Source organism: Aphelocoma coerulescens, chromosome 19 (assembly GCF_041296385.1).
Source record: "Aphelocoma coerulescens isolate FSJ_1873_10779 chromosome 19, UR_Acoe_1.0, whole genome shotgun sequence".
In the NCBI taxonomy this organism is placed as follows: domain Eukaryota; kingdom Metazoa; phylum Chordata; class Aves; order Passeriformes; family Corvidae; genus Aphelocoma; species Aphelocoma coerulescens.
Window position 1 is genome coordinate 670,724 of NC_091032.1, and position 67,338 is coordinate 738,061.

General features: G+C 63.0%; 3 protein-coding genes across 5 annotated transcripts in view; all 3 read left to right on the forward strand.

The window, feature by feature from the left end:
* Window positions 1-25,147: 25,147 nt before the first annotated feature.
* On the forward strand, window positions 25,148-49,006 carry ELN (elastin). Its single transcript, XM_069033744.1, has 37 exons — window positions 25,148-25,312; window positions 31,137-31,190; window positions 31,648-31,674; window positions 31,864-31,896; window positions 33,306-33,350; window positions 33,890-33,982; window positions 34,337-34,393; window positions 34,497-34,562; window positions 34,645-34,692; window positions 35,676-35,747; window positions 35,973-35,999; window positions 36,207-36,278; window positions 38,894-38,920; window positions 39,336-39,401; window positions 39,675-39,937; window positions 40,021-40,072; window positions 40,740-40,844; window positions 40,928-40,969; window positions 41,541-41,678; window positions 41,762-41,803; window positions 43,764-43,901; window positions 43,985-44,026; window positions 44,263-44,277; window positions 44,485-44,526; window positions 44,684-44,845; window positions 44,930-44,977; window positions 45,692-45,814; window positions 46,008-46,061; window positions 46,231-46,353; window positions 46,538-46,585; window positions 46,961-47,002; window positions 47,231-47,269; window positions 47,703-47,729; window positions 48,141-48,182; window positions 48,359-48,385; window positions 48,479-48,529; window positions 48,637-49,006. Exons 1-37 carry the CDS (start codon window positions 25,231-25,233, stop codon window positions 48,681-48,683), a joined length of 2,481 nt encoding a protein of 826 aa, XP_068889845.1. The 5' UTR covers window positions 25,148-25,230; the 3' UTR covers window positions 48,684-49,006.
* A 1,272-nt stretch (window positions 49,007-50,278) lies between these two features.
* LIMK1 (LIM domain kinase 1) lies at window positions 50,279-60,430 on the forward strand. Of its 2 annotated transcripts, XM_069033525.1 has the most exons (17): window positions 50,279-50,443; window positions 52,176-52,272; window positions 52,819-52,905; window positions 55,219-55,357; window positions 55,781-55,890; window positions 55,971-56,162; window positions 56,925-57,030; window positions 57,113-57,297; window positions 57,373-57,556; window positions 57,638-57,724; window positions 57,935-58,066; window positions 58,178-58,237; window positions 58,336-58,401; window positions 58,490-58,646; window positions 58,733-58,788; window positions 59,270-59,427; window positions 59,518-60,430. In XM_069033525.1, exons 1-17 carry the CDS (start codon window positions 50,386-50,388, stop codon window positions 59,666-59,668), a joined length of 2,025 nt encoding a protein of 674 aa, XP_068889626.1. In that variant the 5' UTR covers window positions 50,279-50,385; the 3' UTR covers window positions 59,669-60,430. The 2 variants fall into 2 exon arrangements, with proteins under 2 accessions (XP_068889626.1, XP_068889628.1); XM_069033527.1 differs by lacking the exon at window positions 52,819-52,905 and having other exon boundaries at window positions 50,281-50,443.
* Window positions 60,431-67,211: 6,781 nt separating this feature from the next.
* Window positions 67,212-67,338, forward strand: part of SEPTIN4 (septin 4) — a 12,678-nt gene continuing 12,551 nt past the window's right edge. For both annotated transcript variants that reach the window (XM_069033149.1, XM_069033150.1), the window contains exon 1: window positions 67,212-67,270. In XM_069033149.1, coding sequence (XP_068889250.1) covers window positions 67,268-67,270 — 3 coding nt within the window. In that variant the 5' untranslated portion in view covers window positions 67,212-67,267. The remainder of the gene's footprint in view (window positions 67,271-67,338) is intronic.

Consider the following 67,338-nt stretch of genomic DNA (forward strand, 5'->3'; position numbering starts at 1 on the left):
CAAGATGGAGCTTGAAAAATTTATGGGGAGGATTTACCCGGGCGGGTGCCTGTGGTAGCAGGAATGGGAATGGGTCCCTCAGGAGCACTTCCCAGGCCGGCATTCGACCTGTGGCTGTGGCCTGAAGCACCAGGACATGGACACCCTGCCACGGCCAGGGGGCATGGTGTCCTGGCCAACCTCCTGTGGGACCTCTCTGCTCCCTCCTGCCCCACGGCCACAGGGACCGCCCTTGGGAATCATCCTCTGGGAAGCTGAGAGGGAGTGGATCACTGTGTGAATCCCAGCCGTGCTGCCCAGGGAGGTGATGCTGTGGGAGGATCTCGTGACTGATGCTCCAGAGGGGCTCAGGGTCTCTGCACAGCTCTGTGAGGGTGATGCTCAAGGGCACCTTTCATATCATTCCCGCTCTCCTCGGTCCCGTTTAATCCTCCACCTCTCTCCTCCCATCACTGCTCTGCAGAGTCCGGAGCCTCTGCTATCCCGTTCTCCTTCCCTGCACGGTCTGGGATCAAACCTCCCTTCCCTGTCCCTCAGTGCCCCACCTCGGGGCTCCCTCAGCAGCCCTGCCTGTGCAGGGGGTTCCTGGCACTCCCAGCCACTTTCCACCCCGTGTGCCCCTCCAAGCCCTTTTCCTAGGACTGCTGTTTCCCTGTTCCACATTCTCCTTTCCTCTTCTCCCACCACAGCCACGTTCTGGTGGGACATGAATAAAAGCCTTGGTGAGGGCAACCACAGGTGCTGTTGCCTCCCACACCAGGATGCCCCAGAGCCACTCCTGGCCGCTGACAAGGCGCAGGGGTGAGGCTGTTACACGGCATCCATGGCTCCCAGAAGGATTGCCACAGTCCCAGGTACTGATTTGTCCCCAAGGCATCAGTGCCCAAAGCAACAGCAGTGCAGAGGTGTGGGGAGAGCCACACACACTGGCAGAGAGACCCCGCCCCAAATCCTTGCCCTGCCTGTCTCGGGTCAGGCTCATGGAGCTGCCACTCACTTTCCTGGGCCATGGTTACCCTTCAGCATTTTGGTGTTACTCAGGTTTGCCGTTTTTCCCCATCTCCCCATCACAGGGGCAGGGTGGGGTGACAGCCTGCTCTGCTCCTCGGGTGGGCGGTGCGAGTGCAGAGCAGGGGATGCAGGATGTGTGACACAGCCTGCACACCCAGCACGGGTGTTTGCACCTGCAGCCCCCAGGAAGGAGCTTCCTACACCATTCCTGGTTGCAGCCTCTCATGATGTGCTCCTGAGGGAATTCCCACCCGGCCTCCTGTGCAGGGCCAGGAGTTGGACTTGATCCTTGTGGGTCCCTTCCAGCTGAGGACATTCTGTTATTAGGGTGCCCAGAGCAGCTGTGGCTGCCCCTGGATCCCTGGCAGCGCCCAAGGCCAGGCTGGACACTGGGGCTTGGAGCAGCCTGGGACAGTGGGAGGTGTCCCTGTCCGTGGAGGGGGTGGGTTGAGGAGGGATTTAAGTTCCTCCCAATCCAAACCGTTCTGTAATTCTATGATTTGCTACCCGCAGATTTTTCCGTGTGACCCTTTTGCTTCTCATTCCTTATCAATTTCCTCTTTCCTCCCAGCCCACTTGGAGGCTTTGTTCAGTTTTAATGGCTCTCCCCCAGCCCGGGAATCTCTGGGAAGCAGGAATGAGCTGTGCCGGGGCTGGGCAGTGGCGATGGCTGCTGCAAAGTGCTTGAGGAGAGATGAGAAGCATCGCTCACGCTCGGGGGACTCAGGGCCTCCTTCCAGCTGCTTGGGCTTAGAGCAGGTTACAGTTCTGGGAAATGGGGCCCTTTCCCAGTGTCAGACACACGGTGCCTTGGCGTTCCCTGAGCACAAGAGATGTAAAGCTGCTCCCTGAGCACGGCACCACTCCTCTCACCACGTCACGGCTCTCAGCCCCCCGGGAGCCCTCCTCAGGATGGGCCTGCCTGCCCTGCATTCACAGCTCCACAGCGTTCCCAGGCACAGGATTTACCCTGATACACTGAAAGCCTCTCACCTCTGTGTGGAAATAAGGATTTTATCTCCTGGCAGTTCTCAAGCTGCCAGTGACCTGTGGCCGTCTGGGGTAGCTTCAGGTGTCCCTGTCCTCTCCCTGATGGATGTATTCAGCTAATATCCAGCGGAGAGCAGGGTGGGAAGGGGTCACAGCCGGGTTTTTGGGTCACCAGGCTGCCAGTGGGCTCTGCAAGCCCCGGCAGGGTGCAGTAGTCCTGACCCTCCATGTAGGGGACACAGTGACCCTTGGGGACACCCTGGCACCTTGCTCCAGGCTGCTCAGGCATCATGACCTGGCTTGAAACCCCTCTGGCTCTGTGCAGCATAGTGGTTTGGCAGTGCCAGCAGCACTGGTGGGTAAGTGCCCTGGGCTGCAGCACCCCCTGCCCAAGTGTCCCCAGCACCCCCAGCTCCTCTGGGCTCCTGCACACCCAACAGGCCCCTGGACATCCCCGGCTCGGGACTTGTCCCAAGAGGAGTCCTCTCTCCTCCACATCCTGGGGTCTGTGGGGTGGCATCGACCCGTGGTGCTGCACATCCATCCCCTCGGGCCCTGGGCTGTGTCTGCTCATGGCTGGGTCTGAGTCACTGCTGTGTTTTGCCTGTCCGAGGTAGCTCTGCTGGATCCCATTACGGCCGTGCTGTGCCTCACCTGCTTGGGAAAGGAACAACTGGTGTGGGCTGCTTCACCTTGGGCCTTTGCTGACGAGGGTTCTGCACGGGGGCCAGGAGAGGCAGCTTTGACCACCCTGGGACCAGGATGCTCTGGGAACACTGGCCAAGGTGGCTTCCACCCTGGGAGCTGTGGGAATACTGGCCATGGCACTGCCAGGGGACGTTCCCAGCACTGGGGGCCAGTGTGCTCTGGGCAGTGGCCACCTTGGGTGCTGGCAAGGGCACAATCCTGACTTTAACCCTCCTCTAACCCCAATTCCTGCCCCTGCCCCAGCAGCAATTCCCTCTCCTACAAAACTTCAGCCTCTCTTCTGGGCCCCCATCCCACCCCATGCACCTGGACCAGCTTCTCCTGCTGCCCCAAACAGCAGCAGGACGCGTCACGGGGCATGAGGGGCAGCAGTGCTCGATGCTCATCCCTGTGTGTGCCTGAGGACAGTGCCACCCCTGCCATGGCTCTCCCTCAGGACAGGGCAGCTCCTGTTCCCACACACGTGACAGGCATGGGTGCCATGGGGTGCTGGCAGGCAGTGCCAGCACCCGAACCCGCCTGGAACACCTCTCAGCTCAAGGAAGTCATCTGCTGCTTGATGCCAACCCCCCTTTGTTATGTGCTAAGATGCAAAATATTTTAATCCACGTTTCTCTTTCGCATTTCTTTTCTTTCCCATGCTGGATTCCTAGAAGACAGGGAATTTATGGTGTGAGTCTGCTCCAGCCGCAGAGGAAACCCAGCCAAGGTCAACACCACGAGACAGGCAGCTCCTGCCAAGGGGGGAAAGAGCGATTGCTTAGTGCTTGGCGGAGGAGGAAATCAAACCAAAACCCTTCCAAAAAAATCGAGATATAAAACACCCCCTACCCCAAAACTCTTTGGTGGAAAAAGACCAAAAGCCGTAAGGACGGGTGCCTGCATTTCCCCCGTCCGGCCCCAGCCTGGCCCCGCTTTGCCTCGCCCCAGCCCTGTCCCCTGGCACTGTGCAGGGAGGCCAGCGAGCAGGGCTGCAGCCGGTGGCACAGGGACATCCCTGTGGTGGCACGGAGACATCCCTGTGGTGGCACAGGGACATCCTTGCGGTGGCACGGGGACATCCCTGTGGTGGCACGGGGACATCCCTGGCCATGCCCGGCTCCAGCCCTCGCCTGGAGCTCTGACACCTGGGCCAGCTCTTGACACCACGTTCCAGGAGAGCTGTGTTCAGGGGCCGCTCCTGGGCGGCTGCTGGGTTCAGCATCCCTGCCCAGCATCCTTCCCCACATCCGCTGGTGCTGGCTGCTGCTCCGCGCCTGCAGGGACCGGAGATGTCGGCTGCTCGTGGCACGCGCGCTCCCAGCCCGGCCGTGGCAGCCGAGGGCAATTCCAGCCCTTCCATCCTGTTAGTGATCGGTGCCTTGGGGTCCTCTCCAGCAGACGCTCTCTGTGCCCTCCCTGGGGTGTGTGTGGTACTCTGAGCACCCACGCCAGGCCCAGCTGGAGTGACCCATGCGTGTGTCAGTGAGGCTGCACCATGGGACGGGTGCCAGGGCCCTGCCCTGCTGCCCCTGCTGCCTCTGCTCATGGCAGGGCAAGGAGAACAGGGAAAGGGGCATGGACATGTGGCATGGACAAAGGGGCATGTCCGTGGCATGGACAAAGGACAGTGCTCTGGGGATCGGGATGGTGCTCACAGAGCCTTGGCAAGGGCAGCCGGGCTGGTCCTTTCAAAGACATAAAACAGCTCCAGAGGGGAAGGAACAGACTGTTCTCCTCTCGTGGCAGACAGGATATCAAATGGGCTTAAATTCTAACGGGGGAAAGTCAGGTTAAACACAGAGAAAAGCAGTTGGAGCAAAGCAGCTGGAGCAGCTCTGCCAGTGTGGAAGTGCCTGGGGCAGAGCACCCAGGAGCCTCCTGGACCCTGTGCCATTCCTCTTGGATCCTGTGGGCATCCCTGGGCAAAGGTGTGGGCACCAGCTCTGCCCCAGTCCCAGCCTGGCCCATCTGCTTCTTCCCCCCGATCTCCTCTGCCTTGCTCACATTTTTTTTCCATCAGCCCTTCCCCACCCCCTGGGAGCTGGGGCAGGGTTTCTGTCCTGGCCAGGGAGCTGCAGGAGGTGCTTTTGTCTGGAGGTGACGGGGTGTAGGATGAACTGGGATGGGGCAGTGGAGAGGTCCCACAGCCAGACCAGCACTGGCTGATCCCACACTCCAAGGGTCACTGTGCTGGCATCACGCACCATTTCCATCTCCCCTGCCTGCCTGCCTTTACCCCCTGCTCCTGTCAAAGCCTGGATTTCCATCCCAGTGCCAGGTATGTCCTGCGCAGTGGCCCAAAGCCACTCTCCAGCTCATAAGGGCTTGTTGGGAAGGCTCAGCCTTTGTAAGGCCAGGCCAACCCCAGCTCAGCCCTGTGTGGTGTCTGGGACATTTCCGTGGCTGCCACATTTGCTTGCTCAGGACCTTCATCACCAGCCAGGGACTCGGCCAGAGGGTGTCTGCAGCTTGCTGGCCCCTGTGTGGCTGCAGCCCTTGGTGCCTGTCCAGGACAGAGGGGCTGCAGAGCCCTGATGGGCAGCATGACCTGCTCTCCTTCCTCATCGGAGCTGCCTTGTGCTGTTCTCCAGGGCTTGTCTGGGGACATGCCTGGGGCGACCCGCTGGGCAGGATTTCCACAGCCTGCTCTGAAACACCAGCTCCATCATTTGATAGGACGTGTTTTGGGGAAGTCAGAGGATGCTGTCCTTTCTGACTGCTGGGAAGGACAGAGGGAAGGGACTGGAGCTGCTGGAGAGAGTCCAGAGGAGGCTCCAGGACGATTAGAGAGATGGAGCAGCTCTGCTGGGAGGAAAGGCTGGGAGAGCTGGGATTGTTCAGCCTGGAAAAGAGAAGGATTCAGGGTGATCTGATTGTGACCTTCCAGTTCCTGAAGGGAACATACAGAAAAGATGGAGAGAGACTCTTTACAAGGGCCTGGAGTGATAAGACAAGGGGGAGTGGGTTCAAATTGACAGAGAGTAGGTTTAGATTGGATATTAGGAAAAAAATCCTCCCTGTGAGGGCTGTGAGGCCCTGGCACAGGGTGCCCAGAGAAGCTGTGGCTGCCCCTGGATCCCTGGCAGTGCCCAAGGCCAGACTGGATGGGACTTGGAGCAGCCTGGGATAGGGGAAGTTGTCCCTGCCCATGGCAGGGGTGAAATGGGATGAGTTTTAAGTTCCCTTCCAACCTAAACCACTCCATGATTGTCCAGCTCAGCTGGGCCATCACCATCACCCTTCTGCCTGCCCAAACCAGGGCACACAAGGGAAGAGCCCCGGCTGTCCCAGAGTCCTCATGTACGAGCTGCACAGCAGGGCTGAGGGTGTCCTCTGGCCGTGGGGCTGCTGGGGGCACAGGGGGCACTGCAGGGAACCCTCCAGCCATGGGGCAGAACACCAGGAGCCGAGTGAACAGCTGAGTGAAGCCTCTGCCAGCTTTCCCATCCGGCTCTGCTGCTCGTACATGTGCCTTGCACCCAGCTGGGGACAACCTGTGCCCAGGGGCTGGTGCCAGCTTGTCCCTTGCACCTTATCCAGGGGAAAAGGTGTTTCCTGTGGGTATCCTGCCCATCAGTTGCAATGACTCACACTTCTGGTTTCCTCTCCCAGCCCCTTTTGCACCTCCTGGCCTCTCCCTCCCACTTCCACCCTTCCTTGGCAGGGCAGGGTGTGAAATACCCAGCTTATCGCAGCCCTGCTCCCCAGGGATGGCGGTGCTCGTCCTGGGCAGGCGCCTGCCTGCCCCACACCCCCACCCCACAGCGATGGGGGACAGGCAGGCCATGAGGCTCATCTGGCCACAGCCCTCCTGCTGCTCCCAGAGCTCCCTGAGCACCTTGGACGTGCTGGGCACCCTAAGCACCTGGAACACCTTGAGCACCCTGGGCATCCTGGGCACCCTGAGCCCGGGAACCTGCTTTCAAAAGCTGGCCTTTTGGGAAATCCTCAAACCTAGAGTCTTCTTGGCCATCTCCTTAGGGAAGGCCATGTCCCTGTAGATGCCCCACAGCCATGGGCTGGTGTGAAAACTGGGATGAAAGCTGATATTTTGGGCACAAAAGGGGCAGGTTTGGTGGCAAAAACACACCACCCATCTGGCCAAATGTGCTCACTTGTCCTGGGAGTTGCTTGTCCTGGGAGTTATCTCGTGGTGACTCCTCATTCCATGGCCATTCCCTGCCTCAAGGAGGGGAAGGCAGCGAGATTAGTGTGGTTTTGACACAACTCGTTTAGGGAAAAAGAAGGGGGTTGTGGTTAAAGGTTTGGTGGCTGAGACTTGGCTTCTGTCCCTGCCTCTACCATGCTTCAGTCCCAGGGAGTCACACGGAGCCCTCAGGAATGCCATGGAGCAAACTGCTCCCCACTGCCTCGGGGTGGTGATGCCAGCACCATCCCTGCTGCTCGGCCTCTTGGGGTGGCAGTCCCTGGGTCTGTCCTGGGCCGAGGAAGGGCCTACTCCCTGTGTTTACTCCTTGGACTTCAGGAGCTGACTGATGTCTCCCTGCTCGAGGCCCCCTGTGCTCAGCTCCATTTAAGGGGCTTAGGAAGAATTGAACATTGCTGGAATTCTTCTCTTGCTAACTTTAAACATTCATTACTTTAAATGCTAATCCCCTGGGATTATCCCATTGGAGAGAGCGATGTAAAGCAACGGGGGAGAGAACAGAGTGTCTTCTTGCCCACTGCACACCACTCGACGGCTCTTTTGGGGAGGGAGGTGTGAAAATGCCAGTGTGAGCTTCTCCAAACCTGGCGTGATTTTTACACCTCGGTGTGGACTCTCAAACAAGCCAAGTCTGAAGTGTCTTGTTCCAGCTGGTTTTGAGTCACACATGTCCAAAGTGTCTCCGTGGAGCACAAGGGGGAAATGTGTATTTTTCCATGTGTGTGACTCAGAAATTACTGAACCCAGTCGGTTCCAATTTCTTGAAAAATCCGCTTTTGGCTTGAACCCAAGAGTGGAAACTTTCAACCAAAGAAGAGTTGATTTGAGCTCTAAATAACATGAAAAAAGGCTTAGAAGGGAAACTGGATTTCAACCGTCATTATGGCAATCACTTCTCATGGCTCTCTGACAGCAACAGCGGAGCGAGTAGTGAAAGTAATTCCCAAGGAAAATTCACTTGGATTCCTTGGGCAGATCGGGATTGGGCTGCAGATGCTTTGTACAGGCTGTTCACAAGCAGGAGAGGGACCAGCCCTTGGAACGGCCAAGGAACAGGAGAGCTCAGCTCCAAAGGGATGGAGGTCAGCCCTGGGCCTTGGCACAGGGCAAGGCTTTGGGACAGAGGCACAGTCCTGCCCACGGAGACGTCCCTCGCTCCCCTCCAACTTGTGCCTTCCCTGCAAAAGGCCCTGTTCACTCAGGGAAGATTTATTTATTCCCTGAGAAGTGCCTGCATAATTTGAAGCCGCAATTAATTAAAGACTGCTGCAGTCTGCTTGCAAACAGGAAGCGAGGCAGAGAAAAAGACACAATCTCTCAAAAACAGACATGTTGCGAATTAGCTCTAATCAGCCTAACAATGATGGATGCACTCCCCCAGTGGCTTTCATCTGTGAGCTGATTATGCTGATGGTTGTGAAGGCCCTACGCTGGATTAGGATGAGATGGACAAGCCGATAGCCCGGGTTTCTCCTGCCTTTCGAGGATGCTGGATCTCGGCACGGCGACGCTGTCCAACTTGGCCATGGTCACACCAATAAATCAATGGCCGGGCTATAACCGGCGATGTGGCTCCCTGGCTCTGAAGAGAGGCCAGCAGATTTCCCTGAAAGGAGCAGACTGTTTATATTTGGGGAAAAAAGTTCCTTTAATTGGAATGAAAGCCAGGGCCGTGTGTTGCAGGACATCGTAGTATGGCACGGAGCTGCAGGCAGGGAGGGATCGCTGCCTCAGAGCAGAGCCAGCTCCAAGGAGAGACCAGGTGGCTTTGGGCTTTGTCCAGGCCAGTTGTGAACATCTCCAAAGAGGATTTTCACCCTTGCTGTGCAAATCTTTCTTTTTCTTCACCTCATGCTGAATTTTCCCTCATCACAACTTGTGCCAGCTGCCCCTGGATCCTTCTCACACCCCCGAGAAGAGTCTGGCTCTGTCTTTGTAACTCATTAGGCAGCTGAGAACAGCAATTAGAGAGTCCCTTACTGATGAATCCCTCGTTGTCCCCTCAGGCACCATGTGCTCCAGTCCCTTCCCATCCTGGCAAGGACGGGACTCACCCCAGCACGTCACTTTTTATGGCCATCCCGACCCAAAGTCCCATCAAGAGTGGATCTGGGCATGGGACAAATTAGTGAGGGTAAAAATGGCTGTGACTGGAGTCACCCCCAGGTTCCTGCTCACAGCATGGTCATCCAAGGACCCAGCTCAAGGGGACGAGGAGCTGGCAGCCCTGGGGTTAAGGGAAGGACAGGGCTCATCAGGAAACATGACTGAGGCCAAACCATGAAGAGAGGTGTGAGCTGTGGCAGAAGCCCATGGAGCTCCCCACAGGACACCTGGTAATGTGAGAGGACACAAGGGATGAGCGAGGGGCATGGGATGACCCCGGGGATGGGGAGTGCCATGCAGGAAGCCAATCCATCAGCAGGAATATTCCAGAGTCCTGCTCGGATGGAAGGGCTTTGAGCGTCGACGTGTTGAGGTTTGACTGACTTTGGCTGCAGGCTCTGCTTTGGGAGGAGAAGTGTCTCCAGGACTAGAGACACTGGGTGGGCAGAAACAGGCACCTCTGGAGCACTGTGGCTGCTTCCAGACTGGGATCTGCAGCTTGGAAAAAGGAGCCTGTGGACAGAAGGTCCTGGTGATGCTCAAGTCCGCTTGGAGGGTGCTGAAGACACCATGGAGGAAAAGTGGTGGGTGGGATGGGGTCTGTCCCCATCCCCTGGGGAGCTGGGACAGAGAGACCTGTGGAGGGATGTCCGGGCTGAGCTGGGCTCAAGGGGCCGTGGAGCAGGAGCCCAGCACAGCCCCAGGGGGCTTTTCCCATCACTTGTGCCCAAGTCCTTTTTAGGCCCCAGAGCGAGCAGTCAGCACATGTCCCTTGATCAGAACTGCTCATAAATCTTGCTGCCACAGAGGGAGCCTTTCACTTCCAGATATAGATTGGAGAGCAAATGCTACTGGCTATTCTGGGATGTGGCAGCTGATAGATGGCTCCAGAATTTACTATTTTAGACTTGGACTTTGCCATCGGGGGAACACGATGGAGAAGCCAGTTGTGGAATGTGCACGTTGGCCACGTAGGATTCATCTAAAACAGACTGAAGAATAACCCCTGCCAGATCAGCAGTGCAGGTGGAGGATTCCTCTCACCCGTATTGGGAGATTTTTAGGGATTCACGTGAACTGAGCTGAAGAGCCCAGAGGCTGAAGGTGCTGGAGGATGACAGGATTTTCAAGGCAAAGGTACAAAACGTTGTGGTACTTCTCACAGCAGTGGTTTGTCCATTAAAATCACAGTGAGAACAAGCAGAGCTTAAAGAGATCAGGCAAATCTTCAGTGGAAAAATGGGTCTGAGGGGCTGGAAGTGCCCTGTGGAAACAAGAACTTCTGGAAGTCGAGCTGAGCTGGACCTTGGGAAGGTGCAAATGGTGACAGACCCTGTGGCTGGGTCAGTAAAAGGAAGGGGTCAGTGTGAGTGGAGAAGAATGGAGGTTAAAGGTGATCTCGGGATGGACCCACCCTGAATACATCACATTTCTTGTGACACCAACTCAGTCATCACAGGGTAGCTCATGGCGATGTCCCAGGAAACCAAAGCCAATGGTAGTCTCAGCCTGCCCACCCCAATCCCACAGGAACTGATTCCAGCTCAGCATGGCTCCCATGGGAATAAGTCAGTGTGGGCTGGGGAGGGCCAGCAGGGGTGGGGCTCCTCAGCCACCACCAGCACTGGGACAGGTCTCTTTGGAATCCTGGGAGTCTCCTGTCCCTGACTCAGGGGACTGGAGGAGCTCTTTGCAGAGCTGGGGGATCCCACTCGTGGGGCTCTGCTGGGGGATGCTGCTGGAAGAGGCACGGAAGGATTCAGGCTGGTGGAGAACACCTCTGGTGTCTCAGGACCAGGAGAAAATAAGGGCTGGAACAAACTTTCCAGGCATGAAATGTGGGAATAGGCAGGACCATAATGTGGAGTGTGCTTGGCCTGTGGTACTGATGCTGCTGGGAGGCAGTGAGGTCTGGCCCATGACATCGTGTGGATATCGAATCCATAGATTTTATTAGTGTGGATTTTCCCTCTGGGGCTCATGAAGGACGTGGAAACACTGACCTTGGAAAGGCCATCCTGAAGGAGCCAGCTGAGTAATGAATTTTAGCTGTTAAGGCAATAAATGAGAACACTTGGATATCCTCGGGAAACCCAGACCCCACCAGAGCATTTTGTAGATGTTGGGAGGAGGAGATCTGTTCTCAGTGGGCAGAAGGGAGATGAATCCTTGCTCTGGTTGTAAATGAGGTGCAGCCTCCTCCTCTCTTCTTGGACCAGCTGAGCTCTGTCCCTTGCCCTCAGTTCTGGCCCTTCCAGCATCCCAGAAGGGATTTCCAGCTCACCGACACTTTCACTGCTGTCCCACCACAGACTCGGCCCCGCAGCCTCCACCTCTTGTGACGCCCAGCTTGCCCCAGGGCCCCGGCCTGGTCCCATGTGGCCCCTGTGCACATGCACATCGCCTCCAAGGAATGTGCTTTCTTGGGTGGAAACTGTGTCATCGGAGAAATATTTCATATTTTTGTTCGTTCGCATTCCCCAAATGAAAAATGAATCGCAAAGTCTCATAAATAAGGGGCTGAGTTTCTCATTTACATATTTCTGCGGTTCTTGGAGCAGGGGTGGCCGTGGCCCTGCCAACCATGTCCTAAGCCTTCCCCTCGTGCACCTTGGCTCCCGCTGGCAGCTGCCTGCGCTCCCTGGAACGGCAGAGCTCGGACCAGCTCCGCGTCTCTGAGGTCACTCTGCATCCTGCCAACATCCCGTGCAGCTGCTGGCACGAGAGTGGCAGGCAAAGCTTGGAGCCTCAGAGAAATCCCATCCCCAGGCAGGTTTTTGGGATGCAAAGAGGGGTTTGCATAGAGCAGGAGGGGGAAAACCCCGTGGCATGGTCCGAGCTTGGCTCTGGTGACAGGGCCAGGGTGATGGTACCTGGTGAGTGGGGAAGGGGTGGCTGGAGGGGACGAGGGATGGAGCAACTGGGGGAGCAGAGGGCAGGGACTGCAGAGGAGGAGGAGATCACAGGAGGGGAACAGGCAAGCCTGGCCTGGGGCAGGCAGGTGGATGAGCATAGGCTGGTGTGGCCCTGCCTTGTCACTGCCCACACGGAGTTGTCCCATGCTCCCCCCTCAGGCACAGCCCAGTGCTCTGCCCTCGCTCGCCATGGCCCAGCTGCACCACAGCTCCATCTCCCCTCCTCTGCTCGGCCCTCTCCCCTTGCTCCGTGGCCACTTGGCAATTTGCCTTGTCCATCCTCTCGCTGTCCCTGTGGGGACCCTGCAGCCCCGTGGTCGAATGTAGCCCCGTGTCCAAACGCCTCCTCTGAGCTCCAGCACCTGGCACGGGCAGGCTGGAGAGGAGCAGAACCTCTGGGCATCCCCTGCAGATTCCCCCAAACTGTTTGTAGCAAGGTGTGTTGGGGCTTCTATCTGGGGCAGGTTTTTTCCTCACAGTTCTTCCAAAGAGGCCTCCAAGGGGCTGCAGTGGGTGCAGGGCAGCAGGGACCCCTTCTGGGTGCACCAGGAGACCACCCCAGGGTGTGCTCCTGGACCAGGAGAGACATCTCCCCTTTGGGATGCTGCTGACCTCCAGCTGCGCACACCAGCAGCCTGACCTTCTCCTGGTGCACTCCTGGGTCTGGATATGGGGCTTGGCAGCTGGAGGTGCACCACAGGCACCAGCTGTGGCACAGCTGTCCATGCCCAAACTCCAGGCCAAGGCTGGAGGTTCAGGTGGGCACTGCAGGGGAAGTCCAGTTGGTGTCACCCAAGGGTTAATGGCAATAAATCGTGCTGCTAAAGGGATCTTCTGGTTTCAATTTGACTTTGCATTTGCATGTGGATTACACTCCAGGATGTTCATACTCCCTTAATAACCTCCCCACGCAGGCACCGCAGAGACGAGCAGTGCCAGAGCCCGGCGAGGAAGGGCAGCGTTTAACACTTGTCTCCCTGAAGGGTTACCCCACCTTCCCAGGCCCCAGGAGCAAGGAGAGCTGGACACCTAGCAGTGAAGCCACAGTGATGTCCAGGGAGGAGACAAGAGCTCAGCAGAGCCCCTGTGCTCAGGAGAGACGTGTCCCTGAGCTCTCCATCAAGCTCTTCCAAGGGTGTATCAAGAGCAAAGGACATGGGGTGGCCTGGGTCTCCCTGTCCTCCTGCAGAACTCCATCCATGATAGCCCCAAGCCCTGGCAATGCCATGTGTGAGACATGGATTATGCACCCAAACCCACTGGGAGAGGAGCAAGTGGACCATGCTAAATCCAGGGGAGCCCAACACCAGCATGGCTTGTGCCCTCCACCTGGCCCAGGCACACACAGAGCCCGTGGCCTTGCCTTGGCTTTCACCAGCTCCTCTCTCTTGTGGGGATTCAATCATGCAGAAAAATGGCTTTGGAGTGGGAGCCTGTCCTACAAAGTTGTCTAAACATAGCCCAGGGAAAGAGGAACGCAGGGACAAGGCCTGGGTGCAGCAAAAATAGCCCAGCGCCCGCTGCTCACAGCTCAGCATCCTTCAGGACAGCCAGGTCTCAGGCATCCGGGCAGGCACAGCAAGCCAGGGCTGTCCCGGAGCCAAGGACCATGCCAGGTGCCAGGCTGGCAGGGATAGAGTGTACAAGCTCTCCCCAAGCCTCCTCCTGCTGGGGCTTGGGACACCAGTGGCCCCAGAGATCCTGAAATCCATGTCTGAAGGGGCTGTAAGAACGCCAGGAACATGCTGGGACTCTGCTTGTTCCTGATTCCCTGCCCATCTTCCCTCCAGGGACCGGTGCTGTCCCTGACCCTGTTCCTGGAGGAGAGCAGGGCTGAAGTGCCCCTACCCAGAGCCTTCCCCAGCAGACCGGGGGACGGACTGGGGACGTTCTTCCAGATGCTGGTGGCAATCCTGGTGCTGCAGGAAAGGGAAGTCACGGTGCCAGGGGCGTGCAGGAGAGAGAACTGCTGGGAGCCCACACAGGACAAGGAGGATTAGCTCCACCAGGGAACAGTGTCCTGGCCTTCCCAAAGTGTCCCAGGGTACAGCCCCTCCCCTCGATCCATCTTACAATGGGCCCTGGCCTGTTCCGAGCCATGGACGCAGTCCAAAGGACACGATCTGTGGGTGACTGGCTCCAGGTGTCCCGGCTCAAGCAGGGGGCTGCAGATGACCTGCAGAGCCCTGGCCAACCTCAGCCAGTTTGTGATTCAGTGACTTTCCCTCTCCTCAGCCACTGACCATGCTCTTCTCAGAGCCATCTCCCTTTTCCAATCCCAGGTTCTTGGAGCATTGACCAGGCAGGATGTTCCTATCTCCCCACCCTTCTGGGCTTGGTCAGAGGTCACAGAGGCCACGTGGCCAGTGGTGGACCCTGCCCAAGGTCTGCTCAGCTGGGCTGGCACACACCTTTCCTTGGGGAGCATCTGGAAGGATTTTCCCCTCAGTTTAGATCCCTGTGCAGATGGTCAGCAGGTCCCCATTCCCAGTGACCTCCTCAGGCCACACAGTCCCACAACACTGGTGACCCTCCACAACCCCTCTGGAAACAGCCCCGTGCGTTTGCAGGATGCTGCAGGCTCTGGTTCTGCAGCTCCACAGCTCTCTGCTCACCTGATTTGCTCCGTGGCTCAGTGCCCAGGGCTGCACTCCATCTCAGTATTCAAATGTGGGGTTGATGGCAGCCTGGATGTGCCTTGTGCCAGAAGGGACCTGATCAGATTAGGTGGTCCTCAGCAGAGCAGACAGGGTCCTCACCTCCCCGTCTGAGACTCTTTAAAGAAAGCAGAAAGGAGGAAAGGGAGTTTTTAACATGAAACATCTGGTGAGTTGTTCTGCCTTGCACACCAGGAGGGAAACATGTCCTGCAGGCAGAGGCGAGGGAAGAGGAACTCTCTGGATATTTACAGTGACGGCGCGAGCGCAGCTGGCGCAGCTGTCCCTGTGTGCTCACTGTGTCCCCGTGTCCCCCAGGAGGTGCCCAAAGCCATTCTCGTGTCCTGCACCCTGCGTGTCCCAGGGAGGGGACAGGGGCTGCACTGTCCACGGCCACCTGGAAAAGCCTGAAGCCATCTGAAGACCAAACTAGGGACAGACCTGCTGGCCACTACCACGAGCTGGCGCCAGGCGAGGTCCCAAGTTTCCTTTGGGAGACGGAAACTCGGCCCCCGGAGCGAGAGGGAGCCAGGAGAATTAAGCAGGGACAGGCTGTAGGAGACTGCTAGAGAACAAAGCGTGCCTGAGAGAGAGCTGTGAAATACTTGGGAGTCTCTCAAGGAAGCTGGCAGCGGAGCAAGGTCAGATGGACTCAAACATCTTTCCCACCTGGGCTGAGAGCGGGCCAGGGAGCGCGGCAGGCGGGGCCGTGCCGGGATCGGAGCCTGCAGTGACCCAGACTAATGCTCCCTTTTATCACCCGGCTTTAAACACGCTTTTATGATGTGCGAGAAGGGGGCAGATGGTTCTCTAATTAACTCGAGAGTGCTGAGTTGTGAAGTGCTGTGAGGAAAAGCAGCTCCAGCAGGGATGGCAGGGCGAGTGAGCAGAGCGGCCGGTGCCTCTGCCAGGCAGCCCCGGTGCTGCCCAGGGGCAGATGCCTCCTCCCACGGGCACTGCCCGCTCCCAGCACCCCGACTCCTGAGGGGCTTGGCCGGCCGTTCCCGGGGAACATATTTGCCCTCACGAATGCCACCTGAAAACCTCTGTCTGGTGAAAGTGATGCTGATCCAGCGGATGCTCTCATGCAGCACCCCCAGGGGAGCTCATTGTGTCTGCTTCTTCTTGTCTCATCTCGCTCTTTGTTTGTGTGCTTGGCTGCTCTTCGCACCCCCCTGCATTAGGACACGACAGCGGTGGGGTGTCCCTGCTGTGGCTGTCTCATCCATCTGCACCTGTGGGGACCCTCCTGAAGCCCCCACATAACTCCCCGCTCTTTCACCTGGTCAGGCTGGAGCTCCCCAGATCCAACACAGGAGCACCTCTGGGACTGGGAAACACCTTCCCTAAGCAATTCCAATGGACCTAAAGGCCTGATGCTTATCAGTTTTACCTAAACCCAGTATCTCTGTGATTTCTATCCCTGAAACCAAAACTAAATTCCTAATAATTTGGGTTCAAAGTGAAAAAAAGCCAGTTTCAGCCTCAGCCCTGAAATACAATCCAGCTCCACGCTAGAACAACAACAAAAAAACAACAACAAAAAAACTTCAAATTTTCCTTTGAAAGGGTGAAATATTTCATCAATGCTCTTTTTGTCCGCAGCCTCTTCAGCGAGCAGCTCACCTGGCCCGAGGCAACATTCTGCAGTCAGAGATTCATTAACTAAATTGAAACGTTATCCATGTGCTAGTTACAAATGACGTCTTAACTGGCCGAGTTGAGCCAAAGCATCTCCGTGGGCAACGGGATCTGGGTGGCGGCGCAGAGGTGAACCTGAAAGCTTTCAAACCCTCCATCCCTGCCCATCCCTGAGGCGAGCAGTTCTGGCACATGGCTGATGCCAGGGCACGCACGTCACGGGGAGCAGCAGCTTCAAGCACCGGCAGGCAGGAGCACGAGGCAGCAGGAATAGCCTCTGTCCAGCCCCGGCTCCTGGGAATAAAAGAGAGGAGGACAGGGAAGCCTCTGTTACCTCAGCGGGAATAAAGGACGTGAGGGACGGAGGTGACATCGCTCGAGGCAACAGGTGACGCTTGGAAGCTGGGAGGAAAATTTAGTGATGGTTGCGCAAGAGGGACGATTTGGAGGGAGCGGGTTGTTCGTGACTGGCAGTGCGGGAGTTCTGACGTTAGGGAAAAGCCCCAAATCCCAGGGGCTGCTGACGGACGCTGGCAAAGAACGGAACCAGAGACACCCCAAAACCTGGCGGAAGAGACGAGCGGCGCATCCGGCAGGCGGACCCACGGCAGCAACTCCCAAATTCCCACTGCCCTTCCATGAGGCTTCTCCCTGGCACTGCCCAGCACCGAACCCAGCCCTCCGTCACCCCTTCCCCGCGCTGCCTGCGCTGCCGGCTCGGCTGCTGTCCTCAGCTGACTCCGCTTGGCCGGCGTGCCGGGAGGAAGCAGCGTGCGCTGGGGCAGGGCCAGCGCCGCGCTTGTGCCGGAGCCGCTGCCAGAGCGCTCCGCGAGCGGCTGAACCCCGCGGCCGAGCCCCGCGGCTGCTCCCAGCCCAGACGCGCTGGGAACCGGCACGCCGAGACCTGCCAGCGCCGGGTAGCGGCTCCCAGGCTGCTCAGGAGCGGAGCCAAGCCCCAGCAGACGGACACAGTCACGGCTTCCCCTGGGAAGCTGAGACCTGGAGTGGGGCTTGGTGAAGAAAGAGAAAGAATTCAGTGGAACAGCCCCCAAAAGGCTGCCCATCACCCCAAACCGAGGGGTGCTCTCCCCCAGCAGTGTTTCTCTCCTCAGACTCCAGGAGGATGTAGCAACAAGAGGCTCTGGATCATCCCTTACACACCCCTGGGAGAGAGACAGGGGCAGCTCCTCGGGGTCCCTGCCGGCTGTGCCAGGCATCCGTAGGGCTGGAGATGTGGGGGGTGCAGGCTCGTGGTGACCTGGCTCCCTCCCCCGTCCCCCAGAGGGTAGCACAGGTTGGGATGTTCCCAGCACAAGGCACTGCTGGAGAGCGGGACCGGGCTGGCCAGCGGCCCTACAGCGATGGGGAGAGGCAGCCAGGGCTGGGCAAAGCCTGTCTGAGGGAGGATCTGGTTCTGCTGCTGCTGCTCTGGGAGGAAGATTGAAGAACTCGACTCGAGAAGAACGGCCCAGAGGTGGCCAGGAGTGCACTGGCAGAGTCCTGCAGGGATGCAGCTCTGGAGGAGCACCAGGAGGTGTGAGGGAATCCTGGCTGGTGCTGGGATGAAAGCAGGAACCTCCCTGCCTCCTCTGCTCTGTCACAGCTGCCATTCCTGATGTCAGCCCACGCAGGGGCTTTTGGGCCACCGTCACCTCTGCTTGGTGTCACCAGCCCTTGCTCAGCCCCTGACCTCTCTGGCACAAGCTCTTCTTGTTTCCCTCTGTTCCCAGCTCTGAGAGCTGGTCCCTTCCATCCCACGAGGTGTTTGGCCTCTCCTCCCCACTCTCCCATTTTGGAGCAGATCCATATCCCTTTCTTGGTAGCTGCTCTGTAACACTGGACCACCCATCCCTTTCTGGTCCCTCCTTTTCCATCTTTCCCTCAATTTTGACACCTGGTCCCCCCCTCCTTGGCCCCTAAATCTCTCCTGCAGGCTCCAAGTCTTGTTCCAGCTCTCCTTGCCTTGGTCCAGCCACCTTCTCACCCCCTCCTCTTGTCTCCTCTGCCCTCTGCTCCTGTCCCCACACCCGCCTTGCTGTGAGACCCCCCAGCCTGGCAGTCCCCCAGAGCCCTGACCTCCCACACCACCTCCCTGGGTTCCTCTCCTGTTATTCCACTGAAGCCATTAAATCCCAGTCACATTTCCGGCTGCCAGGACAGAGCCAGGCCAGCTGCCAACAGTGACCCTCCCCAGCAGCAGGTGCTTTCCCAAGGGGAAAATAATGGGAAAACTGCAGGTCCCTGGGCAGCCCCAGGAGGGTGGCAGAGGAACCTGGCACCAGCCTGCACGCACGTACCCAGCTGCAGCCCTGGGCAAAGCACTTTTTTAACTTTTTGCAGGATTTCTGCCATTTCCCAGCACAGAGACCACCACATTCCAGATCTCAGGATTGCAGGGCTTTTAATCACACACATGGTGCCTCTCGGGGAGTCAGGCAAGGAGGGTGGAGGTGGCTGCTGAGCCAGATCCCAACCTTGCCGAGTGCTTTGGAACAGGGGACTCATCTCAAGGTCACCCCATGGCTGAGCTGGTCCCTTCCAGCTTCCAGGGCACCTCAGAGCAGGACAGGCCAGTGTCCTCCAACCTGTGTGGGGAGTCACAGTTCCCTGCAAGGGACTTATGGGGAAAGAACATCCGCTGTGGATCCACAGCCTTGTTGCCATCAGCAAATGCATCATTCGCCTCTCAGGTTCTCTAATCCCCATCTCCCAGAGTCCTGTGCCTGGGGGAGGCTCATATTTCACTTTGCTGAAAGGCAAATCTAAGCCCTTCTGGATGCACAGAAAAGCCAGAGGCAGAAACCTTATGGCTTAAAAAGCAGAACACAAAAAAAACCCCGTACCCAGCACGTGCTTTTTTTTTTGTTTTAATTAATTCTTAATTTGCAGCTCTGCTCTTGATTCTTGGTCTCTGAGTCATGGTCCGAATTATCAGGGCTCTGGGAGCCATCGACTGGCATTTGCAGGGTGTGCTGGGAGGGGAGGGAGCCCAGCCCTGCCTGCTCTATGTTTCCCTTCAGCACCACGAGGATCTGGCTGTGAGATAATAGAGCTCCACTGCCTTTTCCTTAGGGCCCCTCTGTGCTGCAGACACAAACTGGAGCACAGGCAGTGTCTAAAGTTCATGTTCTGGCTGAGTGTAACCAGTTACATCTCTGTGCTCGGTTGCCCACGATTTGCTTCAGTTTTCTCCTTCTGGGTTGAGATTTTCCAGCCCCACTCTCTGCACAAAGGAGGTTTGAGAGCCCCCGTGAACACACTTTGGCCACTGCAGAGCACACAGGCAGTGGAAAGCAGTATCTCCATGATAAACATACCCTGCTTTTTTTCCTTTCTTTCAAAAATACAAACCAATCTTCCAATTTTTAAGCGGATCTGCTGCTGAAACTGCTGGGGGTCAGAGCTGACATCTGGCAGGGAATCGCTGCTGACCGTTCCAGTAAACACTGAGTCTCCCTTGCTGAAAGCTGCAGCCACTCAGGCACAGCATGTTTTGCAGTGATGGTACCTTTTAATCAACACTTGGAAAGCTCCAGACAGTGGGAGAAGGATGAAAACAATCACTTGAAATCTCCGAGGGCAGGTCAGAGCTGGGGATGGAGGCAGGCAGAGGTTTCACACCCAGGCTGGGAGCGGCGGCCTGGAGTTACCTATGGGCAGCAGATGTTCAGCTGTCCTTGAGAAGGACAATGTGAATGAGATGGACGGAGCCAGGACCACTAAATCCCTCCTTGGCCAGCATCGCATCAGAGCCGTTCAACGATACATCACTGCAGGCTTCCCAGAACTACAGAAATACCAGCAAGAATTCAATATAAATCATGGGAGGATTTAGGCTGGAAGGGATGCCTGGAGGTCCCCAGCCCAGCACTGGAGCAAGTGAGCACTCCAAAGCTGGGTCAGGCTGCTCGGGGCCACGTCCAGGCATGTTTTGAACACGTCCAAGGATGGAGATCCCACCAGTGCTGTCCCACGGCTGCACCACTTCCAACACTATCCCAACCTCACGGGTCACATCCACTTCCCAGCACAGGGAGAGCTGGTTATCCATGAGGGCAGGGCAGAGGGTCAGAGAGGCAAAGCCTGCAGAGACGGCACCGTCACAAACATTGGAACAGGGCTCGCAGCCGAGTGTGAGGTGCACTGAGGGGTCGTGGACACAGGAGAGATCTAGGGGACCAAAGGGTGGGAGAAGCAGGCACCAAAACTGGTGGAAAGACGGAAAAGGAGAGCACCATGGAGGGACAGGAGAGATATGGATCTGGTCCTGGTTGTTCCTGCCCAGCAGAAAATAGAAACCAGGGGCTGGGGAAGGTGTCTCCCCTTCTCCTCGTGAGGAGACTCCAATGACAAACATTCCCAGGAGATCTCAGGTCGCTCTGAGGTGCTGGAAGGGTGATGCTGTTTCTCTTGGTCATGTCAAGGAAGAGCATCCCCCATTGCCCTCGGCTGCTGCTCCAGCTCTGCTCTCTCCAGCAGCATCCTTGTGTTGGCAAAACCTCTTCCCATAACCACTGTGGGAGGAGACTGCCAGGAAAAGAGGAGCTCGTGGAAAGTTAAGGGTGGGCGAGATACAGATGGGGTCCCAAGGGCCTTCAAACCCAACAGACAATGGGACCTGGCAGAGAGGGGCTGTCTGAGCCCCTGGTCCCCAAACAGCCCCTGCAGAGCTGGCAGTGCTCCTCTTGCCTTGACAAACACCCCAACACCAAGTGTACAACGGGGAAAACTGGGACAGCTGGGATAATCTAATCCTGGAAGTGTCCAAAGCCGGGCTGGACAGAGCATGGAGCAACCTGGGATAGTGGGGGCAGGGGGATTGGAACCAGGTGATATTTAAGGTCCCTTCCAATGCAGGCCATTCCATGATCCTATGATTCTATCCCAGGATAGAACATGCCCATGACACTGGAACATGCCCATGGTGGCTGTGTGGATTCTATCCCAGGATCCTCACACCGAGGACAGGATGGCTCCAGGGCTGCCCCAGGCGTGTGCCACACGGGTGTCCTGTGGGGCTGTGGCATGGGTTGTACGTGTGGCTGAATGTTCCCCCCAGGGAAGGTGCTGGGGCATGAAACGGGATCCCATTCCCAGAGCACTCAGAGATCCCTGGTGTATTAACATCAGCAGAGCCATGGGGACAATGGTGAAAACACCTCTGAGTGGGGCACTTGGCAAAATAAAAAGGTTTCGCTTGCTGAAAATAAGGCTGAGCAGAGACTTGCCCTGATTTCCAGGTACCACAGAGCCCTGTCTGTGCCTCACAATCCTCCTGCCCCGTGTCCTGGGAGGAATTTCTCTGGGATGTCTGACAGAGGTGTCCTTTTCACAGTGTCTCTAGTTTGGAGCTTCCTTTCTGCAGCTTATCCAGGGGTGGCCAACAGTTAACAGTGGTGAACCGAGGCAGGAAAACCTAAGGATGCTCAGCACTGGAAGAGGCAGCTCCCTGTCCCTTCACCACCGTCCTGGCACGCACCCCAAACACGGAGCATTTGCTCAGCAGAGACACAGGAGGAATGAAAGCTTCAGGCCCTCACGGTCCCGGTGAGTTTGGCCGTTCCAAGGCCGCGTACCAGCCTCAGCTTCCCTGGGACGGTGACGAGGCCGCTCCGCGGGTGTGACCTGCCCCTCGCACATACCTTTCCTTTGAGCGCATCCGGCGCAGGCCCCGCAAAGCCCCGGCACACCCCGTCAGTGCCGTTTCCTATGACAACACCGTCAACAGCGCTCGGAGCAGGGTTGGGGTCCGGGGGCCGGGCAGGTGCGGGGCTCCTCGTAGCTATGGCAAAGGGGTGTTTACTTCTGTGTTTTGCACGTCGGTGTTACCCCCGGGACAGCTCCCCGCGCGTGTCACAGCAGCGTAAGGCTCTTTGGCATCTCCTCCAGCAACTATGTCAGCGTTTGGGGGAGCCGTGTGTGACCTGCACCTGCCACTGACTGGCTGCAGGAAGCTTCCATCCTTCCCGGAGCTGCCACGGCTCCCAGGAAAGCCCCCACGCTGGTACAGGACGTGGCCGCAGGTGCTCTTGCTGCAGCCCTCGCGGTGGGTTTCTCACCCCGATATCGCAACCCCCCCTGTTCCGCACGGGCCCCGCTGTGGGAAGCATCTCCTGCCTCGCCCCTTTCCCGTCAGACCGTGCCCCTCTGTGTGCCTTCCCCGCCGCTTCTCCTGACACTTTGCAAGCTTGGGGCAACGCTCCCAGCCCATCCCCGCGGGCGGCTCGAGGAGCGCTCCGGCCAAATCACAAAGGGTTTGGATACCGTTCCCCGGCGCGAGTGCCAGGGGCGGGGAGGTCTTGCCTCACATCTATTCTTTCTAGGTACAAAACACGCATTCAAAAGTCAGAGCCGTTCCACTGGCAAGGGCTGGGAGCTGCTCGGAGCCGGCCAGCTGCCCCAGTTCTGATTCCCAGCGCTATCCCAGCCCTGCTCTCTGCATGTTGTGCAGACACTCGCACCGAGGATGCATCACCCGGCCAGCCCCGCCCGGGGGCTGCATCCCGCGGGCCACATCACAGCCCCGAGGCTGCTGGAACCCCTGCAAAGCTGCCGGTCCCGCATCCATCTGCTCCCGCGTCGCTCCTCTGGAGCGGGGAGCTCGCGTTTAACGACCGCGTGTGTTTTCGCTCAAGCATTACATCACCTGGCAACGCCAGCGGGACGGACGGACGGACGGACGGGGCCAGCCCGGCTGCGCTGTCCCTGCCGATGCTCGTCCCCTCTTTCGTGCCCCGTGTCCCCAGCCCGCAGCCCTTTGCCCTGTGCAGGTGAACAGAAAATCCGCCTCCATGCAGAGCCCACCGAGGGGCTCATGCGCAGCCCCCCTCCCCATCTCCCTGCCGTGTCCCAGCGCCGGGTGTGGAGGGCAAAAGCGCTCCGTAATTTCCACCTCCCGGAATTCCTGTGGCCGTAGCAATCAGCGCTTTCCCTAAAATAAAGCGGGAGCTGAGATAAGCCAGCCAGGCGGGCTCCGGAGGGCCGGCCCCGAGCGTGGATTGAGCTTACACTTCTTTAAGCGGGCGGCCAGGTCGGGCCTTGCACCTCGCGCAGCTGGGGAGGAACTGGGTGGGTTTGCTGATAATTGGCCGCCAGTTTCCGCAGCGGTGGAAGGAGCTTGGGGAGTGGGGGGATGCTGACAGCGAGCCCTGCGGGCCGGGGGTGCAGACAGGGCATTTCCGTGCTCGTGCTCCCGCTCCCAGCAGATTGGGGCTCACGAGGAGTCGGGTACCGGGGCAAGCAGCATCTCGAACCCTCGGCACGGGGGGAAGGGGCAGTGCTGCACCTGCAGTGGAGAGGCCGGTTTTGCATTCCTTGCCCTTCATCCACACAGCAGATTCTCATTCACATCCACACACATTCTCCCCTTCCACTCTGCTCCCACCTGCAGTGTCTGTCCAGCTCTGGGGTCCCCAGCATAAGAAGGATGTGGAGCTGCTGGAGCGAGTCCAGAGGAGTCCACAGAGATCCTCTGAGGGCTGGAGCCCCTCTGCGCTGGAGTCAGGCTGGGGGAGCTGGAGTATTCACCTGGAGAGGAGAAGGCTCTGGGGAGAGCTCAGAGCCCCTTGCAGGGCCTAAAGGGGCTCCAGGAGAGCTGGAGAGGGACTGGGGACAAGGCATGGAGGGACAGGACACAGGGAATGGCTTCCCAGTGCCAGGGCTGGATGGGATATTGGGAAGGAATTGTTCCCTGGGAGGGTGGGCAGGCCCTGGCACAGGGTGCCCAGAGCAGCTGTGGCTGCCCCTGGATCCCTGGCCGTGCCCAAGGCCAGGCTGGACACTGGGGCTTGGAGCAGCCTGGGACAGTAGAAGGTGTCCCTGCCCTGGCGGGGGGGGGGGGGGGGGGGGGGGTGGAATGAGATGGTCTTGAAGGTCCCTTCTGACTCAAACCATTCCATGATCCTGTGATTCATCCCCCCATTTAACCCAGCTGCCCCCCAAGACCTGTCCAGAGATACCCACCGAAAAGGGGGATGAGGAGTTCAATGGGGACACGCAGGGCCCGGGTTTGGGCTCGGAGCTGATGGAACCCCTGAAGGGGCTGGGGCTGGAAATGGCTCAGCCCAGCTCAGCTGCCAGACCCCCACCCTATCTGGGCTCTGGGGGTCGCGGGGGCTGCGTGTCCATCACCAGCCCCGGCCGGGCCGGGCGCTGCGTGTCCCCAGGACACCCCTGGCCGGGAGGGACCCCCGGGGCCGGCAGCACGTTTTCCTGCAAAATGCGCGGTTTTCCCGTACTGCCGGCGGCCGCACACCCCGCGCCCGCCACCTCCCGGCCGACACCGGCACCGGCACCGGGACGCGGCACTGGCGCCGGGATCTGGGCACCGGCACCGGGATCCGGGCACCGGCACCGAGATCCGGACGCTGGCACCGAGATCCGGACTCCGGCACCGAGATCCGGACTCCGTGCACGGTACCGGGCACCGGGCCGGTTCCTTCCCTCGCGCCCCCCGGCTGGAGCGGCACTCCCTGAATTCCCGCCTGCTCCCCTGGACACCCCTATCCCCTCACCCCGCCTGTCCCCACCTGCCCCCCAATCCCCTTTCGGGCCGACGCCACCTGGGATGCGAAGGCACCCCTGTGTCTCCCGCGATGCGAGACCACTCAGGTGCCAGCCGCGATGCGACACACATCCGTCACCCTAAACTCCCGTGGCCCCCCCGCCGGTGGGCACAGCCCCCCTGTCCTCTCCCTGCCTGCCTTGGCAGCTCCCCCCTCTTCCAGGTTTTTTGGCAGAGACGCGCAGGCTTGGAGAGAGCAGCGAGGAACCAAAAAAAAAAAAAAAAAAAAAGGAAAAAAAAAGGAAAAAAAAAAGGGGGAAAGGAAAAAACCCTCCCCGAGCAGCCAGCCCAATCGGCGGGAGAGGCTCGTGTGTGTTTGGCCTTTCCTCATGACGTAGTGTCCTGTGCCTCTCTCCCCCCTCTCTCTCTCTCCTTTTCCCCTCCCTCCTCACCCCCCTCCCCTTCCCCTCGCATCCTTGGAAGCAACAATTAAGCAGCTCTGGGATAAAACACACAGCCCGCGGGAGCACGGGGGCATTGCTTCAAGAGATGGCAAGGCAGGCAGCTGCACCCCTCCTCCCCGGAGTCCTCCTCCTCCTCCTCTCCATCCTCCCGGCTACTCAGCAAGGAGGTAAGGAACGAAAGGCTCCTTCCCGTGCCCCCGGCCGGCGCCTCGCTCCGGTCCTGCGGGGACCCTCCGCGGGCACCGGGGCTGCGACACCCCCCACCCTCCGGGCAGCCCCTCGCCTGCCCCGGCTGCGCAGCCCCGAGCAGAGACAGCCACCCACGCTGCCCTGCCTTGGGGACATCCCCGAGGGCGGCTGGGCAGCCCCCGGGTGCCACCTCCGCCGAGGGCTCTTTGCTCCCCACACCCACGCGTGGCTTGTGCCATGGCCGGGTGGGACAGGATGTCACCGAGGGTGGTGACACGGGGCAGTCGGTAACGGCACCGCTGCACCAAGCACTTGTCGGAGGGAGGCTGCCAGGGGTTGTGTCCTGGTGACAGGCTTGGGGACAGCAGAGACTTGGGAATGAGAGACTTGGAGGCACGAAAGGCTCAGGAACACGCAGGCAGGACACCAGGGGTGGCCACCAAACTCCCATGGGACTTAAAAGTGCGAGGGGCCGGGAGAGGTGGCAGCTGTCACCCCGCGGTGCGATGGCAGCGGGAGCCGAGGGCGCCGGGTGGGTGGGAGCGTCCCGCAGCCGCCGTGTGCGAGCTGCTGCTCAGTGTGTGGCCATGACAGCCCCGGGGCTGCTGCAGCTGCAGAGCGGCTCGACCCACCCGAACCGCAGGCTGGGGGTGCCGGGGGCCCTCACACCCCCCTCACTGTGCTTGTGCCACCAGCGTCGGGTCCCTGTCCCGGCGCGGTCCCACGGCTGTGTGACAACCCAGCCCACGCACACGCAGGTGCGGCACGCGCGGCCGGGGCAGGGAGGTGACAGCCAGCGCAGGGTCTGTGTCCCAGCCGTGTGACACGGCCCGGCCAGCGCAGGGTCCCTGTCCCAGCCGTGTGACACGGCCCGGCCAGCGCAGCCGGTGCCTGCCCCGTGCCCAGCCGCTGTCTCGGGTCAGACCGGGAGCTCCCACGGAGGCGGGGAGAGCAGCTGAACACAGATTCCGAGCCCACTGCAGTGGCCAAACTGGGCAGAGGACTGTGAGGAGGCGACAGCACCACAAGGGAGGGGACAGTCACCTCCGGAGAGCTGAGTGGTTGTGCCACGGAGAGCGTGTGATGGGCAGAGCCACCATCGGCCACGGGGTCTGTGCCGGCGCTGTCGTGAGGGGCTTGTTGGACACGGAGGATTGAGGACCGGAGGAGGAGAGGGTGCGGGATTCCGTGGGCAGCGCCAGGGCTGGGTGGGCACCAGGGCAGCCCCGGGCTGGGCCACCTGTCACCAAGGGCAGAGCCCTCAGCAGCTCCATCTGCCCGTGCCCTGCAGCTCCCGGGACCCCGAGCGCAGGCTGGCTGTGCAGGCAGCGGGACCCCAGAGCCGGGAGCTGCCTGAGAGCCGAGCTGCTGTCGGTGCCTGATCCTGCTCGGGGTGCTGGATGGGATGTGCCCCACTCCAGGCCCCGGCTCGGTCCCCAGGGGTGTTTGCTGGTTTGGGAGGCAGCTCACCGAGGAGGTGACCTGACCCTGGGGATGGTCCCAGTGCTGGGGGGACACGGGAGAAGGCTCTCCCAGGGAAAACTGGGCAGTGTCTCAGCCCTGCCCTGGCACACCAGCCCTTGGGGACAGAGCTGGCACAGAGGCACGGTGGCATGGTGAGGGGGATCCCAGGGTGCTGGGGAGGCACCTGGAGAGAGGCAGGCCAGTGAACTCCAGCACTGACTGCCAGTGCAGCTCCAAATCAGCATGGTGGGAGAGGGAACCCTGAGACATCCCAGGGTTGAAGGGTTCGTACCCAGACTGTCACCTCAGAGCAGTGCCAAGGGACTGAGCTGGCAGCACTCAGGAAACCCCGGCAGCAGGTCAGGATCAGCCCCTGGGGATCTGCCCCTGGGGAGCAGAGCCGTGCTGGCACCGTGGGGCCCTGCACAGCTGGACACAGGTCACTGCATGGGGAAGGGGCCATGATTCCCCAAAGGTGCCAGGTGCAGCCTGTCCCAGAATCGGGAGCAAGGCATCCATCCCTCAGTGCTTCCATCCATCCCTCAGTGCCTCCTGCGTGGAGCACCGGGGATCCCCTGGCAGTGACACCCCCAGGAGGGACAAGAGGGACCCCAGGGAGGTCCCAGCCCTGCAGGCTCTGGGCCCAGGGGGAGCAGCTCGGGTGGGCACAGAGGGGCAGGCACTGGGTGTGCTGGCACCCAGCCCGGGGCTGTGGGGACCCTCCGAGGACAACCGGAGTGCCCAGGGTGGGGCTGGGATGGCATCTCCCCTTCCCAGCTGGACCCCGGCCTGCTGGGGCTGCTCCCTCCCCTCACTACTGGCAGGGTGCAGCTCGGCCGCCAGCGCTCGGAGATGAAAGCTGGAGCTTCAGGGGGGCTGGAGAGGAGCCAGGCCCCGGCAGCAGCCCCCCCTTCCCCCGAGCTGCTACCAGCGAGCCCGGCCCGGGATGCAGCACGGCTTCAAAGTCGCTTGGAGACTGAATGTTTCCATAACTTTCTCCCAAGAAAAAGAAAACAGCGGAATGAGGGAAGAGGGGAGTGGTGGTGGTTTCACGTTGAGGCTCCTCCGGGAGCGGGTGCCTGTGGGCGCAGGGAGGGGTGAGGTACAAGGGTGTCCTGTGGTGGATTCTCCAGCGTGGTCTCAAAACCTATGGAACAGAGAAATGCTCTGCATTTCTGGCTCGTGGAGGGAGCTGCAAGCAGCGGTGCAGATAGAAACGGTGCGGCCGATCCAAACGGGATCGGAAGCAGCGCTGGCAGCGGAACAGCACGGATATCCACACCTGTGGATGGAGCTGGGGGGGGAAAACATCCCATTCCCGTAAACAAGGAGGCTTCACACCAGATCCTGAGCACCTCCACGGCTCCCACCCCGACACAGCTGGGGCTGCATGAGTGGGTGCGAATTCTCCTGCCCCTGGACTGAGAAGCCATCCCCGGGGTGGGATGCAGGCTCACAGCCAGCCCAGCGGAGGAGACAGGCTGGGAGCCCAGGAAAATCCCCTTCCCAGGGTCCTGGCAGGCTCAGAGCGGAGGCAGCACAGAGCTCCTTCCGCGCTGGGAAGCCGCTGACTCAGTCTCCCCTTCCCTGATGTGCCAAGGGAATGAGTGGAGAGGACAAATGGGAGCACGTGGACCCCAAACTGGGCTGGGGGCTGCTGCCCCTGAGGCTGGGCAAGGACAGAGATGGCCGGAGAGCGATGGCCAGAGCCCAATGTGGTCACGGTGTCACCAGTGCGTGGGCTGTCACCAACAGCTGTGCTCGGTGGTGCTGCCAGGGGGAGGGACTGGAGACACTGGGGGGATTTGGAGAGACCCCCCCCCAGCAGTGCCTGCACCAGGGAACAGCCCCGAGCTGGGCTCTGGGGGAGCAGCTTGTGAAGGAGCTCCCAGGGCAGTGCAGATCTGGCTGTGCCTGGCAGCAGAGCTGGTCAGGGAGAGCCCCTGAGGGAAAGGTTTGTCCCCCCAAATCCACTTGGCACCACCATCCAGCCACCCATCCCACTGCCTCCGGGCTGTCCCATCTCCTGCCAGGCCTTGCTGACAGCCCCACACCTCCTGATCTGGGCAGATGGACCAGCACATCCTCTGCAATACTCCCAAAAAGTGTCCAGGCACAGGGCCCTCTCTGGGATGGTGCCTGGGGGATGCCTGGGGATGGAGCAGTGACAGTGTCACCACAGTGGGACCCTCCTGCCAGGACCCCTAGTGCCCCAGGAGGGTGATGGTGATGAGGATGATGAAGGGCTGAGTTTGGCAGCTGTGGCTGTGGACAGGTGACACCCGGACATTCCCAGGGTCCCCACACTGCAGGGGTGCTGTGAGAAATCCTTGTCCCAGCTTCCTCGGGAGCCTCCGTCAGGCAGCGCTGGTGACAGAGGGTAGGGGAGGTCAGCCTGTCCCCCACTGTCACCCCAGCACCAGGGACCTTGCCTGGTTTTGAGGGGCTGAGGCTGCGGAGCACGATGGGGGCTGAGGGTCCCGTCCTGGGTGGGGACAGTCCCTGGCTGTGCCATGGGGGTCCCTGGCCATGCCCGGCACTGGCTCCCAGCGGCAGCGGGGCCGGGAGGGAGAGCTGGCGGTGTGCGGACGCTCGGAGCTTGTTCGAAACAAGGAAGGGAGTTGGAGTTGTGTTCACCCAGGCTGGGGGGGGCGGTGTGGGCGGGGAGTGTGCCGGGAAAAGGAGCCGTTCTGTCACCCCTGGTGGGGAAAAGGAGCTGCTCCGGAACCCTCTGGCCGGGCCGGGCCAGGCCGGGCCGGAGGCGGAGCACGCGTCCCCTCCTGGCCAAGGGACACCTCGGGACGGGATGCTGGGGGGCAGTGCCTGGGCCCCGCTCTCTGGGGCTGCGTGACGGGTCCTGGCACGGGTCCTCCCCCTGCGTGCTGCATCCCCGGGGATGTCCTGTCCTGCCAGCGACTGTCCCAACATCTGCTGTGCCCGCGCAGCCCGACAGCCCTGCCGCACATGGCTGCGCCCTGGCACCCCAGTGCATCCCAGGGGGCCCGGGCATCTCTGCAGGTGCCCAGGGTGCAAGGGACACGTGAGCAGGGCCCAGGGGACACCCTCATCCCTGCTGCTGGTGGGGCACAGCAGGGCTTTGGGGCACGGCAAGAGGGAATCCCCGGAGTTTGCCCCCCCTGCGATGGAGATGTGCGGCACAACGTGTCCCCGCCGTGGTGTGCCAGCCCTGCCACCTGCCAGCCCGGCCACCTGCCCGTCCCCCCGGGCGCTGGCACCCCCCTGCCCAGCCCCTGGGCACTGCCCGGCCCGTGGTGGTGCTGCCAGGGCTGTGCCACTGCATGCACCCACCTCCTGGGGTGCTGGGTTGGCCACTGCAGGTGCTCAGGTCCCAGCCATGCCCCCACAGGGTCCCCCGTGCCTGTCCCCCCCTGAAGTCCCTCCCCAGTGGTGGTGCAGGCAGCAGGCCTGGCTGCAGGTCCCACAGGGACTGTGGCCACGGCAGCCCCCCATGCCCTCCTGGCAGCCCCCCTGTCCGGCTCTGTCCTGCAAACCCCACCACAGCCCCTCTCCCGGTGCCAGGAGTGGAGCTTCCCTCTGCACTGCGGTCCCCTTGTGTTCCCAACCCACCTGCAAGCCCCCAGCGCACCCATGGCCCTGGTGGAGCTGGGGGCCAGCCGGGGGTGGCAGCCTGGTGGCCTGCAGCAGACACTCCCCTGCCAGCGTCCAAACCAGCCACAAAACCTTGCTGTGGCCTCTAAGCATGAGCTGAGATACCCTGGGAAGTGCTGGGACTGCAGTGTCACACGGACAGGCAGAGGGACCAGGGAGCTTCCATGGGTCTCAGCAGTGTCCCCTCAGTCTGTCACCCCAGTCCCACCGGCCTGAGCTGGCTCTTCACTGGCACCTCAGTGGGCAGGACACATCCACAGATCCTTGGGGCAGCCCCAGGGGAGGCTCAGGCTTGGCTGGGACTGGCAGGGGCTGTGAGGATGGACTGGGACAGCCCCACAAGCATGGCCATGCCCGGACCCAGCCGCAGAGCCACGTGAAGCTGGAGGCGATGGAGGCAGCCCTGGCTGGGCTGTGGGACAGGAGCAGAGCTGGACACCAGCCAGCCCCACGTCCCTCCTTCCCACGCAGGGCCAGGTCCTGCTGACGCCTCCACCGAGGTGCCACCCCTGGGTCCGAGCTGGGGCACCTCCGAGCCCTGTCACCACTGTCACCCCCGGGAAACAGGGCTGCAAGGAAAGGCAGGGGCCTGCCCTCGAGCTCCGCATCCCAACCTGCGTGCAGGGAGCAGCAGGGGAACCAGGAGGGGCCCCCCACCCCCTGCCTCGGACCACTGGGGGGATTTTAACAAGGGTCTCTCTCTTGCAGGGGTCCCTGGTGCTATCCCGGGAGGGGGAGTCCCAGGAGGAGGCTTTTTCCCAGGTAAGGGGGCCCAGGCACCACTGGGAGGGGGCATCACCCTGTTTGCAAGGACGGGCAGGTGCCTGGGGGGATTCTTGAATGCCTTTGAAACACCATGGAAGGCTGGGGACCTGCCAGCCGGGATCAGGTGAAATGGGGACACCCTGCCTGGCTGTTCAGCATGGACTCAGCATCAGCCCCGTGGCGTGGGGACAGGACTGGGTGGCAGTGCCAGGCTTACCCTGGGGGCCCCCAGCCCAGGGCTGGCACCTACACCCTGCCCAGCCCTGGCCACAGGAGGTGCTCAGAGGTCACAGCCTGTCCCCAGAGCTTCAGCCAAAACCCTGGGGACACCCCAGGGGGGATGGCCGGTCCCCTTACACCGTGTGACCTTCTCCACCTCCCCAGGGAGCCCCGGGAGCCTGGGTGGGTGCTGGGTGCTCCCAGGGCGGTGCTCAGACTGTGCCGTTGCTCGCAGGTGCTGGACTTGGAGGTTTGGGAGCAGGTGAGTGCTGGGACCCCTGCCAGGCTGGGCTGGGCTGGGGAGAGGGGCAGGACGCCCAGCAGAGCTGCCTTGTGCTGGGCAGGGGCTCTGCCACGAGGCTGGGGCTGGCCCCGTCCCACACGTGTCCCCGTGCCCGGGGATGCTCGGAGGGAGGATGGCCCTGACCCCTCTCCGCTCGCTCTCCCCTAGGACTCGGGGCTGCAGGAAAACCTCCCAAACCAGGTAAGAAGCCTTTCCCTGGCTCTCACCAGCTCCAGGCACGCCAGCAGCCGGGATATTTCCCAACCACTGCTGCCGTCATGTTGCTCCCGCGCTGGGGGGACCCCGCTGGCCAAGGCACAGCCCGCCCTGCCCTGCCACACTAATCCTGGCACGGCCTCCAGGAGCCTCCCTGCCCACCCCGCTTCGGCGCTGCCCTCTGCCCCAGCCCCCCAAACCAGCCTCTGGGGGTGCTTGCTGCCTGCAAACCGCGCCAGAGCTCCAGCAGGAGATGCGAAGCCGGGAGCCAGCGTCCCGGTGGGCAGCTGGCAGCGCCCGCGCCTGCCTGCCAGCGGGGCCAAGCAGCTTCTGCAGAGGCTCCTGCAGCCCACGCTGGGCTTTGCCCCGCCTAGGAACGCTGGGGACAGGGGACATCACCAGGAGGGGAGATGCTGGCAGGGGGATGCGCAGCAGGAGAAGGCAGAGCTGGAGGGCACCGAGCCTGGGGCAGCAGGGACTGAATGTGCAACATCTGGGCCAAGGGAGATCATGGAATTGTAGAATGGCCTGAGTTGGAAGGGACATTAAAGCTCGTCCAGTGCCACCCCTGCCATGACAGGGACACCTTCCACTGTCCCTGGGTGTTCCAAGCCCCGTCCAGCCTGGCCTTGGGCACTGCCAGGGATCCAGAGGCAGCCACAGCTGCTCTGGGCACCCTGTGCCAGGGCCTCACCACCCTCTGAGCAGAGAATTTCCTCCTAACGTTGAGCCTAAATCTCTCCTCTTTCGGTTCAAACCACTCCCCTTGTCCTGGCACTCTCTGCCCGGTGCCTGTTGATCCCCATGCAAAGATGCTGCTTCAGGCAGACCCTGGGGTCCCCTCTGTGTCCTCCCAGGGGTCCCCACTGTGCCCAGGGCAGGGGCACCCCACGCCCCTGGCCCCCGAGCAGGCCAGGCTGCACAGTGGGAGCTGCAGCCTGAGGCGGGGGCCGGCAGCCTCCGTTTGCTCAGATTTCAGCTCGTGGAAAGAAAAACAAGGCCCTTTATTTCGGCGTAATTAAAACCAAACGCGGGGCGGCCGCGAGGGCCCAGCCAGAGCGGTGTCCGCGCCCGGAGCCAGCGGCACTGGAATTTGCGCCTGGAGGGAGCGAGGGCTGATGAGCCCCAGATGTTGGAAGGCAGTGCTGGCCGGAGACCCAGGGACTCATTCCTCAGCCGTAAACATTTTGGTTCTGTCCCCCTGTGGCCCGGCAGGGCGGGGGGCGGCTGAGGCAGAAGGGACGGGATGGAGGACCCGAGTGCTGGCGAGGACATTTGTCACCCTTCCCTGTGCCCGTCCCGGGGCTGTTCTCCCATCCCCACGGTGCCACAGGCACTCCTCTCTGCTCCTCTGGGCCTGGCCGCCCCCCACCTCACCCCGCTTCTCTTTCTAGGGGTCGGAGGACTTGGGGGACTCGGCCCCCTTGGCCTGCAGCCAGGTGAGCACTGACCACTGTCCACCCCCGCTCCCGGCCATCCCCGGGGCGATGTCCCCAGAGACCCACCTTGGGGACAGCACGTCCCTTGTCCCCATCTCCACAGCTCTCCAGAGCATGCTGGGTGGGTCCCGTCTGGGCTGGGTGCCCTTCCCAGACCCAAGGGACTGCAGCCACCCAGCAGGCAGCCCTGAGGTCCCCGACATGATGGCCTCAACCACAGTGGGGTGACCCCGCAGGAGAGGAGGCACCTGGGGTCCCCACAGGGCCGGCAGCAGAGGGACAGTGCCTGCAGGTGGTCAGCCAGGGGCTCCAGGGGTGTCAGATGTTGTGTGCGCCGGGTGGGGTGTGGATGGGAGCAGGGATTTGGGGGGATGCAGGACAGGGCAGTGCCTGCTAACGCTGCCTCGCCCAGCCTAACGCCAGCCCTGGCACCGCCACGCAGCCCCGCAGCTCACCAGCCCCTGTGCCCACCCGGAGGGCAGGACACCCTCTTGGCAGCTGTGTTTCAGGAATGCTGATGCCGGTTGTTGTCCCCACAGGTGCTGCGGGTCTGTTCCCAGGAGCTGCCTTCCCCGGGGGGGTGTTCCCGGGAGCCGCCTCGGCCGCGGCGCTCAAGGCTGCTGCCAAAGCTGGTGAGTGCTGGGGGGGGCCGGGCAGCCCCCAGGGACCCCTGGTGTCCCCTGGGGGTCTGGGGCAGGACAGGTTTCCCCTGGAGCCGGGGGCTGCAGGCAGGAGCCGATGCTCTCTCTGGGCTGCCCAGTGACTCAGAGGGACCCGGGCACGGGGGAATTGGCCAGACCTGAGCCCCCAGGAGCAGAGACCGCAGAGCTGCCTGGTCCCTGTGCCCAGTATGGGGACCCATCCCTGGGACTGCCTCAGGGTGTCCCCTTCGCCCCCAAGAGCCATCCTGAGCTTGTCCCATTCCGGCCAGCCCTAGCTCAGCGGCGGCACCTCCCCTGGTACACCCCTCTTCCCAATGCCCCCAGGTGCTGGCATTGGAGGCGTGGGTGGAATTGGTCCTGGTGGCCTCGGGGTCTCCACAGGTAGGAAATACCCCTCGCTCCCGGCATAGCCGAGCCTGGGGCAGAGCTGTCCCCGGGGTGGGCAGGAGCCGGGCCCGGGCTCAGGGGTCTCTGCTGCCCGCAGGTGCCGTGGTACCGGGCGCGGTGCAGCCCGGCCTTGGCGCGGCAGGGAAACCCCCTAAGATACCAGGTAGGTGACGGCCCCGGAGCCGGGGCCGGGGCGGGGAGCGACTCCACCCGGCTCCTCATCCCTGAATTTCTTTTGCCTGCAGGTGCTGGGATTCCCGGAGCTTTTCCGGGCGGCGTGCTCCCCGGCGCAGGTGAGCTGGGGGTCCCCACCCCACCGTCAGCACCCCAACCTCCAAGGGTATCCCCACCCTGCCAGCAGCACCCCAACTCCGGGGGGATCCCATCCAGTGCCGGCAACACCTCAACCTCCAATGGGGTCCCCAACCCAGCCAGCGGCACCCCAACCTCCCAAGTGGTCCCCGCTCAGTGCCAGCACCCTCTGTGGGCCGAGCACCCTGCCCTGCCCCCCGCTGCTCCCCGCAGCTTCCAAACCCCTTGGCTTAGGTCACAGTGACATTTCCACCATGCCAAAGGCATGGGGGGACCCGGCACCTCTGTCCCGTGCCAAGCTTGGCGGGAGCAGGCGGCACCAGCACCGGGAGAGGAGCTGGCACAGCCACCAGGGCTGGCGGCGTGGGAAGGAGGGGGAGGAGGTGGCGGGAGAGAGGAATTCCTCAGTGCAAAGTAATTTGGGGGAGGAAAACTTGTGAAAACAAGATGTTTCGACACTGTCCGAAGTGTGTTGCTGGTCAGGAATGTCTTTTCCATGTCTGAAAACGCTTGAGTTATAATGAAAGACATTTGTAAGAGGGGGAAAAAGAACCCCAAACCAAAAGGAAACTCAAAACCCAAAAATCCAACCCAAATGACTGCAAGGCCAAAGCACTGTCTGCTGCTCCTGGAGGGCTGGAGAGCCCCTGCTAGCCCCAGGCCACCGAGCATCACCAGGGCAGAGAGCACTACCCATGCCTGGCTGGGGCTTTGCTGTCACTGCTGGGACCCCTCTGGAGTGCCACGTTCCCTGCAGGCTCCCAGCCTGTTCCACAGGCAGCTCCAGGCTGGGAGCAAACCCCTCCTGGCAGCTGGAGGCGCAGGCAGGCTGGCACAGGGCGATCCCAGCCAGCCCCCGAGGATGAGGGTGCCCTGGGTGACAAGAGATGGGTGGCAGGGGTTTGGGAGCTGGGTACCAGTAACATCACGGGGCCCCAGCTCATCCCTCTGGTCTCTGCTCCAGGTGTTCGCTTCCCTGGTGTGGGGGTGCTGCCCGGAGTCCCCACTGGAGCTGGAGTCAAGCCAAAAGGCCCAGGTAGGTCCCCTCAACCCCCTTGGAACACTGGGTTGGGTTCAGGGCTGGCTCCAGCTCGGCCCCCAGCCCATCCTTCAGGATCACAGCCCTACAGGGCACCTGGCAGAGAAGCCAACTTGCAGCTGAATCAACCTGTTAATTCAGTTCACCTGAATTAACTCAGGCTAATTTGGGCCTCCAGGAGCAGCCCAGGGCTCACACAGGTGTCTCTGTGTTTCCTTTTAGGAGCTGGAGCCTTTGGAGGAATCCCTGGTGAGTGTCCCATCTCTCTTGCCTGTCCTTCTCTTCCTTCCCAAGCCTGTTCCTCACAGCCATGGTCTCCCCACACCAGAAGATGCCTCAGGGCTTCCCACGCCCCCCACTCTTCTCTCCCGGGGTGCCCTGGGGCACTCCCCTCCCTCCAGGACTGGTGGCAGCCGTGGCGCGGGCTCCAGGTGAGAGTCTGCTGTTGGTTTGCAGGACTGGGAGGTTTTGGAGGTCAGCAGCCTGGTGTCCCTCTGGGGTATCCCATCAAAGCTCCTAAGCTCCCAGGTAAGCTCCACAGTGGCTTCACTGCAGGTGAAGGATCCCAGCAGTGCCAGGACAAGGACCCGCCGTTCCCCAGGGCTGAGGCACGGTGCCCACAGGTCCCCTGGACCTGGCAGTGCCCGTGCTGGCCCTGGGACAGCAGGACAGAGAGCCAGGGGCTCTGCTGTGCCCCGCCTGTGGCAGCCCCGGGGGCAGATGCCACGGTGATGCCCGTGGTCTTGCCCCCAGCTCGTGTGGACAGTGCTGTGCCTCTCTCCAGCTGTTGTAAGGTAGGAAGGGTCACGTTCTGGGAACGTGCTCTGGGCCAGGCCACCCTGGGATGGCCCTGCCAGCTCCTGCTGGCACAAGGCACAGCCCTCGCAGGGACAGTCTGGTTTCTGTGGCTCCTAGGGTTGTGCTGGGCATTCACTGGGGCCAGGTGTCCTGGCTCAAGGAGCTGTAGCCAAGGCCACCTAGAGGCTCCAGCAGGTCTCCCTCCCCACTGCCCACGTGCGTGGGGCTCAGCCCCTGCCCAGGGCAGCCTGGGGGAGCTCAGACCCCCTTTCCCAGCCCAGGCTGCTCTGGACACCTTCCCCTCCCAGCCCTGTGCCAGGTGCCAGCTCTGCCTGTCCCCAGGCAGCCGTGCCCACGGAGGGACAGTGGCAGGCTCTGTGCCCTCCAGGGGCCGTGCTGCCACCTTACTGCTCCCCAGCGCGTCCCAAGGGGGAGGGCAGCCACATCCTGGCAGGCCCCCATGCCTGGGGTGCTGGGGAGTGCACTGGAGACCCACGGGCATTTCCCCTGCACCCAAACAAGGTGCTGGAGGCTGGAGAGCCTCGGCGAGGGGAACCTACCCCGGGCAGCACATCCCAGCCCGGCTCCAGCCCCAACAGCTCTGCTGGCTTCCCCCCAGCTGGGCCCGTGGCCACAAACACCGGCAGGGATCCCTGGCCTGCTCCTGTTTCCTCCACTGGAACAGAGTTACGATCCTTAAGGAGACTCGGCCCCGCCACTGGCTGATCCCGTCTGGGTCCCGGCCCCAAGACAGGGACCAGGACAGGGGGGTGTCCCCAGCTGGGGTTCACCTGGCACCTAGACCTTCCTGGGGTGCTGGGGGATGCCAGTTTGTCACCTCTGAGGGCTCGGGGCTGGCAGTGCAGGGACAGGCTGTGCTGGCTGGGGAGGCTCTTGTCTCGATGCTGCAGGTGGATCTGGGGTGCCACACGTGGGGTGTCCCCTGCACTGTCCCCACTGCAGTAGGTCCAGGTTGAGAGGGGATGAGGGGACAGTGGCACAAATAACATTTTCAGTGGAAAGTCATCTCTTTAGATGATTTGGTGCTGTGTTCTCCCTGCTCAGGAGGTGGCCCTGGGGTCACCCACCATGCTGGAGGCTCACTCTGAAGCTGTGGCTGAGGTCAGGGTCCTGTTGATGCTGTAGGGATGGGGATCACTCCCCAGTGTCCAGCTGTGCTCAGGTGACATCCATCTGTGCAGAGCCCTCCCAGTGTGTGGGTCCAAGCTCCCTGGCAGTGCTGGTGACAGCCCCATGGGCACAGCCCCAGGGCAGGGACTGCCCTTCCACCCAGCTGGGGCTGCTGGGGACCTGGACTTGGACCCAGCAAAACCCTTGGAGACCCAAGGCTTGGACTCCTGGCCCTTGGAGTTACCTCCATGTGTGCTACCCCTTTGCCAGCTTTGGAGTGAGCAGGGTGCTGATAAGGTGCCCCAGGATGAGCAAGGGTGGCCCTCGGGGTGCAGGACACCTGGCACAGGTCACTGTGAGCCTCTGACTGCCAGCACCGCCGTGCTGGTGTGGGACACCACAGGCTAGCCCGGCAGGATGGAGGGAAATCTGGTCCCCACATGCTGGCTGCTGGGAGGGGACGGTGTCCAGTGCTCGGGGAGATGCTGTTGCCATGAGTAATTCCATCCTGGCTGCAGGCAGCCACATCCCTGCCCACGCTGGAGACACCCCCACCCTGCGTGCAGCTCGAGGTGTCCCCAGCAGGAATGTGGCAGCCCGTGGCCTCGGGCTGCTGCCAGCAGTGATGGGAGCTGTGAGCTGCTGGCTGCCGAGCCCATGGTCCCCCCTGGGTCAGGGGCATCCCCGCGCCATTCCGAGTGCTGGGATCCGGCTCTTTTGCAGGGAGACATTTCCCTGGCCGAGCTGTTCCAGCTCATAATCCCTCCCCATCCCTTCGCACCAACCTCCTAACGAGGTCACGTTTCAGCCGAGGCTCCCAAGCCCTGATTCCAATTAAAACCTTTGCTTTGGAGCTGGCCGGGGCGCAGCCAGCTGGGTACAGCTCTCGCCGCGGGGCTCCCGCGGGACCATTCGCTGGAGCGGGGTCATGGGAGGCTCCTGCAGAACCAGCTTCAGGCGCCACAGCCCTCGGCCAGGGCTCAGAGGGGGTGGCTCTTTCAGTCCCTGCTTCCAAGGTGAGGGAGAACAGCATCTCCTGGCCCAGCTCCACCGCAGGGGTTTGTATCCTGGAGGATTCACCGTCACCATGGACGGAGCCCCCGGGGCTGGTGCTGCGCAGCCCCAGCAGAGCGGGCCCACGCCGTGGGGCAGAGGGGACAGGGCCAGCAGCAGCCGGGTGCTAATCCCCCTCTCTCCTCTCCTTTTGTCCCCAGGTGGCTATGGACTGCCCTACACCAATGGTAAGCTGCCCCGTCGTGAGTCCTTGTGTCCTCCTCACTCCTGTGGCTCCCCCATCTGCCACCACGGCTGTGTGGCCACCGACCCTCGGGTGGTGTGAGGGACATCCTGCTCCCAGGGCGAGGTGGTCCCTTGGGGACCTCATGCCTTACCCATGGTGGCCGTGGACCAGCCTGGGAGCAACTCAACTCTTCCGGCATCCCTGGGAGCTGTTAATCCATAGGACACGTCCTGAGCCGCTCCAGCTCCAGACAGGGATGTTTGAACTGGGATCTCAAGTGGGGAGGAGCTGGCTTTGGCATCCCCCGCAGCCTCTGGAGCCAGGGGGAGGAGATCCAAGGGAGCTGCTCCGTCTGTCTCGCTGTCCTTCCCCTGGCCGGTGCCTGACCCGGCTCTGCCGCTGTGTTGTGATTGCAGGCCTCAGGCCCGGCGGGATAGGAGCCGGCATCCTGGCAGGAAAGGCAGGATACCCCACCGGGACAGGTACGTTCCGACCCCGCAGCCCCGGGGTGGGGCCTGGCACGGGCACGGCAGGGGACCGCGCACCCTGTCACCTTGCTGGCCCCTGGATGCGGGCTGGGCGCTGCCCGGCTGTCCGGGCACCGCAGGGACAGCCTGTAGGGGAGCAGCACCTCCCACAGGAGAGGGGGACAGATGCTGGCACGGGTGCCCGGTCTCCAGGGTCCCTGTGGGTGGGGGAGCTGAGGTGGGAAGGTCTCGGGACCTCGGTGGCCCAGTGCCCGTGTCCCTCCGCAGGGGTCGGAGCACAGGCGGCGGCAGCGAAGGCAGCAGTGAAACTTGGTGAGTCGCCCTTTGTGGCACAAACACCGCCCATCTCCCCAGCAGGAGGGAGCTCCCTCCGTCCCTCCAGCCCCGGGAATGCCGGCTGTGTCCCCGTGTCCCCGCACCCTGGGCTGACCCGCTCTCCCCTGCGGCAGGAGCCGGTGTCGTGCCCGGCGTCGGCGGCATCCCGGGAGTCGCACCCGGTGTCGGCGTCGGCGGTGTCCCAGGAGTTGGAGGTGAGGTGATGAGAGGGCGATGCCCTGGGGCTCAGGGAGGCTCTCCTGCCCTTATCCCACGTCCCTGACTCTCTCCCGCTATCCCGGCAGCGGCGGCAGCAGCGGCGAAGGCAGCGGCAAAGGCAGGAGCTTTTGGTGAGTTCCTGTTGTCTCGGACAGATCTCGGGACGGGGAGGAGCCGTGCATCGATGCCAGGGGCTGTGCCAGGGCCCCAGCAGCCGCTATCCCATCCTCTGGGGTGCTCTCTCAGCCCCTGTCCCGGCTCCAGCAGCTTTTCCAGCAGCGACAGAGGGCTGACGGGCCTGGCATGGGGCACAGCATGCCCATCGCACCTGGTTTCTCCGTCAGATGTGGGGTTGCTGTGCCAGGTGCCAGCGGCGTGCCTGGGACGTGGCATCTGTGCTGAGCTGTCCTTCCCCAGCACAGGGATGCTCCTGGGGATGCAGATCTCGCTGCTCCCCTCCTTGGCTGTTCTGTGGGAGAAGAGTGAGCAGGAAACCGCTCATTGCAGCGGTCAGGGAAAACGTGCCAGCCCTGGGGCAGCTGGGATGTACAGCCACAGCCTCGGGGACCTCGGGAGTCCCCAGGATCCTGGGAGGCCAAACCCCTGATGAGTGTAGGGAGCTGCGAAGCAAAATCCCGCGTGCATCCCGCGTTGCCTGCAGAGCTGCTTTAGGATGTGTGAGGAGCCCACCACAAAGCCGGTGCCCAAGAGCCTCCTGTGGCCCTGGGACAGACTGTGTCCCCCCCGGTGGCAGAGTGGGGTGTTTGTAGGGGGTCTGACTGCTCTGCTTCCCTCCAGGTCCAGGGGCAGTGCCCGGTGTCGGAGGCGTCCCTGGCTTGGTACCCGGTGTCGGAGGCGTCCCCGGGGTGGTGCCCGGCATCGCAGGTGTCCCCGGGGTGGCAGGTGACTGTTCCAGGAGCCCTGTCCCCATGGCCCGGCTCTGCGGGGCCGTGGTGGCTGAGGGTCCCTGTCTCCCTTGTCCCCAGGGGTGCCGTCGGCAGCAGCAGCAGCAAAGGCAGCTAAGTACGGTACGTGCTGCGCGGGGCCCCAGACCTGGGACCCCCGCCCGCCCTGCCCACGATGCCACACGGGGGTGCCCAGGCACGGGGTGTCCCCTGGGATCACTCCTGAGGGGAATGGGGAACGCTCAGCCCAGCTCCCGGCTGCTCCCACCTGGGCCTGGCTCCATCCCCAGGGCAGGACCTTCTCCCTCTGCAGGCTTCCTCCAGGCTGCTCTGTGGAAGTGAACAATGAGCCCCAGCTCATGGCTTTAGATTTAACTGAATTCTTGGATTTTGTGCAAAATCCATTTTCCAACAGGATCTGGTGCCCAAGGGCTTGGTGCTGCTGCCATTAGGGCAGAGATTCCTGGCAGATGGGCCCCTGCCCAAGGTCACCACCATCCAAACCCTTGGTGGGGTTCAGAAACAAATCCAACTGGGTCTAGCAATCCTTGCCCTGTCCCGCTGGGGTCTCTCGGGGATGAGGCCATGGATGCTCTGCTCTCCAGGGCATGATGATGAGACAGAGCCACGGCAGCTGCCACCTTTGAGCTCTTGCTGCTGTCAGCTCTGACTTGTCCCCTCTTGTTCCCGGCAGGCGCCGGCGTTCCCGGTGTCGGTGTGGGCGGCGTCCCCGGCCTGGTGCCCGGAGTCGGAGGCGTCCCTGGCTTGGTACCCGGTGTCGGAGGCATCCCCGGGGTGGTGCCCGGCATCGCAGGTGTCCCCGGGGTGGCAGGTGACTGTTCCAGGAGCCCTGTCCCCATGGCCCGGCTCTGCGGGGCCGTGGTGGCTGAGGGTCCCTGTCTCCCTTGTCCCCAGGGGTGCCGTCGGCAGCAGCAGCAGCAAAGGCAGCTAAGTACGGTACGTGCTGCGCGGGGCCCCAGCCCTGGGACCCCCGCCCGCCCTGCCCACGCTGCCACACGGGGGTGCCCAGGCACGGGGTGTCCCCTGGGATCACTCCTGAGGGGAATGGGGAACGCTCAGCCCAGCTCCCGGCTGCTCCCACCTGGGCCTGGCTCCATCCCCAGGGCAGAACCTTCTCCCTCTGCAGGCTTCCTCCAGGCTGCTCTGTGGAAGTGATCAATGAGCCCCAGCTCATGGCTTTAGATTTAACTGAATTCTTGGATTTTGTGCAAAATCCATTTTCCAGCAGCTGATCTGTTGCAGGATCTTGTGCCCAAGGGCTCAGTGCTTGCTAGCATTAGGGCAGAGATTCCTGGCAGTGGGGCCCCTGCCCAGGGGCACTGCCTTCCAAGATGTGTTGGGGTTGGTGGGATGGTGGGATCCATCAGGTGTAACCACCCCCAAGGAGCTCCAGTGGAGATGAGGGCCATGGCCAAGCAGCAGGGTAGTCTGGAGCTTGGGCACAGGGAGGAGGCAGAACTGGCCCTGAGAGTCCATGAGGGACTCAGTTCCATGTGCTGCTCCAAAAGGCAGAGCCAGCAGCTGGCACCTGGCCTGGTCCCACGACCTTCTCCTCCATCACCACAGCTGAGCCCTGGGAGTCCCATGGTCAAAGGCAGCTCTCCTTTGAGGGTTAAAGCACTGATGCCCCTCTCTTCTATACTTGGTACAAAACATCCCTCCACAGGCCCAGGGCAGGATGGCATCCAGGGATTCAGGAAGGACCCGGCAGTGGGTGCTCTGTGCTGTGGTGCTCTGTGCTGAGCAGGGTCCCACGAGGCCAAAGCCCTGTGGCCCTGAGCCCTTGCAGGAGTGACCTGATGTTCATCCCTGTAGCACTAACGGGTGCGAGCAGGTCCAGGCTGTCACTGCCCTGGGCAGCTCCCCAGTCTGAGCAGTGCCTGGGCTCCCAGCCCTCCCAGCACCTACTGGGGACACCCAGCCACTTCTGCTCCGTGCCTGTCTGGCTGTAAGGCTTGATGTCCCTGTGACAAGGAGTGTTGAGCTTCTGCTGGGGCACCCTTCCTTCTCAGACCAGGGTGAAAGAGCAGAGGAGGCTGCTGTTCTCCTGAGTTCTTTATTTCATAGTCTCACAGCTTTTCTGAAGGCAGAGTTCGAAGGGGGTTACATGATAAAGGCAAGCAGCAACAGCAAACAGTAGGCAGAAAAGAGCTTCTTCTTCTTCTATATGCTCTGTATGCTCCATATATTTTTTCTTACAGAAGTGTGGATTATATTTGCTGACTGACCAATAAGATTAACACATGATTCTGGTTTTTCTTTCCTTAACCTCTCCCGCTCTAACAGTCGTAAGCCTTACACAAGTACTACATAGGTGTTACACAGATTTGTGTACAGTTTCTATCAGCTCTTATTGTTTATGTGAACACTCCATCTAAAAAATGTGAACAGTATAATGCTATCTATATTTTGTCTAAAGTAAAGAATTCTGTGAAAAGGTAACACTGCTACAGTAAGAACTGTGTTTAAGGTCTCTGCTACAGCTTTTCAATGTTTAAGGCACTTAGCATATATTTCTACTAAAAGTTAAAAATCTGTATTTCTATTTCACTTTGGTGTGGTTTCATGTATCTCAGCTTATCCAAAGGTTTTAATTCAACTCCTGTGCTTTGGCTTCCCCCTGGGCCTGAGACCAGAGGAGCTTTCACTCCAACAAAGGAGCATCTTGGGCCCCTGTAAGGATGAGGGTCCTTGTGGTGCCTGTCCTGGTGACTTCCTGGCAATCACTGGCAGAGTCACGGGGCCCATCCCTGCCCTGCCCCGCTGGGGTCTCTCGGGGATGAGGCCATGGATGCTCCGCTCTCCAGGGCATGATGATGAGACAGAGCCATGGCAGCTGCCACCTTTGAGCTCTTGCTGCTGTCAGCTCTGACTTGTCCCCTCTTGTTCCCGGCAGGCGCCGGCGTTCCCGGTGTCGGTGTGGGCGGCGTCCCCGGCCTGGTGCCCGGAGTCGGAGGTGTCCCTGGCTTGGTACCCGGTGTCGGAGGCGTTCCCGGGGTGGTGCCCGGCGTCGCAGGTGTCCCTGGGGTGGCAGGTGACTGTTCCAGGAGCCCTGTCCCCATGGCCCGGCTCTGCGGGGCCGTGGTGGCTGAGGGTCCCTGTCTCCCTTGTCCCCAGGGGTGCCGTCGGCAGCAGCAGCAGCAAAGGCAGCTAAGTACGGTACGTGCTGCGCGGGGCCCGGGGTCACTGCCCTCCAATAGCTGGCAGGATCCTGAAATGCATCCCACTAGCAAGACACGAAACTGATCCCTCTCCTGCCCTGCTGGGGTCTCTCCTGGATGAGGCCATGGATGGTCCACGCTCTGGGCCACGATGATGAGAGCAGAGCCAGGAGATTCCCAGCCTTTGAGCTGTTGCTGCAGCAAGATCTACTTCTCCCGTCTCACTCCCTGCAGGGGCTGGCGTTCCTGGCATCGCTGGCGTTCCTGGAGTTCCTGGTGTCCCAGGCGTTCCTGGAGTTCCTGGTGTCCCAGGCGTCCCTGGCGTACCTGGGGTTCCTGGTGCTGTGCCTGGTGTTGGAGGTGAGCAGATAGGCTGTCACCAGCCGGCGGGGGGACACTGGCCTCAGCAGTGCCCTGACCGTGTCCCTTGTGTCCCCACAGTGGGTGGCCCGGCAGCAGCGGCCGCAGCCAAGGCTGCAGCGAAAGCAGCGGCGATCGGTGAGTCTCCACTGTCAGCACCGGCTGTGCCAGGGAGGGAGGGGGGGTCTTGGCACACAAGAGAGGTGGGGACACCCTGGTGCTGTGGAGGTCAGTGGGATTCCTGCTGTGGAGTCTGCCCCCTCGGACATATCCCTGCACCCCTCTGCAGGAGCAGGACGTGTGCCCGGCGTTGGTGTGCCCGGCGTTGGTGTGCCCGGTGTTGGCGTGCCCGGTGTTCCTGGAGTGGGTGTACCCGGCGTTGGTGTGCCCGGCGTTCCTGGAGTGGGTGTGCCTGGAGTGGGTGTGCCCGGTCTGGTGCCCGGCGTTGGCGTTCCAGGTGAGATGGTGCCCAAGGGATGCTCGGGTGTCCTCAGCGGTGCTGGCTGAACGCATTCCTGACCCTGTCACTCCCTGTCCCCAGGAGGTCCGGCAGCCGCTGCCAAAGCAGCCGCCAAAGCAGCCAAGTACGGTAAGCTGGAATCCCTCCAGGGTTATCCCGCGTGTCCTGTCCCCTCATCCCCACCCCGGGCTGCTCCCCTGTCGGGGCTGAGGCCCAGCAGTGCCTGGGGTCCCTGGGGGTCGGGGTGAGGGATGAGCCCCCCAAAGGGCTGAATGTGGGATGAGGTTCTGGCTGTGTCAGGGCTGCTCTCCAAAGAGCTGAGCCCCATGGAGGGTCTGAGTTCACCATCCAAACACCTTCTCGACCATCGGTCCATCCACATCCCCTTCTGCCCACCCAGCCACACCACCAGCCACCTCAGTGTCCATCTGTCCCCTTCTCTGTCCATCCATCTGTACCTCCTCCATTCATCCAATCACTCCACATCCCTCCATCCCTCCATCCCTCCATCCATCCATCCACATATCCATCCATGCATCTCATCATCCGTCCATTCATCCATCCTACCATCCATTCAACCACTCCCCATTCACACACATGTCCATGTGTCCATCTCGCCATCCCACCATCCATGTGTCCATCTTAGCAGCCATCCATTCATCCATCTCACCATCCATCCACCCATTCATCCATCCTACCATCATTTCAACCACTCCTCATCCAGCCACACATTCATCTCATAATCCACCCACCCACCTCCATCTTGCCATGGCTTCTCATCCAACCCCTTCTACCCTGTTTCTTCGCGAGCTGAAGCCCCAGTCCTCCTCTTTGTCCTTGCAGGAGCAGGTGGCCTGGCTCCCGGCGTGGGTGGCCTGGCTCCCGGCGTGGGTGGCCTGGCTCCTGGTGTGGGTGGCCTGGTTCCTGGAATAGGTGGCTTGGTTCCCGGTGTTGGAGGTGTCCCAGGTGAGGAGTAGGAAGGGGAGGGTGGGGGTAGCCTGCCTGGTGTGGGGCCAGTTCTGGGGCAGGACAGGCTTGAGGAGAACCTCAGCAGTGTCCCCTGGGGGGATGCAGACAAGGCCTGAGGGATGGGCTCTGCCCAGGTTTGCTGTGAGGCCTCCCCAGGGTCACTGACCCCCCCCTTGCTGTCTCTGCCCAGGTGTTGGAGGTCCAGCAGCAGCAGCCAAAGCAGCAGCCAAGGCAGCCAAATTTGGTGAGTTGGTCTGTGGAGCCCCTCAGTCACACCCAGGGGACATCACCCCACCAGCTCTGGTGTGGCACAGACCGGTCCAGGGGATGCTGGGGATGGGCACTCCAGGCCTGGCACATCATCCCACATGAGCAGGGGATCAGCCCACGCTGCCTCACCCCTCTCTCTGCAGGTGCCGGGGTTGGAGGGGTGCCAGGTGCGGTGCCCGGCGTTGGCGGAGTACCCGGTGTTGGTGGCGTGCCCGGCTTGGTGCCGGGAGTGGGAGTTCCTGGAACTGGCATCCTCCCAGGGGCAGGTACGTGCTTTGTTCCATCCTGCTTGGGGACCTGCTTGGGGACAGTGGTGGCTGGGAATGCTAAAAGCCACTGAGGCACGTGAAGGGGTCGCAGGGAGGGATGTGGGTGGAATGGAGGGTGGTGGCAGATGAGAGTGGTGCGGGGGTGACCGTCCTAACCGTGGTGTCCTCACTCACTTTGCAGGCATCCCCCAAGTAGGGGTGCAGCCTGGTGCTAAACCTCCCAAATTCGGTACGTGCCCCTGCCCCAGGGCCACCTTGGACTGTCCCCGGGCACCCTCCTCCTGTGGCCATCGGGGTGCTGACCTCTCTTCATGTCCCCTGCGTGCCCACTGTGCCCCGATGGCCCAGGCGTGGGAAGTGGTGTGCTGTCACCCATGGGTGCAAAGTACCACCTGTACCCCCTGCCCTGGACTACCTGGGGACAGTTTTCTCCTGCATGTGTCGGGCAGGGGCTGAAGCCCCTCTGGGTGCTGGGAGGTGGGTGCTGGGGACTCCCAGCGTGGGTGCCAGGGTCACCCCAGCAGGCTGGGTGCTGGCTGGGGGTGCTCTGAGCTGGGGGTGCCAGGCTGTGGGGGGACAGGTGTTAATGGTGTCTCTCTGGCAGGTGTTCCTGGGGTTGGAGTCCCAGGGGTTGGTGGCCTCCCAGGTAAGTCCTGGCAGCAGCTGAGCCCAGGCAGTGGGGATGTGAAGGCAGAGGGATGCTTTCCCAGAGGGATGGAGCTGCAGGGATGTCTCTCAGAGGGATGCTCCCTCTGGGCACGGAGGGAGCAGGGCTGCCAAGGAAGGCTGGGCATGCTGGGGACTGGCTGAGGAGCAGGTCAGACACTGCCCCACTGCCGTCCCTGCAGGTGCTCACCTGGGCTCCTCCTTGTAGGTGGCCTTGGAGTCGGTGGGCTCGGAGTCGGTGGGCTCGGTGAGTGATGCTGGTCCCGCAGTGGGGATCCCCAGGGCTGGGCTGCAGGGAGCAGCAGCAGCGTGCTGGCAGAGCACTGAAAAGGAAAGGGAGTCTGTGGGTCACTTCTGTGCCCTCCTGGTCTCACAGTACAATCCCACCTCAGTCTGGCACTGTGCCTTGCGCCCCATCCTGTTTGCCACCTGCCCTGTTCCCAGGGTGTGATCCCAAGGGAATGCTGTTGCTGAGCAGGGACTGAGGGCCATAGCGCCAGCCTTGCCCATGCCATGGCAACAGGAGCTGGTGCTGTACCATGTCCCCAACGTGTGGCAGTGCAGGTCCCTCCTGGGACCCTCTGGGTCACTCCTCAAGGGTCTGGCTGTGGCCCTGGGGCGTCGAGTCCGGGCAGGGGCTGCACCAGTGCCCCTCTCTGACAAAGGACTCTTGTATCCAGGAGCTGCTGGGAAACCTCCCAAGCCAGGTAAGGGACAGCCAGAGGGGCTGGAGGAGTGACTCCAGCCCCCGTCCCCATCCACATTCCCGTGGCTGTGCTCACGCTCCCCACCCTCACTGGGGCTCTCCCACCTGCCGGTTTTGGTGCAGGGGGGCTGCAGCCAGGTGAGTGCTGCACTTTGGGGCTGGCGTGGAAGTGTGTCCCCTACCCTGCCACACTCGTCCCCGCTTGCTGTCCCCACGCTGCTGCCATTCCCTGCTGGGCACGCGGCTGCCTGGGAGAGCACTGAGAAGCCAGAGGGGTGCCGGGGGGGGACGGCGGCTTTTGCATCAGCTCCTGTCCCTGGAGTAAGCGAGGGATCCGAGCCAGACTGTCCCCAGTCCACGTTAGGGTGGCACTGCTGTCACCGGCTGTCACTGGCTGTCGCTTTTTCCCCAGGGGTTGGAGTTCCCGGCTTCGGCGTGTCACCGATATTTCCAGGTACCACCCCCAGCTCGGCACAGAGGGGGCCTGCGCTGGTGCCTGGCCGGCTCACGGGGACACGGCCACGGGCCGGGGAGGGACCCCGGGGGCTGGGCTGAGCCGGGGGGCTCGGCTGGGGGTGCGGGGCAGGGAAATGGGGGTGCCCCATGCTGAGGGCTTCGCTCTCCTTTCAGGTGGGGTCGGCGGCCTGGGATTTGGTGGTGAGTATCCATCCCACCCGCGGGACGTTTTGTGGCGGGGGGTGCGGATCCCCACGGGGGTCCCGCTCACGCCGCTCTGCCTTCCCCCCGCAGGGAAGCCCCCCAAGGCCTACGGAGGAGCGCTGGGTGCGCTGGGCTTTAGAGGTGAGCACGGTCCCCCCGCTCCCAGGGGCCGGTCCTGCCCCCGGCCCTTCTCCCGGCCCTGGGCGGGGTGCGGGCGCAGGGAGGGCTCACCCCGCATCCCCCCGCAGGCGCGGGCTGCGCGGCAGGGAAGTACTGCGGGAGGAAGCGGAAGTAACGCTCGCCACCGCTGACCTCATGAACTTTGGTGCTACTGCATGGTCCAGAATGTAAATCCGAAGCAAAGCTGAGACACCCCCTCCCCAAGCCCCGGACCCCCCCCATCCGTCCCGGGGCCGTGCCCGGCCCCCCCCGCCCCTCGGTCCCGGCAGGGAGCGCGGAATAAACTGCGGGGAGCAGCCGTCCCCCTTGGTGCTATCGCTCTCTGCGGGATTTGGGGGGGGCCTGGGCTGTCGCGCCCTTCCTCAGCCCCAGAGCTGACCCCCGGGGGGGGGCAGGATGAGGGGCACCCCACATTGGAGGAAGGGAGGGAGGGAGGGAAGGGGATCCCGGCGGCGGGGGCTGTGCGGGGAGGGATAGCCCCGTCAGCCTGGCCCCCACCCCGGGCCCCGCGCTCCCCCCGGTTTGGGGGGGCCGCGGGCAGGAGGGGCTCGGTCCCTTCACGATGCTCACTTTGCTATAACTGGGTGGGACGCCCTACACAGAGGGACTCGCTTCTGACAGACTAATAAAGGACAAGTTTTTAAAGGATTCTGGCTCTGTCCCTTGTCCCTGTCCCCCTCCCCGTGGCGGTGGCAATGAGGCCGGAGTTCACCCCCACCGTGGCTCTGCGCAAGCCCGGAAACCTGCTGGGTCCTTGGCCCAGGGCTGTCGCTTGTCCCACTGCGTGGTCACAGCCCGGGGACACACGGGAGGGGTGGGGGGACAGCCTGGGGCCCCAGGGGTTGCCCATGCCTGTTCCCACAGTGACAACCCAGTGTCCCAGGGAGAGGTCTGTGCACTGGCCTGAGGTGTCGGGGGGACATCTCTGCCCTGTCCTGGTGTGACAGCGTGGGGAGCCAGGAAAAGGTCACAGCAGGGGCCTGGGGTGCAGGCAAATGTCCATGCCTTGTGCCCTGGTAACAGCCTGAGGACCAGTGGGGCTGTGTCTGTCCTTGGTGACAGCCCAGGGCGTGACAGACACATCCATGTGCTGTCCCATGATAACGGTACGGGGAAGGAAGGGGACATCCATACCCTATCCCACAGTTACAAGCCAGGGACACAGGATGCGGTCCGTGCCCCTTGCGATGGTGGTGGCCTGGGGCTGCAGGAAGATGTCCATGCTCTATCCCATGATGACAACGTGGGGAATGAGAGGGACAACCGTGTGATGCCCCACAGTGACATCCCAGGGCAGATGGGGATACCTGTGTCCTGACCACAGTGACGGCCTGGGGCCACGTGGGGGACACCCGTGATGGTGGGGCGACACCCATGCCCTGCCCATGGGGCTGACCTGGAGTAGCTGGGGACACCACGCTGTGTGGGGACACCCGTGATGGTCAGAGGAGGGTGGGGACGGCTCCATCGCCCCGTGAGCTCCGCATCCCGCCCTGAGCTCCGCATCCCGCCCTGAGCTCCGCATCCCCCCAGGCCCGAGCGTGCAGCCCCGCCCCCGCCCCGCCGCGACCACGCCCATTGCATTGGCCACGCCCACCCTACCCCACCCACCAATGCCCACGCCCCCTTCTCGCCCCGCCCCGCCCCCCCCGGCCGCGCAGGCGCGGTGCAGGCGCCGCGGTCCCGCCCGGAGCCGCAGCGGCAGCGGCAGGGCCGGGGGGGCCCGACCGGGGCTGCGCCCGCGCGGGGACCGCCACCGCCTCCGCCTCAGGGCCCGGCCCGGCCCGGCCCGGCGCGGCGCCGGCCAGCGCGCCTGCATGAGGTTGATGCTGCTGTGCTGCACCTGGAGGGACGAGCCTATGGGAGAGGACGAAGGTGCGTGACCCCCCGAGCCCCCCCCGCCTGACTCAGCGCTTCCGCCGCCGCTCGGGCCCCGAGACCCCCCCCAGCCCGGCTCGTGCGGACCCCGCGCCCTGCCCGCATCCTCCCCGCAGCCCCCAGGCAGCCTCGTCCTCCCCAGTGTCCCCGCGCCCCTGCATCCTCCTCGGCACCCCCATCTCGCACCCTTGCACCCCCAACATGCCTCCTGCGCTCCCCACCCAGCCCGCATCACCCATGCGTCCCCAAATGTCCCCCTGTGCCCGCAGTTCATTCTTCATCTCCCCCCTGCACCCCCTCACCCAGCCCGCATCCCCCCCTGCATCCCTCTCTGGTCTGGTTCCCCCTTGCACCCCGACATCCCCTGCCGCCCCATCCAGCCTGCACCTTCTCCAGAGCCCCCCCGCATCACCCTGCACCCCTACGTCCCCCTCTGGAACCCCTCTCCCACACCTTATATCCCCTGTGCCTCCCACATGTCCCCTGCACTCCCCAGCCACCCTGCATCCCTCCTGCACCCTCAAATCACCCCCTGCACCTCTTGCTCATCCAGCCCACGTCACCCACTGCATCCTCCACTGCACCCCTAAATATCCCCCTGCACCCCTTACCCAGCCCACCTCACCCCCTGCATCCCACCCTACATTGCTCTTCTGGCCTGCAGCCCCCTGCACCTCCATCCAGCCTGCATCCTCTGTACACCCCCAAATGCCCCCGTGCAGCCCCTGTTCACCCTGCATCCCCTCTCCACCCCCAAGCCTTCCCTGTACCCCCTGTTCAGCCTCCATCCCCCTATCTTTCCTTGTACTGCCACCCAGCCTGCATTCCCCTCTGCACCCCCAAATCTCCCCCTGTCCTCCTCATCAAGCACTCTCCCCCTGTGCACCCAGCCTGCATCCCTGCCTGCACCCTCCCAGCACCCCACATCTCCCTCTGCACCGCCACACTCCCCCATCTCCCCTGCACACCCCATGTACCCCTCTTGCACCCCCCGTCCCCTCCAGCCTGCATCCCTCCTGCACCCCACAATCCCTCTGCATCCCTCCTGCACCCCCACATCCCTGCTGTGCCTTCCTTCCCCTCTGCACTCCCTGGAGCCCTCATTGCCCCCCCCACACCCTGAGGACTCGCACCCCCAGGACCTCTGGAGACCTCCTTCACCCCTCTGTGTCCCCCCCATGCACTGTGCAGCCCCCAGCCTCCACTCTGCACCCCTTGCCTCCCTCCCTGCACCTCCACTCCACATCCCCCTGCAGCCCCTGTGCTCCCCTGCACCCCTTTCCAGCCTGCAGTCCCCCATCCTGCACCCCTGTGTGCTCCTGCATCCCCCAGCACCCATCCTGGCCCCCTCTGTGTCCCCCAGGACCCCCCAGCACTCATCCTGCTGTCCCCCCATGCACCCAGCACCCCCAGCACCCATCCCACACCCCGCCATCCTCCCAGGATCCCTTGGTGCGCCCATCCTGCCCCTCTCCACTCTCCCGACACTCTGTGCCCCCATCCTGCCCTCTGTGCCTCCCCTGCACCCACCGTGTGCCCTCATCCCGCCCCTGCCCTGTCGCCAGCCCTGGGGACACGGGTGCCACGACCTTGACCCGTTCCGGGATCAATGGGTGCGGGATGGAATTCACCACCGCGGGCAGAGGGATTTCATGCCGGGTGCTGCTGTGGGTGGCCGGGCCGGCCAGGGGGGTGACAGCGCTGTCCCCTCGTGTTCCCCTGGCCGCAGGGACCGACCTGCCGGTGTGTGCAAGCTGCGGGCAGGGCATCTACGATGGGCAGTACCTGCAGGCGCTGAAGGCTGACTGGCACGCTGACTGCTTCAGGTGGGGACCCACCGGGGGGACAGCGGGGACGCTGGGGTGGGTGGCACTGCGACCATCAGGATGGGATGGCGCCAGGGACACGGGATGGCATCAGGGACATGGGGATGGATGGTGTCATGGCACCGGCATGGATGGCCTTGGGGACAGCGGGATGGCGTCGGGGACAGCGGGATGCTCTGCAGGGACAGGGGCAGTGCTCCCTCCCGCTCCGTTAGTGGCACGGACACGCGCGAGGCTGGCACGGTGTCACTCGTTGGAGCGTGGCTGTGGCTCCTGGCACCCGTGGGGGCCCCGGCTGAGGCCAGGCCTGCTGCCTGTCCTGAGGGCTATGCTGCCTGTCCCTCGCTGTCCCCTCCTGCCGGGTGACAGGGTGCGCGTGGTTGATGTCACCCGCCCCCCTCCCTCCCTGTTTCCTCTTTCACTCGAGCCCTCCCGGCAGCTCCAGCCGCTGGAGCCCCGAGAAGGAGCAGGAGAAAGGGCCCGGGCCGGGGAGCTGGGGGTGCCCGGGACCTGACAGGGGTTCCCTGTGGGGCTGGGGGTGCCCAGGGTATCCCCGGGGTGTGTCCCTGTCCGGTGGAGGAGGATGCTGGTGGCGGTGCTGAGGAAGAGCCGCGTCCTGAGCGCCGGAGCCAAGTGAGTGGGAGTGGGATTGAAGTGGGAGCGGGTCAGGATGGGCTCTGCACCCCAGGGACCCCCGGGGGGCTCAGCCTGTGCCCCCCATGCTCGACTCCCCCTCCCTGGGCCATCAGCCCCAGTGAAGCCACCCCGGGGCCGCAGCTGGATCCGGTCCCCCCTGACGGGTGAGCGGCTTCCGGCAGCGCTGGGCTCACTGAAAGCCTTCCTCCCCCTGCCCCTGCTCTTCCTCCTCCTCATCTTCCTCCTCTCCTCCCTCTCCCCTTCTTCTTCTCCCTCTCCCCTTCCCCTTGTCCTCCTTTTCCCCCTCCTTCTCCCCCTCCTGCTCTTCCTCCTCCTCCCTTCCCCCCTCCTCCTCCCGTCCCCGCCCCCAGCCCAGGGGAGGTCCGTGCTGCGCCATCGGGCGGGGGAGTCCTCGCGCGGTGACGTCATGGGGTGGGGAAACTCCGCGCCGTGACGTCACCGCTGGTTGGTATTCCACCTGCGCGGCCGGGGGCGGGGGGGGGACTGCGACAGTCCCCGGGCACCCCCCGGCATCCCCCGCGGCGTGTCCTGCAGCAGCCCCGCACCCTACAGCAGCCCTGCACCCTACAGCAGCCCCGCACTGCAAATCCCCTTCAGCAAATCCCCTGCAGCACCCCTCGCACCCTACAGCAGCCCCCACACCCTACAGCGGCCCCACACTGCAAATCCCCTGCAGGAAATCCCCTACAGCACCCCCTGCACCCTACAGCACCCCCCGCACCTTACAGCAGCCCCCACACCCTACAGCACCCCCTGCACCCTACAGCAGCCCCGCACTGCAAATCCCCTTCAGCAAATCCCCTGCAGCACCCCTCGCACCCTACAGCAGCCCCCACACCCTACAGCGGCCCCACACTGCAAATCCCCTGCAGGAAATCCCCTACAGCACCCCCTGCACCCTACAGCACCCCCCGCACCTTACAGCAGCCCCCACACCCTACAGCACCCCCTGCACCCTACAGCAGCCCCGCACTGCAAATCCCCTATAGGAAATCCCCTACAGCACCCCCTGCACCGTACAGCACCCCCTGCACCGTACAGCAGCCCCCGCACCCCACAGCAGCCCCCGCACCCTACAGCAGCCCTTTAGACCCTACAGCAGCCCCACACTGCAAATCCCCTACAGGAAATCCCCTACAGCACCCCCTACACCCCCTCAACCCCTTCCTCAAGAGGAACTCCCTCCTTGCAGCCCCTGCACCCTTCCTGCAGCGTCCCCTGCCCCCATTCAGCACTCTCCTATAGAAAATCCTCTATAGCCCCCCTTCTGCACCCCCAGCCACTCCCACAGCCCCACACAAACCCTCTCTGGTCCCCCCTGTCCCCTCCCCCACAGCCCGATGTGCTCCCCTGCCCCTGTAGCCCAAACCTGACAGCCCCCTCTGCACCCCCTGCTCTTGTCACCCCCTGCACCCCCCCCAGCCCCGAGCAGCTCCCCCTCCCGCTGTGCCCCTTGCGGATCGTCCCAAGGCTGGCACGTCCCTTGGGCTGGCTGTGCCAGGGTAGGGGGGCTGTGACAAGGGGGCATGTCTGTCTGTCCCTGACCAGGCTGGCACGTCTGTCACCAGGGTGGGACATCTGTGTGTGTGTGTGTGCCAGGCTGGCACATCCCTGAGCAGACTGGCACATCCCTGTGTGTGTCCCTAACCAGGGTGGGACATCCCTCTGTCCCTGATTAGGGTCACAGGTTCCTCTGTGTGCCCGTGACCAGGCTGTCACATCTGTGAGCAGGGTGACAGATCTGTGACCAGGGTGGGACGTCCCTCTGTATGTCCGTGACCAGACTGGCATGTCACCCTAGTCATGGATAGAGGGACATGCCCTTCTGTGTATCTGTCACCAGGCTGGGATGTCCCTCTGTCCGTGACCAGGCTGCCACGCTTGTGACCAGTCTGTCTCATCCCTCTGTAAGTCTGTGCCAGGCTGGCACGTCTGTCACCAGGGTGGCATGTCTGTCACCAGTCTGGTACACCCCTCTGTGTGTCTGTCCAGGCTGCCCCACCCATGCAGGGCTGGCACTTCCCTCCTCATGCCTCTCCCTGCCCCACGTCCCCTGCCCTGTCCACCCTGGTGTCCCCACGTGTCCCTGCAGCCCCAGCCTGCACTGTCACCCCCGGAGTCACCTGCTGTCACCCTGGGGATGGTGACACATTGATGCAGTGGCCCTGCAGCTGTATAGGAGGTGGGGGAAGCCGCTTGCCCAGAGAGCTGTGGAGTGGGCGAGTGCTGGCTGTGCCCTGGGGTGACAGTGGGGCCGAGGTGACAAGGGGGTCCCTGTCCCTGCTGCAGGTGCTGTGAGTGCGGGGCCTCCCTGTCCCACCAGTACTACGAGAAGGATGGGCGCCTATACTGCAAGAAGGATTACTGGGCACGCTTTGGGGAGCTGTGCCACGGCTGCTCCGAGCAGATCACCAAGGGGCTGGTCATGGTGAGCACCACGGGGTCTATAGGGTCATGGGGTCTGTGGGCTGGTCATGGTGAGCACCACGGGGTCCCCAGGGGTGGGATGTGGAGCCTTGTCCCATGGCTGAGCTCCAGGAAAGTGGGGGAGGTGGGGAGGGGGTGCAGACCTGCTGCACCGCTGGGTGTGGCAGGGGCATCCTCTACATTTTAGGGGGACCCTGGAGGGCCACGTTGGGGTTGGGGGATGCAGGGGAGAGGCTTAGGGTGGTGGGAGATGTTCCTGCAGCCACCCCCAGCCTGGTGGGACTTCTGTCCCCACCATCCCATGGCTCAGCCTGCCCTTCCCACAGCACTGGTGCACCTGTGGGTGCTCCCAGCCCCCTCCGAGCCCCAGCCCCACCCTCGGTGCAGGGACGCGGGCTCCCGGGGCTGATGGCATTGCCCACAGGTGGCCGGGGAGCAGAAGTACCATCCCGAGTGCTTCAGCTGCCTCAACTGCCACGTCTTCATCGGGGACGGGGACACCTACGCGCTGGTGGAGCGCTCCAAGCTCTACTGGTACGGCTGGGCTGGGCTGGGGGGCTGGGGGGACACGGCCCCCGGCACCCCCGCCCACCCTCCCGCTCCGCTCCCCGCAGCGGCCACTGCTACTACCAGATGGTGGTGACACCGGTGATCGAGCAGATCCTGCCGGACTCCCCGGCCTCCCGCATCCCTCACACCGTCACCCTCGTGTCCATCCCCGCCTGCTCCGACGGCAAGCGCGGCTTCTCCGTCTCCATCGACCAGGGCTGCGGCACCGAGCACCCCCGCACCGTGCGCGTCCGAGAGTGCGTCCCTGTGCCCTCTGCCCCCGTCCCCTCCCCAGGCCTGGGGCATCCTGCACCCCTTCTGCCCCTGGGATCCATCCCAGGGACACCTTTTGGGGGTGGGAGGAGGAGGGATGGGCCTGGGGGTGTTCCCATTGTCCAGGGCTGGCTTGTTGGGTCTGTGGTGGCATGTCCCCAGCTGCAGGGGGGTTTGTGGGGGCTGTGCTGGTGTGTTCCTGGCCATGCTGGCATTGCCCCATGTGGCAGGGTGGGCTGAGGGTACCATGCATGTCCCCTGTGTGGTTGGGGTGGCTCGTGGAGACATTGCCAGCATGTCCCTGTCCAGCAGGAGGGACCCGTGAGCAACGTGCCTGTTGTCCCCATCTAGCAGGGTGACTCTGGGGACCATGACTGCATGTCCCCATCCCAGAGGGCGACTCATGGGAGCCATGACAACGTGCCCCCATCAAGCAAGGGTGACTCGTGGGCAGTGTGCCTCCGTGTCCCCATCCAACGAGGGCAGCTTGTCTGCATGTCCCCTGCCAGCAGTGGGTGTCTTGCCCACACATCCCCACCTTGCTGGGGGTGGCTCGTGGGAACAGTGACTGCATGTTCCCAAAGGTGACTCGCAGAGAACATGCCACCTCCTTGGGACAGTGACAGGGGGGTGACTCCGTGGGCACACTCACTGTGATGGTGACAGCCGGGTGACCCCATGGGCAGTGTCCCAGCACACCCCCCTGATGGTGACAGTGTCGGGGGTCTGACCCCCTGTCCCCACAGGGTGGACCCGGACTGCATCAGCCCTGACATGAAGAACTCCATCCACGTGGGCGACCGCATCCTGGAGATCAACGGGACCCCCATTGGCCACGTGCCCCTGGACGAGGTACTTTCCGCTCCCCCTGCCACACCCTCAGCCAGCCCTGCTGCCACCCCGTCCCCAAACCCACCGCCACTTCCCTCCGCAGATCGACCTGCTGATCCAGGAGACGAGCCGCCTGCTGCAGCTGACCATCGAGCATGACCCCCACGAGCCCCTGGGCCGGGAGCCAGGGCTGGCGGGCAGCCCCCCGCCCGCCCCGTGCAGCCCCCTGCGCTCACCGGCGCCCGCGCCCTGCGGGGACCCCGCTGCCATGCGCCAGCGCGCCGTCACGTAAGGCCGCCCCTGCCCCCGCTCCCGTCGGGTCCCCCCCGCCCCGGTACTGACCGCTGCCCGTCCATCCCGCAGGAGGAGCTGCAGCACGGACAAGTCCCCGGGCTCGGGCTCCGTGGGCTCTCCCGCGTCCCAGCGCAAGGACATCGGGCGCTCCGAGTCCCTGCGCGTCGTGTCCCGCGCCCACCGCATCTTCCGCCCCTCCGACCTCATCCACGGAGAGGTGCTGGGCAAGGGCTGCTTCGGCCAGGCCATCAAGGTGGGGCAGGGGGCACGAGCATGGGGGTCTTGGCTCCCTGGGATGGAGCGGGGGTGGCTGAGTCCCTGCGCTCCTGGCCAGGTGACGCATCGGGAGACGGGCGAGGTGATGGTCATGAAGGAGCTGATCCGCTTTGACGAGGAGACGCAGAGGACCTTCCTCAAAGAGGTGAGCGTCCCCTGTCCTTCATCCCCCAGGCTGGGGGGACATGAGGGGGGGGTCTGTCTGGTCCTGGCCCCCGCCTGGGCACAACCCCTGGAGAGGGGTGACCAGGCCCCATGGGTGCAGCCCTGCCCGCTGAGCCTACAAGCAGCAGCTCTGTCAGGGGCTGTGGGAGCCTCAGGGTGTCACAGACACGGGGCTGGGGGTCTCCTGCAGGTGAAGGTGATGCGCTGCCTGGAGCACCCCAATGTGCTCAAGTTCATCGGGGTGCTCTACAAGGAGAAGAGGCTCAACTTCATCACAGAGTACATCAAAGGGGGCACCTTGAGGAGCCTCATCAAGAGCATGGTGAGCACTGGGGGGCAGGTTGGTCCCCCACCACCCCACAGCCCCAGTGGGGCTGGGGACCCCTCTTCCTTTTCAATTCCCTGACAAATTCCCCCTTCTCCTGCCCCCCAGGACAGCCACTACCCCTGGAGCCAGCGGGTCAGCTTCGCCAAGGACATCGCCGCCGGCATGGTGGGTGCCACTGTGGGGTGGGTGGGTGGGATGGATGCTGCTGGGTGGGGGGGCCACGGTGTGGGGGTGCCCCTGCTCTCAGCCCACCCTTCCCACAGGCCTACCTCCACTCCATGAACATCATCCACCGTGACCTCAACTCTCACAACTGCCTCGTGCGGGAGGTGAGTCCCACCCTGGTGCCGTCTTCCCCCGGCCTGGCTGGGGCTCTCAGTCCCCTCCCCCAGGCCTCACCCCTGCCTGTCCCCCCAGAACAAGAGCGTCGTGGTGGCTGACTTTGGGCTGGCGCGGCTGATGGTGGACGAGAAGAACCAGCCCGAACATCTCAAGAACCTGAAGAAACCGGACCGCAAGAAGCGCTACACGGTGGTGGGGAACCCCTACTGGATGGCCCCCGAGATGATCAACGGTGAGGGGAATGTGGCCAGCCAGGGCTCTGTCCCCAGGCAGGGGACGCTTGGTGGGGCAGGGCCCTGATCCTGTCTGTCCCTGCAGGGAGGAGCTACGATGAGAAGGTGGACATCTTCTCCTTCGGCATCGTTCTGTGTGAGGCAAGTGCCCCTGGGGCTGGGCTCTGCCATGGATGCTGGGGTCCTCATGGTGTTTGGGGTCACTCCCCCAAGGTTGGGGTGTCCCCCTTGGCGTTGGGGCGTTTAGAGTCTCCGCTTTAAGATTGGAGCCGCTTCCCTTGGGCTTGGGGTCCCCCTAGGGCTTGGAGTCCCCATTGTATTTGGGTTCTCCTCCAGGGTAAGGTTCTCCCCCTTGGGATTGGGGTCTCCCTTTTGGGGTCAGGGTCCTCACTGTGCTTGAGTTGCCCCTCTTGGGCTTGGAGTCCTGCCGTGGGGTTGGGGCCTCTCCCCTTTGGTTAAGGGTCACCCTGTTGGGGTCTCTCCCTTGGGGTTGGGGTTTCTTCATTGTGTCTGGGCTCCCTCTTGGGGCTTAGACATCTCCCCCTTGGGGCTTAGGGGTCCCTGTTTGGGGTTGGGGTCCCCCCTTGGTGCTGAGCCCGCCCGTCCCTGCCGCTGCCCGCAGATCATCGGCCGGGTGAGCGCTGACCCCGATTACCTGCCCCGCACCACCGACTTCGGCCTCAATGTCCGGGGCTTCCTGGAGCGCTACTGCCCCCCCGCCTGCCCCCCCAGCTTCTTCCCCATCGCCGTCTGCTGCTGCGACCTGGACCCCGAGAAGCGGTGGGTGATGGAGACCTCAGGGGATGCCTGGGGCCGGGGCCGGGGTGGGGGCAGAGCCGGCGGAGTTGCCACGTGTCCCCTTGTCCGCAGGCCGTCCTTCGCCAAGCTGGAGCAGTGGCTGGAGGCGCTGCGCATGCACCTGGAGATCCACCTGCCGCTGAGCTCCCAGCTGGAGCAGCTGGACCGGGCCTTCGGGGAGACGCACCGGCGGGAGGGGGGGCTGCCCGCACCCCCCCGGTAGAGCCCCCACCCTCATCCTCTGCAGCCACGAGAGAAGGAGCCGCGCCTGCCGCCAGCCGCTCCTGGGGCTGCCCCACCCCGGGGCTGGACCCCCGGGCGTGCCCCTGCCCTGCCGCCCGCCCTGCCCCGCCCTGAGGAGCCGGTTCTCCCCGGGGCCGCATGGCCCTGGGCACCCCGTGGCCCTGGGCACCCCCACGCCGTAGCTCTGACCGCCAGGACCAGCCCGGCCGGCCGCACCGCGGGGACCGTCCCGTGTCCCCGTGTCCCCCACCCTGGCTCACCTCCCGTTTGCACACCGGGGCTGCCCCCGCCGAGCCCCGCGGGCTCCCCGGCCAGAGCCGCGGCCTCGCGGCGGTGCCTTGGCTTTCCGTGAACTTGCACTGCGACACCGGAGGGACCCCGCGGCCCCCGGGGCGCCTTCGTAGCAACGCCCTCGGCCGGCTCCTGACGCTGCTCCCGCTGGCACCCCGGGCTCGGGGGGCTGCCGGCACCCCCGGCCGAGCGAGGGGGCCGCGGGGACTCCCCCGTGGCGCGGGGACAGGCACGTAGCGGTCCCTGCCGCCCCTGCGCCTCTGCTGCCCGTGCTGAGCCCTGACCGCGCAGCCCCGGGGATGGAGGGACGTGGGGCCGTGGCTCATCTCGGTCCCCCTGCCCCGGGGGGCCCGGGGGGGTTGCGCCACGCGGTGCTTTTCATGCTCTTTATTCAGGTTCATTTTTCTGTAAGATATTTAAAGAGAAGAGTTTGTATTATTTTTTCATACAACGTAGCGTCTGCCATTTGTCACTGCCTCGGTTCTGCTTTCCCGAAGGGATCAAACTGTGAAGCCTCTCCGCGCACTTTTGCCCGGGAAGTCCAAGGCGACCTCTGCGGAGGCGGGAAGGGAGCTCAAACTGTGATGTACCCCGAGCCGTGAGTCAATAAATCCTTCCCCGCTCGCTGCCCGGCCTGTTGGCAATCGCTCGCCTCCCCCGGGGGGGCTGGGAGCTCCTGGGGAAACTGAGGAAGGAGGGGACGGTCCCTCTGCCCAGGGTGGGGCTGTGGCACCGGCCATGGTGGCATCCACCAACTCGCTCACCTGCAGTGCTGTTGTCCCCCTTTGTGCTGTCCCCACCCCACTGTGGGTACCTCCAGACCTGGGACTGGAGCCATCCCTGCCTGTGTCACCAGGGCCCCCAAGCCCTGTGTCCCCTTGCTGGCCTGGTGGCCATGCCCGCTGTCACCCCAGCCGTGTGACCGTCGGTGCCGTGGAGCTGCTTTGCCTTCAGTGTAAAACCAGCCCCAGGGGACAGTGAGGTGGCTCATGCTGGGGTAGTCCATAGCCCTCCCCTGCTGTCCCTCTGTCCTTGTCACCTTCCTGAACCAAACTGAGGTCCCCAAGGTGGGGAATCTCCATCCTTGGGGGATGCTGAGCTTTGTAAGCTGGAGAAGACATGGAACCCAAGGAGCTGAGGTGGGAGGGGTGGGGAAGGGGTCCCCAAGGATGGCCCCAGTGATGCTGCAGCTGGGGAAGGAGCCCGAAGGGGTCCCAGGATCCGGGCTGGAACCTCTGTCAGGAAACCTCATGGCTTATTGCTCCGGGGGGGCCAGGGGGACGTAGTGACAGTGGCTCTGTCCTCCTCCCGGGGTGGCTCCTGAGTGCCTGCTCCCCAGTACCCCAGTGAGGGACAGGGGCCAACACCCTGCCTGGTGCCACGGGCTGTCACCACCCTTGGTGACACCACACTGCCCTTGGTGCTGACTGTTTGCTCTGGGAGCAGGACACTGTCACTCTCTGGGAACGTTGGGGTGAGGGACCCACTGTGGCCATCACACCTGGGAAACACCACAGTCCCCAGTCCCCTGCTGCCACAGGAGAGCAGGACCCCGGGAGACCCCCAGCCCTGCAGCAGGAACCCCCAAACCCCTGGGACCTGCCCAGCCCCTCACCCAGCCGGGTGCAGCTGTGGGTGTGTTGTGCCCGGTGGGACACCACACCCACTTGACACTTGCTGGTGGCCCCTGGGGCAAGAGCCAGCAGCTGGCCACAAGTGGCCACTCAGTCAGCCCTTTGACCAGCATCTCACCCCAGACCAAGCTGGGACCCCCCCTCACCAGGCAGGGAGGTGGCTCTGGCACAGCTGCAGTGGCCTCTTGCTGTCACTGTCACCCCAAAGCCCCCCCGGAGGTGTGCAGTGCCCTGTGCCCAAATCCAGCCCCAGTCCAGCCTGACCCAGTGCCCGTGGGAGGGGCTCATCCCAGCACCAGCACCTGGCTGTCCCCTCCAGCCATTCCCTCCCAGGAGGGGCAGGGCCACCCAGACCATGTCACAGGCCACCAAGAGCTGCCACCGCATCCACTGTCCCCTCCCAGGTCCTGCTCTGTGCCCACCCTGGGATGTCCCTGGTAGGGTCCTGCCCACGCCTGACCCCAGTTTGGAATGGTGGCATGTGGGGAGCCAGGGGTCCACACCAAGGGTGTGGCCGAAGGCACCGGTGGCTCTGGCAAGGACACACTGAGAGCTCCGGCTCCAGCCATGACCCACCGGCCATGGGTTTGTCACCTTCCTTGGGGGAAAGTTTGGGGTTCCAGTGCAGAGGGAGAAGGGCAGGTTCTCCCACAGTCCAGGCAAGGGGGGCACTGCTGCTGCAGGGACCCTCCTGGGGGACATCTTGTGACAGGGGTGACAGGCAGAGGGTCCTTGTGAGGCTTGAGGTGTGCAAGGAGAGGAGGTGCTGGGGCCCAGTCTGGACACCCAGCTCCATAGGGAGGTGTGGAGATGGAAAAGGGTTCCTGGGATCCCACCAAGGCACCCAACTCTGTAGGGAGGTGTGGGGCTGGGGGAGGTCACTGGGATCCCATGAGGGTGCCCAGCTCTGCAGGGATGTGTGGAGCTGCAGAGGGGTCATTGGGGTCCAGCTGGGGTGTCCAGCTCCATGGCCACATGGGGTCTGGGCCCCATCCCTGGCCACAGCAAGACTCAGCCCCACATGAGGATTTCCCAGAGCAGCCAGTGGCTCTGGGATCCTCTGGAGCCCTTTCCACCTCAGCCCATCCTGGCTTTGAGCCAGAGGCTGGACTGGAGACATCCTGGGACCATTCCTGTCCTCCAGCCCTCTGATCCCCCTCCTGCATCTGGCACGTGGCTCTGTGGGGTGTCTGTCGTGGTTGGCCCTGTCCCCAGCGCCACCTTTGTCCCCTGGGTATAGGATCCATCCCTCTGGCTCAAGACCAGGGGCTTTGTGTGGGTCTGGAGCAGCCTGAGCCCTCCCTCCATGATTTGGTGTCACTGTCCCACCTCTGTGATCCCCTCTGCAGCCTGGGCTGCAATAGGAGCCGCCTCCTTGGGTCACACGTGTCACCAGGGCCTGGTGGCTCCAGGGGAGCGTCCAGACGCCCAAAACCCCGGTGGAGCTCCGAGGCCAATGGTGAAGGGTCGGTATCCGACTGCCTCAATTTCCCCTTCGCTGGAGCGAGGTGTGGGATGTGAGGATGGGAAGAAGGGCTGTCACTGCAGCTCCTGTCCCCCCTCAGGTGTCCTCTGGTCCCTGACAGGTGAGACTGGCCAAATCCAGGCAAGAAAATCCCCTGGTACACACGTTCCCACCTCATTTGCCAGCAGTTTTTGTAAGGTCTGCATAAACAACACTGGGAATGCAGCTCTGCCATCCTGCCCCTCTCTGCCAGCTGGGGGACGTTGGGCCCATCCCCAACCCCACTGCTGCTCTTGTGGGGACACAGCACCTGGGAGGGGACAGCTGGGGAGCCCTGGAAACCTCAGCTGCTTCTGATGGGAAAAATGGCTTCTCCTCAGTCCCACTGCCATCCTTCCCCAGCTCCAGCACAGCCCCTTCCCACTGGGGCTCCGGAGTGGGAGGTGAGTGGTGGGTGCTCCTGGTTCCCCAGTGACACCAGGTCCCCAAGCAGGACCAGGGATGGGCAGCATCGACTGGTGAATCCTTTATGAGGGATTTAGGGGCTGGTGACACGTGATGAGTTGTGGGAAGGTTCAGTCCAAGGAGGGCAGGGGGCCTTGTGTGGGCAAGGCTTGGGGTGGGACCACCTGGGCTCATGGGTTTGGATGGCTGTGCCACCGTCCCCACTGCTGTGTCACCATCCCATAGAGCTCATCCCATGCCCAAACCCCTCTGAGGGACTGGCACTGCCCGGACTCGGGGAATGAGGACCCTCAGAACCCCCAGGCCCTGAGCTGGGGCTCCCTTCAGAGACAACCCAAGGACAGGGACACTGGGATGTGGGCTTGGGGAGCTGTGGGACCCTGACAAGTGGGTTTAGGGGACCCTGGTGTGTGGATTTGGGGAGCTGGAAGACCCTGGCATGTGGGTTTTGGGTTTGGGGGCAATTGGCTGCTCTTTAAGACCCAAGCACAGGGAGCAACCCAGGCACGGGCAGCAGTTGTGGGTTCAGACCTAGAGGAAGAGGCCCAAGGGCAGGAGTTACACCCCAGGTTTTCGGGGTCCACCCTGAACACAGATCCCCAGCCTACCTCATCCTTGTGCTGGAGCAGCTCTTGGGGAGCACTGTAGGGTACCTGATGTGGCTCATCTTTTCCACTGTGTGAAAAACGAGTTTATTCCCGGCTTGGAGTCTGTTTGGCTGCTTTGGAGAGTGGAGAACAGGGCTTCTGCCTGTCTGGTGGCTTTGGGGATGGACCCCTGGGGCTCTGTCCCCTGGGATGTGTCACTGGGAGCAGCAGTAAGGTGCTCCTGTCCATGCACATGGCATTCCTCGGCCCAGCCACCGCGCTGGGAAGGCCCCAAAACGCGACCCGTTGCAAGAGAAAGAACTAAAAATAGAGGTTCTCACGGATGCAGGGAAGCATCCGAACATGTGGCCTCTGGACCCGCCAGCAACGGAGCACGGGGCTGACCCCAGCCCCATCCCATGCCTGGCTGACACCCTGTGGTCTCCATGACCCCAAATCTTCCCCCCGGACCCTCCTGTGAACCCCCCAGGGCAGCCCAAGCGCCCCGGCCCCGTCTCGGTGCGGGGGATGCAGCGGGGGAGCCGGCAGCCCCGGCGCAGGCAGCGAGGAGGTTAAACTCCCCACGCCCGCCGGATGCAGCATCCTGGGCTGGGCTCTTTCCATCTTGTTTTGGTTTGGAGGAATAAAAGCTTTGGCAGCAGCAAAGCCGCTTCCCAAAATAACTCAGCCTCCCATGGTAATTATAGAGCTCTGGGCCCCGGTAGCGAGCGGAGACTTCCCAGCCGGGCCGGGACCTGGGATCGCTGCTGCCGCCGGGCCGAGGGACCCCGGCGTGCCTCGGGGACCTTGGGGACCTCTCCAGCTGTGCCAACCTCCCTGGGCGTCACCATCGCTCCCCTTTGCGTCATCGCCCAGCCAGGAACGTGCAGCCCCCTGTCCCCTCCCGCTCCGCCCCTGATCCCTTCAGCTTTTAATGCTCTGTGTAAAGCCCAGGTTGCAGCTCCCCGGCCTCGATGGGCATTGGGCTACCGGAGCGAGACCGTGGCAAGCGGGTGGCCGCGCCAGGCTGTGCCCGCTGGTCAGGCCGGGAACACCCAGCTCGGCCCAGCAGTGCCCGGCTGAGAACGCCCGGCTCATCCCGGCAGTGCCCGCTCGCCCCCGCGGGGCTCAGCGGTGCTCCTTGAAGGGCAGGGAGAGCCCGGGCTGAGCTCCTGGAGCCCCCGAGCCCCTAATCCCCGGTAATCTCGGAGGAAAGCGCTGCCTGTGGGGATTAGGGATGTAAACAGTCACCCTCACCTGCCTGCCCCTACCTGACCCTGCCTGGACCCTCCAGCCGGCCAAGGTAGGGTGCTGGGAGAGCAGGATCCCTGCCTGGAGCCCCCAAATATACAGGGTCGAGGTGGCCACCGGTGCTCTCTGAGGTTGCGTTGAGCCTGTGATAGTTATTTATGGGAATAAAGGGAATGTGGAGCCATCTGGACACAGCCTGGCTCTGTCATGTCCGAGGGGAAGAGACTCCAGGCGGTGACAAGGCTGGGGACAAGGCTGGGATGGTCCCTGTGGAGTCACACAGCTTCGGTCAGAGCCTGACCGGGGCTGGATCCGTCTCCTCCTCCTGGGGAACTGCCACTGGCTTTTCTTATGGGCAGGGAAACTGAGGCAGGGAGGGGAAGCCTATGAGAGGGGTGCTCTGGGAATGCATGTGGCCTCGCCACCCCCGTGGCTTGGAGTGAGTTTGAGGTGGGACAAGGACAGTCCTGAGGGGCAGCTGGACCGGGAGACTGAAATTTGGGGAGGGCTGAGCTCTGCCAGCTGCTCACCACGGGCAACGGCCACCGCGGCCAAGGCTCCCCCGGCCCCTTTCATGGCCGGAACACGAGCGCCCCAGGCAACCCCGCCCGCGGTGCCAGCGTCCTCCCTGCCCTCGGGGACACGGGGACACGGCCGCGTGCCACTGCCACTCACACGGGCTTGGGGCCGGGGGCACCCCGGGAAGTGGCTGCCATCCCTGATGCGGGATGGGGGTGGGGGTGGGGGCAGGGACACAGCCAGCCGAGTGTCTAGGTCCCTTTGCCAGCCCACCGGCCAGGGGCAGGGTGGCTCGGCATCAGCCCCGGGAAGGGCTTCGGGAGGGGGAGGCGAGCTGGGATTTTGCAGAGGGAGCACTGGGAGACTGGGATCCGGTGACCCGTGCCCAGCGCAGTCCCTGATGCCCAGCGCAGTCCCTGGTACCCAGTGCAGTCCCTGGTGCCCAGGGGGTGATGCGGGATGTGTGGTGCTGGGGTGTTTTCCCAGTACCTAGCAGCCCCGAGCTGGTGCCCAGTGCTCCCAGCCGCCAGTGGCTGTTGTGGAGCCCAGTGCCTCCTGCGCAGTACCTGGTACCTGGTACTGGTGGCACTGCCAGGAGGTCACTGCCCGGCATGGGGGCTGTTCCCTATCACCTGCACCAGCATGCTGTGGCCTTGTCCCCACTGCCTGCACCTGGCTCTGCCAATGCCCAGCATCCAGTACTGGTGCCCTGCACGGGCCGCCTATGCCCTGACCCTGGTACCGGTGCCCTGTCCCTGGTGCAGTGTCTTTTTCCTGGTGCTGGGGTCCCAGCACTGATGCTGGAGCCCTCTGCCCGGTGCTGCTGCCCTGTGCCACCACCGCGTGCCCACCGTGCAGTTCCCGGTGCCCGGTGAGTGCTGCCAGAACCGGTGCCTGCTGCTCGGTGCCTGGCCCCGGTGCCAGCTGCCAAGGTGAGTGCCCGGGGCCGGCTCCAGGTATTGATGCCAGAGCCGACTGCCAAGGTTGGGTGCTGATGCCCAGCGCCCGGTGCCGGTACCCAGTGCGTGGTGCCAGTGCCGGGTGTGCGGTGCCTGGTCCCGGTGCCCGATGTCGGTGTCGGTGCCCGGTGTACATTGCTCGGCCCCGGTGCCGGTGCCGTGTGCCTGTGCCCGGTGCCCCTGTGCAGTGCGTGGTGCCGGGCGCTGTTGCCGATGCCGGTGTCGCTGCCGGTGCCGGTGCCCGGTGCCGCTGTCGGTGATGCCGAGCGGCCGCCCCGCCCGCCCCCCCGCCCGCCCCGCCCCGGGGCCGCCCCCGCCCCCGCCGCTGCTATTTCTGCTAATCCGCGGCGGGGCCCGGCCGTGCCCATCGGCAGCCGCCGCTCCCGGACGGCGCCCGGCGCCGCAGCCATGGTAAGGCCGGCGGGGACGTGGGACCGGCCCGGGCCGGGCTGCCCCGCACCGCCCCGCACTGTGTCACG

Excerpts from the sequence above, each read along its gene's own strand:
- ELN (XM_069033744.1), top strand. The coding sequence starts at position 25,231 with ATGGCAAGGCAGGCAGCTGCACCCCTCCTCCCCGGAGTCCTCCTCCTC. Across the intron at positions 33,351-33,889 it reads CCCCCTTGGCCTGCAGCCAG|GTGCTGCGGGTCTGTTCCCA; the intron begins GTGAGCACTGAC and ends TTGTCCCCACAG. Across the intron at positions 46,586-46,960 it reads TGCTAAACCTCCCAAATTCG|GTGTTCCTGGGGTTGGAGTC; the intron begins GTACGTGCCCCT and ends TCTCTCTGGCAG.
- LIMK1 (XM_069033525.1), top strand. The coding sequence starts at position 50,386 with ATGAGGTTGATGCTGCTGTGCTGCACCTGGAGGGACGAGCCTATGGGA. Across the intron at positions 57,298-57,372 it reads ATGCGCCAGCGCGCCGTCAC|GAGGAGCTGCAGCACGGACA; the intron begins GTAAGGCCGCCC and ends TCCATCCCGCAG. Across the intron at positions 57,725-57,934 it reads AGAGGACCTTCCTCAAAGAG|GTGAAGGTGATGCGCTGCCT; the intron begins GTGAGCGTCCCC and ends GGTCTCCTGCAG.